This window comes from Nomascus leucogenys, chromosome 16 (assembly GCF_006542625.1).
Source record: "Nomascus leucogenys isolate Asia chromosome 16, Asia_NLE_v1, whole genome shotgun sequence".
Taxonomy (NCBI): domain Eukaryota; kingdom Metazoa; phylum Chordata; class Mammalia; order Primates; family Hylobatidae; genus Nomascus; species Nomascus leucogenys.
The window spans coordinates 81,799,798-81,860,745 of record NC_044396.1 but is presented as its reverse complement, the minus strand read 5'-3'; the positions used below and the strand labels follow the sequence as shown (position 1 = coordinate 81,860,745).

The following is a 60,948-nucleotide window of genomic DNA, read 5'->3' as shown; positions in this document are numbered from 1 at the left end:
ATGCATTCAACATGGGAGTACCCTGATATGTAAAGGAAATATTATTAGCGTCAAAGAGAGAGTTGTACCCTAGTACAATAACAGCTGGAGACTTCAACCCACAACTTTTAATATTGGACAGATTTCCTAGACAGAAACTCAACAAAGAAACATTGGACTTCAACTGCACTGTAGAACAAATGAACCTAATAGGTATTTACAGAATACCTATCATTCAGTGGCTGCAGAATACACGTTTTTCTCCTCATCAAATGGCTCATTCTCAAGAAAAGACCATATGTTAGGTCACAAAACAAGTTGTAAACCATTAAAAGAAGTTGAAATAATATCAAGTATCTTCTCTGACCACAATGGAATAAAACTAGAATTCCATAACAAGAAGAATTTTGGAAACTATACAAACACATGGAAATTAAACAATGTGCTCCTGAATGACTAGTGAGTCAATAAAGGGATTAAGAAGGAAATCGAAAATTTTTTTGAAATGAATGATAATGGAAACACAATATACCCAAATCTATAGGATATGGTAAAATAAGTAATAAGAGAAAAATGTATAGCTATAAGGGCCTACATCAAAAAATAAGAGAAACTTTAGATAAACTACCTAATGATACATCTTAGAGAACTAGAAAAGCAAGAGCAAACCCAACCCAAAGTTAGTAGAAGAAATGAAATATTAAATATCAAATTGGAAAGAAATTATATTGAAAAGGAGAAAACAATACAAAAGATTAAAAAATGAAAAGTCTTTTTTTAAGAAGATAAAATTGACCCATTTTCTATTATTATAATTAATGTTTTTTGAGATGGAGTCTTGCTCTGTTGCCCAGGCTGAAGTGCAGTGGTGTGATCTTGGCTCACTGCAACCTCCACCTCTTAGGTTCAAGTGATTCTCCTGCCTCAGCCTCCTGAGTAGCTGGGATTACAGGTGCATGCCACCACACCTGGCTAATTTTTGTATTTTTAGTAGAGATGGGGTTTCACCACTTTGGCCAGGCTGGTCTCGAACTCCTGACCTCAAGTGATCTGCCCACCTTGGCCTCCCAAAGTGCTGGGACTACAGGTGTGAGCCACCACACCTGGCCAAACTTGACCCATTTTTAGCCAGACTAACTAAAAAAAAGAGAGAAGACTGAAATAAATGAAATCAGAGATAAAAAATGAGACATTACAACTGATACCACAGAAATTCAAAGGATCATTAGAGGCTACTATGAGCAACTATATGCCAATAAATTGGAAAACCTAGAAGCAATTGATACATTCCTAGACACATACAACCTAGCAAGATTGAACCAGGAAGAAATCCAAAACCTGAGTAGGCCAATAATAAGTAATGTGATCAAAGCTATAATAAAAAATCTCTCAGCAAAAAAAGCCCAGGACCCATCAGCTTCCCTCCTGAATTTTTTTCAAATTAATATAAATTCTTTCAAACTATTTCAAAAAATAGAGGAGGCGGGAATATGTCTAAACCTATTCTATGAGGCCAGTAATACCCTGATACCAAAATCAGACAGAGATTCATCAAAAAAAAAAAAAAAAAAAAGAAAACTACAAGCCAACAGCTTTGAGGAATATTGATGGAAACATCAACAAAACATGAGCAAACTGAATTCACCAACACATTAGAAAGATCATTCATCAAGACCAAGTGAGATTTAGCCTAGGGATGTAAGGATGGTTCAATGAACACAAATCAATCAATGTGATATATCATATCCATAGAATAAAGGACAAAAACCACATGATCATTTCAATTGGTGTTGAAAAACCATTTGAATAAATAAATTCAATAGCCCTTCATGATAAAAATTCTAAAAAACTGGATGTAGAAGAAACATACTTCAACATAATAAAATCCATATACTACAGACTCATACCTAGTATTATACTGAATGGGGAAAAACTGAAAGCCTTTTCTGTAAGATCGGGAACACAAGAAGGATGCCCACTTTTACCACTATTATTCAACATACTACTGGAACTACTAGCTAGAGCAATCAGACAAGAGAAAAAAGTAAAGGGCATCCAAATTGGAAAGGAAGAAGTCAAATTATCCTTGTTTGTGGATGATGTGGTCTTATATATGGAACAACCTAAAGATTCCAACAAAAAACACTGTTAGAAGTGATAAATAAATTAAAGTTGCCAGATAAAAAATCAACATCCAAAAATCAGTAGCACTTCTATATGCCAACAGAGAAGAATCTGAAAAAGAAATCAAGAAAGTAATCCCTTTTACAAGAGCTACAAATAAAATTAAATTCCTGGGAATTAATTTCACTGAAGAAGTGAAAAATCTCTTCAATGAAAACTATAAAACAATTGATGGAAGAGACTGAAGAGGATACAAAAAATGGAAAGATATTCCATGTCCATAGATTGGAAGAATCAATATTGTTAAAATATCTATACTACCCAAAGCAATCTTCAGATTCTATACAATCTCTATCAAACTACCAAGACATTCTTCACAGAAAGAGAAAAATCAATCCTAAAATTTATATGGAAACACAAAAGGCCCAGAATAACTGAAACTGTCCTGAGCAAAAAACACAACTCAAGGAATCACATTACTTGACTTCAAATTATACTACAGAGTTATAGTAACAAAAAGAGCATGGTATTGCCACAAAAACAGACACATAGACCAATGAAAAAAGAATAGAAAACCCAGAAACAAATCCCTACACCTACAGTGAACTCATTTTTTTACAAAGTTGCCAAGAACTATACATTGGGGAAAAGACAGTCTCTTCAATAAATGGTGTTGCAAAAACTAGATATCCACATGCAGAAGACTGAAACTAGACCCTTATCTCTCACTATATACAATAATTAAATTAAAATAGATTGAAGAATTGAATCTAAGGACTAAAATTATGAAACTCCTACAATAAAACATTGGGGAAACTCTCCAGGACATTGGAATGGGCAAACATTTCTTGAGTAATACCCCACAAGCACAAGCAGCCAAAGCAAAAATGGACAAATGCAACCACATCAAAGTAAAAAGCTTCCTTCCAGCAAAGAACAATCAACAACAGAAGAAGAAAACTCAAAGAATGGGAGAAAATATTTGCATACTAAACATCTGATAAAGGATTTGTAAGCAGAACACACGAGGAACTCAAACAACTCTATAGGAAAAAATCTAATAAACCAATTAAAATATGGGCAAAAGTTCTAAATAGACATTTCTCGAAAGATGACATACAAATGGCAAACATGCATATGAAAAGGTGCACAACATTATTGATCATCAGAGAAATGCCAATCAAAACTACAATGAGATGTCATCTCACATCTGTTAAAATGGATTTTATCCAAAAGACAGGCAATAACAGGCTGGAGAGGATGTGGAGAAAAGGGGACCCTTGGACACTGTTTGTGGGAACGTAAATTAGTACAACTACTATGGAGAACAGTTTGGGCCTTCCTCAAAAAAACTGAAAATAGAACTATCTTATGATGCAGCAAATCTACTGCTAAGTATATACCCCCAAAATAGGTAATCAGTATATTGAAGAGATATCTGCACTCCCATGTTTATTGCAGTTCCGTTCACAATAGCCAAGATTTGGAAGCAATCCAAGTGTCCATCAACAAATGAATGAATTAAAAAATGGTACGTATACATAACAGAGTACTATTCAGCCATAAAAAGAATGAGATCCTGTCATTTGCAACAACATGGATGGAACTGGAGGTCATTATGTCAAGTGAAATAGGCCAAGCACAGAAAGACAAACTTTACACGTTCTTATTTGTGAAAGCTAAAAATCAAAACAACTGAACTTATAGAGATAGAGAATAGAATGATGGTTACCAGAGGCTGGGATGGGTAGTGGGGTGGGTGTGCAGGGGTAGGGGGAATGGTTAATGAGTCCAAAAAAGTTTAGAATGAATAAGATCTGATGGTGACTATAGTCAATAATAATTTAATTGTACATTTAAAAATAACTGAAAGAGTATAATTATATTGTAAAACAAGAAATAAATATCCGAGATGAGGGATACCTCATTTACCCTGGTGTGATTATTATACATTGTATGCCTGTATTAAAATATCCCACATATCCCATAAATAAATATATACATCTATGTACCCATAAAAATTAAAGACAAAACAAAACCAAAAACTACAGCCTTGCACAAAGGCTGTTGCAACCTTAAACAAAAAATACTTCTGCCAGGACATCTGCCCACCAACTGCCTGTCTAACCTTGGACTGGTGCCACCTTTGTTACTGATCCTTGTAACCAAAGATAATTGATTCAAAACAGTTGTGTAGTCCTTCTTATTTTTCTTTTTAAAACTTTTTTCTTCCTTTACCTGTCTGAATACACACATAGTTTGTGATGGCATGCATTTTCCCATTGCAATGCTCATTCTTGAATAAATATCACTTTATTTTAGAGAGCTTTTCTTTATCTGTTATTTAGGTTGATGTGACTCATATAACTGTTCCCAAACAGCTAAGGTACTTTTCTCTGACTTCTGGAATACCCAATAGCAGGTTGGGGCCTGTAGAATGTTGGTACACAGAAGGGTTATGTATGTAATTATAATTTTATATTTCAAGTCTATAGTTTTTACAATGAAAATTATAGAACGTGAAAGTTAATTTGGTACATCATGTCAGGTGGTGATATGCAGAAAGTGCAGTCAGAGCTCTGTCCCAAGTGAAGTGCATATCAGGCTCTTATAGTGGAAAGGGAAGGCGTAAGACTTTTATGAATATTAAAAGAAAACAAAAGTAAAGTAAATGCATTGTGAAATACTGTCAGCTGAAAGGAATGTTGCTGTATTGCGTGTCAGTTCCAGGAAGTTACTCAAAACTTAAAGGTGTAGCAATCCTGTTTATACAGTTTCTCCTCCTATAGGCACTCTACTTCATCTTGAAACCCATAGGGAGTAATTGGAAAGGACGTGGGTTTCAGGCAAGTTTTTAATTCTTTTCACAAATCCCCTTTTTATTTATCTTTAAAATAAAGATTGTTGTAAGATTGGATTTAGATAATACATCCAATAATACATCGGATTTAGATAGTACTTAACACAGAGGAGGCATTAAGCACAGTAATTCCTGTTGTACAGAGCTCCACATGTAGGCAGTTCAGAGGTGCTTCCCAGGGCCCTGGCACTAGTGCCTGTCCCTCCTGCTGAAGTTGCGTTTCCTGGTGTCCAATGATTGAATTCTAAATTCAGCACATATACCAGAGGAATATGAGCCAAAGAAGTTGTTCCAGCTGTAGTTGCTGGGAATCCATGAATCAAAGACTTGCTCAGCTAGTTCTGTATGTGAAAGGAAATGGGTGTGACTCTGAAGAAGCCTTTTTAATTCTGATTCAGGAGATACATAATTAGATGCCACTTGATTTTGTTCCACAGACTTTTTGCTGAGAAGGACTTGAGAGCTAAGGTTCTGTGATCCAGAACTAGTTCCAGACTCACTCTTCTGGAAATGAAGAGGGCCCTCCTGTGCTTGTTTTTCCAGGATACTGCATTGGAAATTGAGTCAGGGACCCTTTGGTGAGAAGAGAACAGTGAGCAGAATCACATTGATCTGGTCCTGGAGTTTGTCTGACGATTTCTGCTTCACAGCAGGAGGTCTGAAGATTGGAAGGGGCTCTACTCAATCGTGCTATTTCTCTCTCTCTCTCTTTTTTTTTTTTTTTTTTTTGAGACAGAGTTGCCCAGGCTGGAGTGCAGTGGCGCGATCTCAGCTCACTGCAGCCTCTGCCTCCCGGGTTCGAGCAATTCTCTGCCTCAGCCTCCCAAGTAGCTGGGATTACAGGTGCCCTCCACCATTCCTGGCTAATTTTTGTATTTTCAGTAGAGACGGGGTTTCACCATCTTGGCCAGGCTGATCTTGAACTCCAGACTTCGTGATCCACTGGCCTCAGCTTCTCAAAGTGCTGGGATTACAGACGTGAGCTACCGCGCCCGGCCAGTCGTGCTATTTCTCTGCAGGACAAAAGGATATATAATCTGGTAAGTCCTAATGGGATCAGGGGATGAAAAAGAAACGATACTATCATCAGCGACAAAAATGTTCAGGATGGGTTTGTGAAATGAGTTGAATATTTTTTTTCCTACATAATTTGACTGAAAAGGAAGTTAAGTTCTTCTTAATAATGGAGAATTCCTGATAGCATGGAAGGCTAAGGAATGTATCTTTGATACGTTATTATATAGGTCCAGTCTTAGAGAAGCTTCTTATGTTCTCATTATTCTCTGTTGTCCAGTGACCTCTTACGTGGCCCATATCAGACAAAATTGAAATGGTCATATCAGGACTTTTACATGAACTGTTGAAAATTCTGTCTCTCTTCATTATTGAACATATTTAGAATGTTCAGAAACTGAATTCCATGTAATTAGGAAGTCCTATTCCAATTTGTTATAATTGTAACAATACAATTATACTGTTTTAGTTATTTTTAACTGTACAATTATTGACTATAGTCACCTTGTGCTATCAAATACTAGATCTTATTCAGAAATACTAGATCCTTGGGTTCACGCCATTCTCCTGTCTCAGCCTCCCGAGTAGCTGGGACTACAGGCGCCCGCCACCACATCCAGCTAATTTTTTTGTATTTTTAGTAGAGATAGGGTTTCACCATGTTAGCCAGGATGGTCTCGATCTCCTGACCTCGTGATCCGCCCGCCTCGGCTTCCCAAAGTGCTGGGATTACAAGCATGAGCCATCGCGTCTGGCCTGAAGTCTCTAGCTATTATTGATTGCATTGGGGTCTATCTCTTTACCTCTAATGTGAATCTAAATCTATTTTGTCTGATATAAGTATAGCTATTCCTGCTCTTTTTTGGTTTCCATTGACACGAATGTGTTTTCCATTCCTATGTTTTTATTCCATGTGTATCTTTATAGGAGAAGTGTATTTCTTGTAGGTAACAGATCATTGGGTCTTGTTTTTTTAATTAAATCAACCACTCTATGTCTTTAGATTGGACAGTTTAGTTCATTTACATTTAATGTTATTACAAATAAATGAGGACTTTAGGCATTTTATTTTTTGTTTTCTGGTTGTTTTGTGATCTTCTGTTTCTTCTTCATTTTCCTCTTCCTTTTAGTGAAGGTAATCCTCACTGATGGTATATTTTAATTTCTCGCTTTTCATTTTTTGCTTATTCATTGTATGTTTTTAGATTTGAAATTACTATGAGACTTGCAAATGCTGTCTTATAACTCATTATTTTAAATGGATGACAACTTAACAGTGATTGCGTAAACAAACAAACACAAACAGAAAACTAATAAAAACTCTACACTTTAGCTTCATCTGCCTGCTTTTTAACTGCTTGTTGTTTCTCTTTATGTCCTATGGTACTATGTCTTGAAAGCTGTAGTTGTTTTTGATTGGTTTATCGTTTGGCCTTTCTACTTAAGGTAAGAGTAGTTTACACACCACGATTACAGTGTTATAATATTCTGTGTTTTTCTGTGTGCTTCCTACTACCATTGAGTTTAGTACCTTCAGATGATTTCTTCTGGCTCATTAACATCCTTTTCTTTCAGACCGAACAACTCCCTTTAGTATTTCTTGTAAGACAGGTTTGGTGTTGATGAAATCTCTCAGTTTTTGTCTGTCTGGGAAGGTCTTTATTTCTCTTTCATCCTTGAAGCATATATATATATTTTTTTGCCAGATATATTATTCTAGGGTAAAAGTTTTTTTTTCCCTTCAGCACTTTAAATATGTCATGCCACTGTCTCTTGGCCTATAAGGTTTCCAGTGAAAAGTCTGCTACTAGACGTATTGGAATTTTATTGTTTGTTATTTTTTCTTTTCTTTTGCCACTTTAGGATTCTTACTTTATACTTGATATTTGGGAGTTTGATTATCAAATGCCTGAGGTAGTCTTCTTTGGGTTAAATCTGCTGGGTGTTCTATTACCTTCTTGTACCTTGTACTTGAATATTGGTATTTTACTTTAGGTTTGGGAAGTTCTCCCTTTGCATAAACTTTCTATACGTATCTGTTTCTCAATCTTCTCTTTAAGGCCAGTAACTCTTAGATTTGCCCTTTTGAGGCTATTTTCTACATCTTGTAGCTTGCTTCATTCTTTTTTCTTTTGTCTCCTTTGACTGTATATTTTCAAATAGCCTGTTTTCAAGATCACGAATTCTTCCTTCCGTTTGATCAATTCTGTTATTAAGAGATGCTCGTGCATTCTTCTGTAGGTCAATGCATTTTTCAACTCCAGAATTTCTGCTTCTTTTTAATTATTTCAATTTCCTTAAAAAATTTATCTGATAGAATTCTGAATTCCTTTTTTGTGTTATCTTGAATTCCTTTGAGTGTCCTCAAAACAGCTATTTTGAATTCTTTGTTTGAATTATTACATATTTCTGTCTCTCTGGGATTGGTCCCTGGTGCCTTATTTAGTCCATTTGGTAAGGTGATGTTTTCCTGAATAGTCTTTTTTTAAATTCAAAATTACATTTTATTGCAGAATTTAAAAATAATTTTCCTTATAGCCTTCCTGGACTGGAGACTTACATTTTCTTTCTTTCTTTTTTTAAATTATATATATATTTTCTTTTTTTATATTTTTATTTTAAGTTCAGGGGTACATGTGTAGGTTTGTGGTATAGGTAAACTTGTGTCATGGGAGTTTGTTGTACAAATTATTTTATCACCCAGGTATTAAGCCTAGTACCCATTCATTATTTTTCCTAATCCTCTCCTTCCTCCCACCCTCCGTACTCTACCTTCCAGTAGGCCCCAGTGTGTGTTGGTCCCCTCCATGAGTCTATGTGTTCTCACCATTTAGCTCCCACTTATAAGTGAAAACATGTGGTATTTGGTTTTCTGTTTCTGTGTTAGTTTACTAAGTATAATGGCTGCCAGCTCCATTGGGAGCTGTTCTTGATCTTGTTCTTTTTTTGGCTACATAGTATTCCATGAGGTATATGTACCACATTTTCTTTATCTAGTCCACAGTTGATGGGCAGTTAGGTTTATTCCACGTCTTTGCTATTGTGAATAGTCCTACAGTGAACACACGCATGCATGTGTCTTTATTATAAAATTATATCTATTCCTTTGGGTATATACCCAGCAATGAGCTTGCTGGGTCAGATGGTATTTCTGTCTTTAGGACTTTGAGGAATCACCAAACTGTCTTTCACAGTGGTTGAACTAATTTACATTCCCATCAACAGTGTATAAGCATTCCTTTTTCTCCACAACCTTGCCAGCATCTGTTATTTTTTGACTTTTTATTAATAGCCATTCAGACTTGTGTGAGATGATATCTCATTGTGGTTTTGATTTGCATTTCTCTAATGATCAGTGATGTTGAGCTTTTTTTTTTATATGATTGTTGGCCACATGTATGTCTTCTTTTGGAAGGTGCCTCTTCATGTCGTTTGCCCACTTTTTAATGTTTTTTCTTTCTTGTAAATTGGCTCAAGTTCCTTATAGATGCTGGATATTAGACCTTTGTCAGATGCATAGTTCGCAAAAATTTTCTCCCATTCTGTAGGTTACCTGTTCACTCTGTTCATAGCTTCTTTTGCTGTGCAGAAGCTTTTAAGTTTAATCAGATCTCATTTATCAATTTTTGCTTTTATTGCAATTGCTTTTGGCATCATCATGAAATCTTTGCCAGTTCCTATGTCCAGAATGGTATTGCCTAGATTGTCTTCTAGTGTTTTATTTTTATAGTTTTGGGTTTTACATTTCAGTCTTTTATTCATCTTGAGTTGATTTTTATATATGGTGTAAGGAAATGGTCCATTTTCACTCTTCTGCGTATGGCTAGCCAGGTATCCCAGCACCATTTATTGAATGAAGAAGACATATATGCAGCCAGCAATGCAATCTTTCCCCATTGCTTGTCTTTTACATCCATCTGATCTGTGAAAACCCCAACAAAAGCGAGCAATGGGGAAAGACTGCATCGTTGGCTGCATGTGTGTCTTTTTCATTCAATAAATTCTTACTTTGCTCACCACTGTATTGCCAATCCTGAGAGAGGGCCTACCATCTAATGGGTGCTTATTAAATGTTTGCTGAATGAATGAATAAATAGATGAATCAACAAACTGATTAGCAAATAACCAGTTTCCCTGGAATTGTAGCAAACCATCCTTTTCTTTTCTTTTTAAAAATCTTTTTAGCATTTTATTAGATAATTTCACATCTGCACAGCTATCCTATTTTTTTAAATTTTACTTTAGTTCTAGGGTACATGTGCACAACGTGCAGGTTTGTTACATATGTATACATGCGCCATATTGGTGTGCTGCACCCATTAACTCGTCATCTACATTAGGTATTTCTCTTAATGCTATCCCTCCCACTTTCCCCCCACCCCACGACAGGCCCCAGTGTGTGATGTTCCCTGCCCTGTGTCCAAGTGTTCTCATTGTTCAGTTCCCACCTGTGAGTGAGAACATGCAGTGTTTGGTTTTCTGTCCTTTCAATAGTTTGCTCAGAATGATGGTTTACAGCTTCATCCATGTCCCTACAAAGGACATGAACTCATCCTTTTTTATGGCTGCATAGTATTCCATGGTGTATATGTGCCACATTTTCTTTATGCAGTCTATCATTGATGGACATTTCGGTTGGTTCCAAGTCTTTGCTATTGTGAATAGTGCCACAATAAACATATGTGTGCATGTGTCTTTATAGCAGCATGATTTATAATCCTTTGGGTATATACCCAGTAATGGGATCAGGGGGTCAAATGGTATTTCTAGTTCTAGATCCTTGAGGAATTGCCACACTGTCTTCCACAATGGTTGAACTAATTTACACTCCCACCAACAGTGTAAAAGCATTCCTATTTCTCCACATCCTCTCCAGCACCTGTTGTTTCCTGACTTTTGAATGATGGCCATTCTAACTAGTATGAGATGGTATCTCATTGTGGTTTTGATTTGCATTTCTCTGATGACCAGTGATGATGAGCATTTTTTCATGTGTCTGTTGGCTGCATAAATGTCTTCTTTTGAGAAGTGTCTGTTCACATCCTTTGCCCACTTTTTGATGGGGTTGTTTGATTTTTTCTTGTAAATTTGTTTAAGTTCTTTGTAGGTTCTGGACATTAGCCCTTTGTCAGATGGGTAGATTGCAAAAATTTTCTCCCATTCTGTAGGTTGCCTGTTCACTCTGATGGTAGTTTCTTTTGCTGTGCAGAAGCTCTTTAGTTTAATTAGATCCCATTTGTTTCTTTTGGCTTTTGTTGCCATTGCTTTTGGTGTTTTAGTCATAAAGTCCTTGCCCATGCCTATGTCCTGAATGGTGTTGCCTAGGTTTTCTTCTAGGGTTTTTATGGTTTTAGGTCTAACATTTAAGTCTTTAATCCATCTTGAATTAATTTTTGTATAAGCTGTAAGGAAGGGATGCAGTTTCAGCTTTTTACATATAGCTAGCTAATCAGTTTTCCCAGCACCATTTATTAAATAGGGAATCCTTTCCCCATTTCTTGTTTTTGTCAGGTTTGTCAAAGATCAGATCTTTGTAGATGTGTGGTGTTATTGCTGAGGCCTCTGTTCTGTTCCATTGGTCTATATCTCTGTTTTGGTACCAGTACCATGCTGTTTTGATTACTGTAGACTTGTAGTATAGTTTGAAGTCAGGTAGTGTGATGCCTCCAGCTTTGTTCTTTTGGCTTAGGATTGTCTTGGCAATGCAGGCTCTTTTTTGGTTCCATATGAACTTTAAAGTAGTTTTTTCCAATTCTGTGAATCAAGTCATTGGTAGCTTGATGGCGATGGCATTGAAGCTATAAATTACCTTGGGCAGTATGGCCATTTTCAAGATATTGATTCTTCCTATCCATGAGCATGGAATGTTCTTCCATTTGTTTGTGTCCTCTTTTATTTCGTTGAGCAGTGGTTTGTAGTTCTCCTTGAAGAGTTCCTTCACATCCCTTGTAAGTTGAATTCCTAGGTATTTTATTTTCTTTGAAGCAATGGTGAATGGGAGTTCACTCATGATTTGGCTCTCTGTTTGTCTGTTATTGGTGTATAGGAATGCTTTTGATTTTTGCACATTGATTTTGTATCTTGAGATTTTGCTGAAGTTGCTTATCAGCTTAAGGAGATTTTGGGCTGAGACAATGGGGTTTTCTAAATACACAATCATGTGATCTGCAAACAGGGACAATTTGACGTCCTCTTTTCCTAACTGAATACCCTTTATTTCTTTCTCCTGCCTGATTCGCCTGGCCAGAACTTCCAACATTATGCTGAATAGGAGTGGCGAGAGAGGGCGTACCTGTCTTCTGCCAGTTTTCAAAGGGAATGCTTCTAGTTTTTGCCCATTCAGTATGATATTGGCTGTGGGACTGTCATAAACAGCTCTTATTATTTTGAGATATGTCCCATCGTTACCTAGTTTATTAAGAGTTTTTAACATGAAGGCCTGTTAAATTTTGTCAAAAGCCTTTTCTGCATCTATTGAGATAATCATGTGGTTTTGTCTTTGGTTCCGTTTATGTGGTGGATTACCTTTATTGATTTGCCGGTGTTGAAACAGCCTTGCATCCCAGGGACAAAACCAACTTGATCATGGTGGATAAGCTTTTTGATGTGCTGCTGGATTCAGTTTGCCAGTATTTTACTGAGGATTTTCACATCGATGTTCATCAGGGATATTGGTCTAAAATTCTCTTTTTTTGTTGTGTCTCTGCCAGGCTTTGGTATCAGGGTGATGCTGGCCTCATAAAATGAGTTAGGGAGGATTCTCTCTTTTTCTATTGATTGTAATAGTTTCAGAAGGAGTGGTATGAGCTCCTCTTTGTACCTCTGGTAGAATTTGGCTGTGAATCCGCCTGGTCCTGGACTTTTTTTTGGTTGATAGGCTATTAATTATTGCCTCAATTTCAGAGCCTGTTATTGGTCTATTCAAGGATTCAACTTCTTCCTGGTTTAGTCTTGGGAAGGTGTATGTGTCCAGGAATTTATCCATTCCTTCTAGATTTTCTAGTTTATTTGTGTAGAGGTGTTTACAGTATTCTCTGATGGTAGTTTGTATTTCTGTGGGATCGGTGGTGATATCCCCTTTATCATTTTTTATTGCATCTATTTGATTCTTCTCTCCTTTCTTCTTTATTAGTCTTGCTAGCAGTTATCTATTCTGTTGATCTTTTCAAAAAACCAGCTCCTGGATTCACTGATTTTTTTGAAGGGTTTTTTGTGTCTCTATCTCCTTCAGTTCTGCTCTGATCCTAGTTATTTCTTGCCTTCTGCTAGCTTTTGAATTTGTTTGCTCTTGCTTCTCTAGTTTTTTTAATTGTGATGTTAGGGTGTTGATTTTAGATCTTTCCTGCTTTCTCTTGTGGGCATTTAGTGCTATAAATTTCCCTCTACACACTGCTTTGTGTCCCAGAGATTCTGATATGTTGTGTCTTTTTTCTCATTGGTTTCAAAGAACATCTTTATTTCTGCCTTCATTTCATTATTTACCCAGTAGTCATTCAGGAGCAGGTTGTTCAGTTTCCATGTAGTTGTGCGGTTTTGAGTGAGTTTCTTAATCCTGAGTTCTAATTTGACTGCACTGTGGTCTGAGAGACAGTTTGTTGTGATTTCTGTTCTTTTACATTTGCTGAGGAGTGCTTTACTTCCAACTATGTGGTCAATTTTGGAATAAGTGCCATGTGGTGCTGAGAAGAATGTCTATTCTGTTGATTTGGGGTGGAGAGTTCTGTAGATGTCTATTAGGTCTGCTTGGTGCAGAGCTGAGTTCAAGTCCTGGATATCCTTGTTAACCTTCTGTCTCATTGATCTGTCTAATATTGACAGTGGGGTGTTAAAGTCTCCCATTATTGTTGTGTGGGAGTCTAAGTCTCTTTTTAGGTCTCTCAGGACTTGCCTTATGAATCTGGGTGCTCCTGTATTGGGTGCATATATATTTAGGATAGTTAGCTCTTCTTGTTGAATTGATCCCTTTACCATTATGTAATGGCCTTCTTTGTCTCTTTTGATCATTGTTGGTTTAAAGTCTGTGTTATCGGATACTAGGATTGCAACCCCTGCTTTTTTTTTGTTTTCCATTTGCTTGGTAGATCTTCCCCCTTCTTTTATTTTGAGCCTGTGTTTGTCCCTGCACATGAGATGGGTCTCCTGAATACAGCACACTGATGGATCTTGACTCTTTATCCAATTTGCCAGTGTGTGTCTTTTAATTGGCACATTTAGCCCATTTATATTTAAGGTTAATATTGTTATGTGTGAATTTGATCCTGTCATTATGATGTCAGCTGGTTATTTTGCTCATTAGTTTATGCAGTTTCTTCCTAGCATTGATGGTCTTTACAAGTTGGCATGTTTTTGCAGTGGCTGGTACCAGTTGTTCCTTTCCATGTTTAGTGCTTCCTTCAGGAGGTCTTGGAAGGCAGGCCTGGTGGTGACAAAATCTCTCTCAGCATTTGCTTGTCTATAAAGGATTTTATTTCTCCTTCACTTATGAAGTTTTGTTTGTCTGGATATGAAATTCTGGGTTGAAAATTATTTTCATTAAGAATGTGGAATATTGGCCCCCACTCTCTTCTGGCTTGTGGAGTTTCTGCCGAGAGATCTACTGTTAGTCTGCTGGGCTTCCTTCTGTGGGTAACCCTACCTTTCTCTCTTGCTGTCCTTAACATCTTTTTCCTTCATTTCAACCTTGGTGAATCTGACAATTATGTGTCTTGGGGTTGCTCTTCTTGAGGAGTATCTTTGTAGTGTTCTCTGTATTTCTTGAATTTGAACGTTGGCATGCTTTGCTAGGTTGGGGAAGTTCTCCTGGATAATATCCTGAAGAGTGTTTTCCAGCTTGGTTCCATTCTCCCTGTCACTTTCAGGTACACCAATCTAATGTAGATTTGGTCTTTTCACACAGTCCCATGTTTCTTGGAGGCTTTGTTCATTTCTTTTTACTCTTTTTTCTCTAAACTTCTCTCTTCATTTCATTCATTTGATCTTCAATCACTGGTACCCTTTCTTCCACCGGATTGAATCGGTTACTGAAGCTTGTACATGCGTCACGTAGTTCTTGTGCCATGGTTTTCAGCTCCATCAGGTCATTTAAGGTCTTCTCTACACTGTTGATTCTAGTTAGCCATTCGTCTAATCTTTTTTCAAGGTTTTTAGCTTCTTTGTGATGGGTTCGAACATCCTCCCTTAGCTTGGAGAAGTTTGTTATTACCAACCTTCTGAAGCCTACTTCTGTGAACTCGTCAGAGTTATTCTCCGTCCAGCTTTGTTCCGTTGTTGGCGAGGAGCTGCAATCCTTTCGGGGAGAAGAGGCGCTCTGGTTTTTAGAATTTTCAGCTTTTCTGCTCTGGTTTCTCCCCATATTTGTGGTTTTATCTACCTTTGGTCTTTGATGTTGGTGACCTACAGATGGGGTTTTGATGTGGATGTCCTTTTTGTTGATGTTGATGCTATTCCTTTCTGTCTGTTAGTTTTCCTTCTAACAGTCAGGTCCCTCAGCTGCAGGTCTGTTGGAGTTTGCCCACTCCAGACCCTGTTTGCCTGGGTATCACCAGTGAAGGCTGCAGAACAGCAAATATTGCTGCCTGATCCTTCCTCTGGAAGCTTCGTCTCAGAGGGGCACCCGGCCGTATGAGGTGTCAGTCAGCCCCTATGGGCAGGTGTCTCCAAGTTAGGTTACACGGGGGTCAGGGACCCACTTGAGGAGGCAGTCTATCCATTTTCAGAGCTCAAACTCCGTGCTGGGAGAACCACTGCTCTCTTCAGAGCTGTCAGACAGGGACACTTAAGTCTGCAGAAGTTTCTGCTGCCTTTTGTTCAGCTATGCCTTGCCCCCAGAGGTGGAGTCTACAGAAGCAAACAGGCCTCGTTGAGCTGAGGTGGACTCCACCTAGTTCAAGCTTCCCAGTGGCTTTGTTTACCTACTCAAGCCTCAGCAATGGCGGACACCCCTCTGCCAGCCCAGGCTGCTGCCTGGCAGTTCAATCTTGGACTACTGCAGTAGCCGTGAGCAAGGCTCTGTGGGCGTGGGATCCGCTGAGCCAGGTGTGGGATATAATCTCCTGGTGTGCCATTTGCTAAGACTGTTGGAAAAGTGCAGTATTAGGGTGGGAGTGTCCTGATTTTCCAGGTACTGTCTGTCATGGCTTCCCTTGGCTAGGAAAGGGAAATCCCCTGACCCCTTGTGCTTCCCTGGTGAGGTGACGCCCTGCCCTGCTTCGGCTCACCCTCCGTGGGCTGCACCCACTGTGCAACTAGTCCCAGTGAGATGAACCAGGTACCTCAGTTGGAAATGCAGAAATCACCCATCTTCTGTGTCAATCATGCTGGGAGCTGCAGACTGGAGCTGTTCTTATTTGGCTATCTTGGAACGATCCTCGCAAACCATCCTTTTCATATATGTTGTCTTTACCTTCAGTGTAGACTAGGATCTGATCACTTCTCATCACTTTGAGTGCAATGCCCTTGTCTAACCTGTCATTAATGATTACCTGTATTATTGCAAAACTGCCCTAACTAGACTCCTCACTTCTGCCTGAACTCCCTTACTGCAGGCTAATGTCAACCTAGCCACCATAGACATCTCTCTTCAAAAGATGCATCAGACTTGTCACTTGTGTGCTCAAATCCCTCCAAAGGCTTTTAATCTCACTTCAAGTAAAAGAGAGTGATGAAAATGACCAAGAGGGCCTTCACCAACTTGCCGTCAGTTTCTTCTGACCTCATGTTCTTTCCTTTCCACCTCACATATTCCAGGCATGCGTTGCTTCCAAATCTTTGCACTTGCTGATTTCTCTACCTGGAATTCTTTTCTCCGCATAATGTTCATTGTTTATACCCTGCCTCCTCTACATTATTGTTGAAATGTCACTTCTCAGTGTGGCTTTCTCTGTAAAACTGCAAACACCAACATATTCTCTACCACTACTCATATAATCTTAACATAAGCCCCGCCTTCCCTCTGGCTCTTTAGTTGATGACAGTATTGAGCCCTTCCTTCTTCCTGTTATTTAGAGTATCCCTGAATTAGAGGTGAGGAGATACCCAGGCTTTCCTACTCCAACCATAAGGGGCAAGGAATTTCACAGCAGTGCCTCAGTCAGAAGCCCAAATTGTCTTAAGAATCCCAAAGTTGGAAGCCAGGTGTGGTGGTGTGTGTGTATAATCCCAGATGCTAGGTAGGCTGAGGTTGGAGAATCACTTGAGCCCAAGAGTTCAAGACCAGTCTGGGCAACATGGCAAGACCCCATCCCAAAAACACAAAAAAATGAACTCAAAGTTGAGAACGTTATAATCTAGTCACTACTTTAAGTTAAGACCTGCTAATCTCATATGTAGATCTTTTCCTTTAGGGGAAATATCAATAATTGGTGAGAGTTTAACCATTTTCTTCCCCTCCCAACTGATGCTCTCCTCTCATCTCCTCCTAGCAACATGCCCTCCATGTTGGAACGCATTAGCAAAAATTTGGTCAAAGAGATTGGAAGCAAAGACCTGACACCTGTCAAATACCTATTGAGTGCCACCAAATTACATCAGTTTGTTATATTACGAAAGAAGAAGGATTCTCGTTCATCATTTTGGGAACAGTCTGACTATGTTCCAGTTGAATTCTCCCTCAATGACATCCTGGAGCCAAGTTCTTCAGTCCCAGGTATTGTCAGCCAGAGGCCAAGGAGGTGAGGGGTGAAAAACATGGGTGGTCAGAAAAAGATGGCCCACCATCCAAAGATAACTAAGCACCCAGAAAGGAGCTCTCATGACTAGCCTTGCCTATAGGAAAGGGGCAAGAAACAAAGACAAATTGAGAATCCTACTAATTATCTGGATGTAGGCATTCATTAGGTCATTTAATATTTGCATCAAGCTCATGAGGTGAGGATATTATCCCCATTTTACGTAAGAGTAAATAGAAGGTTATAAAATTATCTGTTCAAAATTACGTACCTGGGGACTGGCACTGTGGCTCATGCCTATAATCCCAGCACTTTGGGAGACCGAGGCGGGCAGATCACTTGAGGCCAGGAGTTCGAGACCAGTCTGGCCAACATGCTGAAACCTTGTCTCTATTAAAAATACAAAAAAAAAAAATTATCCAGGCATGGGTGGTGCACTCTTGTAGTCCCAGCTACTCGGGAGGCTGAGGCTTAATAATTGCTTGAGCCCAGAAGGCGGAGGTTGCAGTGAGCTGAGACTGCACCAATGCACTCCCACTTGGATGACAGAGTGAGACTCTGTCTCAAAACAACAACAACAACAACAAAAACCAAACAAAAAACAGTTACGTCCCTGGGAACTGGTAGAACTGGGATCCAAACCCAGGTCTGTCTGGCTCCACATCCCAAACATTTTCTGCCCCCGTGTGCTTCCCTCTGTGGCTGGGTGCTGTGCCTGCTGCAGAGGAGACAGTGTGCCTGAAAGGATGATCCCAGGGGTCTTCCGGACACTGTACATTTGACAACACTATTTCTCAGGGTGAAGATTTTATCTCTGTCACACAATGCCCATTTAAACATTTGAATATTTTCCGTCTGTAGTAATTTACATTCAAACATTAATTGATCAATTAGTTTTCAACAGAGTTTAAATGAGTGGGAGGATTGGGGCTAAATAGGTCTTTGTTATTTCATTTTGCACACCAGCTATTCTTGGCTAAACCTTTGAATTCTTGAATGAATTCTTGGCTAAACCTATGGTCATCTTTTCTTTCCCCAGAAACTGTTGTGACAGGACCGTTCCACTTCAGTGACATTATGATGCAGAAGCATAAGGCTGATGTGGGTGTGAATGTTGGTATAGAAGTGAGTGTGTCAGGGGAGGCCTCTGTGGACCATGGATGCTCCCTCGAGTTTCAAATTGTTACCATCCCATCTCCAAACCTGGAAGACTTTCAAAAAAGGTGAGGACATGGGAGAGGAAGGGGATGGATCACCAGTATCCCAGAGGGTGCTTTTCCTTGAACACAAAAATACGTCTGGCAAGTCTTGTTGCAGGGATGAAAATCAAGATGATGACATCCCAGATTTTGCTACTCTTCTTGAGTATTCATACCTTCCTTTACTCAAGTAATAGCTATTAGTTACCTAACAAATACTTATTAGAGCAGTAACTACCCACTACTGTGTTGTTATATGTTTGGGATAGAATGAAAACAAGACAGATGTAAACACCTGTCATAAAGCAGCTTACTTTTAGTGGAGACAAGGGATGGGCAGGGAGTAAGAAAATAAGCAATAAAAAATAAATTAACAAAGTATTAATTTAAGTGAGACAAAGACTCTAAAACTATTTAAATAACATGTACATCACTGTGTTGGGATTTATTTTTATTTTTTTCGGCTCTATTGAGATATAGTTGACAAATAAAATTGTGTGAATTTAAGGTGTACAATGTGATGATTTGATGTATGTATATATTGTAAAAAGACCACAATAAAGTCAGTTAACGTATCTATTACTTTACCTAGTTATCATTTTTTTGTGGTGAGAACGTTTAATATCTACTCTCTTAGCAAATTTCAGATACACAATGTAGTATTGTTAATTATGGTCTGTGTTCCCTTTGACCAATGTGCCCCATTTCCCTGACTTCCTAACCCCTGCTAACCACCATTATATTTCGTTTCTATAGTTTGACTTTTTTAGGTTCCACATATATATGAGATTATACAGTATTCGTATTTCTCTGTTTGACTTTTATTTAGCATAATGCCATCAAGGTTTATCCGTGTTGTTGCAAATAGCAGGGTTTCTTTCTTTTTTATGGCTGAATAATATTCCATTGTATACACATACCACAATTTCTTTTTCCATTCATCTGTTGACAGGCACTTAGGTTGTTTTGGTGTCTTGGTTTCTGTGAATAATGCTGCAATGAATATGGAAGTGCAGATATGTCTTTGAGCTACTGATTCAGTTTTCATTGGCTGTATACCTAGAAATGGGATTGCTGGATCATATGGTAGTTCTAGTTTTAGTTTTTTGAAGAACCAACATACTGTTTTCCATATGGCTGTATCAATTACATTCCCACTAATAACATACAAGGATTTCCTTTAATGCACATCTTTGCCAACACTTATCTTTTTGTTAAAAGCCATCCAAACAGATGCGAAGTTATATCTCATTGTGGTTTTGATTTGTATGTCCCTGATAAGTAATTTTGAGCACCATTTCATGTGCCTGTTAGCTTGTTTGTATGTCTTTTTTGTAGAAAATATCTATTTAGGTCCTTTGCCCATTTTTTAAGTCAAGATTTTTGTTTTTGTTTTTGCAATTTAGCCGTATGAGTTCCTTATATATTTTAGATATTAACCCTTTATCAGGCATATGGTTTGCAAATATTTTTGACCATTCTGTAGGTTGCATTTTCACTCTGTTGATTGTTTCCTTTGCTGTGCAGAAACTTTTTAGTTTGCTAGAGTACCACTTATTTTTTCTTTTCTTTCTTTCTTTCTTTTTTTTTTTTTTTGCTGCTGTTGCTTTTGGTGTCATATCAAACAAATTGTTGCCATAACCAATCTTGAGGACCTTTCCCCCTGTATTTTCTTCTAAAAATGTTTTAAGGTTCCAGGTCTTATATACAGGTTTCTAATCTACTTTGAGTTGATCTTTGTATATAAAGTAAGGACCTAGTTTCAGTCTTTTGCATGTGAATATCCAGTTTTGTCAACACTATTTTTTGAAGACGCTATCCTTTATCTATTCTTGTCACGCTTCTCAGATATTAGTTGATCATACATGTATGAGTTTATTTCTTGGCCCTCTACTTGATTCCACTAGTTTATATATCTTTTTATGCAAGTGCCATAAATTTTAACTTCTATAGCTTTGTAATATACTTTGAAATCAGGAAGTATGGGGTGTCTAGCTTTGTTCTTTCTTGAGATTGCTTTAGCTATTCTGGGTCTTTCCATAGGAGTTTTAAGATTGTTTTTCTATTTCTGTGAAGATTGTCATTGGTATTTTGATAAGAATTGCATTGAATCTGTAAATTGCTTTGAGTAGTATGACATTTTAATAATATTAATTCTTCTTATCCATGAGCACAAATATTTTGCTGTTTATTTTTGTCTTCTTTAGTTTCTTTCATTAATTTTGTAGTTTTTCAGTATATAGATCTTTCGCCTCCTTGGTGAAATGTATTCACAAGTATTTTATTATTTTTGAAGCTATTATAAACGGATTTTTTTTTTTTTTTGAGACAGAGTCTCACTCTGTCTCCCAGGCTGGAGTGCAATGGCATAATCTTGGCTCGCTGCAACCTCTGCCTCCCAGGTTCAAGCAATTCTCCTGCCTCAGCCTCCCAAGTAGCTGGGATTACAGGCGCCCGCCACAAGGCCCAGCTAATGTTTTGTATTTGTAGTAGAGACGGGGTTTTGCCATGTTGGCCAGGCTGGTCTCAAACTCCTGACCTCAGGTGATCTACCCGCCTCAGCCTCCCAAAGAGCTGGAATTACAGGTGAGAGCCACCATGCCTGGCCTATAAACTGGTTTTTAAAGATAGTTCATTGTTAATTTGTAGAAATACAACTAATTTTTAATGTTGATTTTGTATCCAGCAACTTGACCACATTTACTAGTTCTAACATTTTTAAAATGAAGTTTTTAGGATTTTCGATGTATAAGATAGTGTCATCTGTAAACAGAGGCAATTTTACCTCTTTCTTTCCTATTTAGGCTCCTTTTATTTATTTATTTTTCCCTAATTTCACTGGCAAGCATTTCCAGTGCCATACTGAATAGAAGTGGTGAGGGTGGACATTCTTGTTTTGTTCCTTATTTTAAAGGAAAAGCTTTCAGCTTTTCAACATTGAGCATAATGTTAGCTGTGGACTTCATTATGACCATGTATAGCCTTCATTATGTTAAGGTACATTTCTTCTATATCTAATTTGCTGAGAGTTTTTATCATGAAAGGATGATGAATTTCATCAAATGCTTTTTCTGCATCTACTGAGCTGATCATATGGTTTTTGTCCTTGATTCTGTTAATATGGTGTAGTATATTTATTGATTTGCAAATGTTGAACTATCCTTTCATTCCAGGCATAAATTCCACTTGATCGTGGTGTATGATCCTTTTAATGTGCTGTTAAATTTGGTTTGCTAAAATTTTGTTAAGGACTTTTGCATCTATGTTTATCAGATATATTGGCCTGTAATTTTCTTTTCTTGTAATGTCCTTATCTGGCTTTGGTATTAGAGTAATGCTGGCCTTGCACAATGAGTTTGAATTATTCTTTCCTCTTCAATTTTTTGGTTTGAGCCGGATTGATATTAACCTTCTTTAAATGTTTAGTAGAATTCACCAGTGAAAGCATTTGGTCATGGGCATATTTTTTCGGAGCTTTTTTGATTACTGATTCAATCACCTTACTTGTTAATGATATGTTTATATTTTATATTTCTTCATGACTCAATCTCGATAGATCATATGTTTCTAGGAATTTATCCATTTCTCTTAGATACCCCAGTTTGTTGGTATATAATTATTGATAATAGGCTCTCATGATCTTTTTTATTTCTGTGGCATCATTTGTAATGTCTCCTTTTAAGTATAATTTTATTTATTTGAGTTCTTCTTTCTTGGTTTGTCTAGCTAAGGGTTTGTCAATTTTTAATTTCTTTCAAAAAACCCCTCAGTTTTATTACCTTTTCTTTTCTATTGTTTTTCTGTTTTCCATTTAATTTACTCTGCTCTAATCTTTTTTTTTTTTTTTTTTTTTTTGGTGTGTGTGTTTTTTTTTGAGATGGAGTCTTGCTCTGTTGCCCAGGCTGGAGTGCAGTGCTGCGATCTCTGCTCACTGCATGCTCTGCCTCCTGGGTTCATGCCATTCTCCTGCCTCAGCCTCCTGAGCAGCTGGGACTACAGGCACCCGCCACCATGCCCGGATAATTTTTTGTATTTTTATTAGAGACAGGGTTTCACCATGTTAGCCAGGATGGTCTCGATCTCCTGACCTCGTGATCTGCCCACCTTGGCCTCCTAAAGTGCTGGGATTACAGGTGTGAGCCACTGTGCCTGGCCTGTTCTTCTTTTCTAGTTCTTTAAGGTATAAAGTTAGGTTGTTGGTTTGAATTCTATTTTCTTAATGTAGGTGTTTATAAACTTTCCACTTAAAACTGCTTTTGTTGTATCCCATAGGTTTTGGTATGTTGTGTTTTCATTTTTGTTTGTCTGAGATATTTTTTGAATTCCCTTTTGATTTCTTCTTTGACCCACTGGTTGTTCAGTTTAATTTCCACATATTTGTGAATTTTCTGAAATTCCTTGTTATTATTTCTAGTTTTGTGCCATTGTTATTGGAAAAGATACTTGAAATAATTTCTGTCTTCTTAAATTTGTTAAGACTTGTTTTGTGGCCTAACATATGATCTATCTTGGAGAATGTTCCATGTGCTCTGGAGAAGAATTTGTATTCCGCTGCTGTTAGATGGAATGTTCTCTATATGTCTGTTAGGTTCATTTGGTTTATAACGTTTTTCAAGTCTTATATTTCTGCATTGACTTTTTTTTTCTGGATGATGTGGCCATTAGTAAGAGTGGGTATTAAAGTCTCTTACTAATTTTGTATTGCTGTTTATTTCTCCTTTAAGTTATGTTAATATTTGATTTATATATTTATGTGCTCTGATGTTTGGTGCATATTTATAGTAGTATCATTATATAATGGCATCCTTCTATCTTGTTACAGTTTTGACTTAAGTCCATTTTATCTGACATATATGTATATATATAAATATACACATATACATATATAAATATACACATATACGTATATATAAATATACACATATACGTATATATAAATATACACATATACATATATATAAATATACACATATATATATATAATATATATATAAATATACACATATACATATATATATAATATATCTATAAATAAAATATGTGTGTGTGTGTGTCTGTGTAAGTACGGCCACCCTTGTTCTTTTTTGGTCATCTTTTGCATTAGAATTTCTTTTTCCATCTCTTCCCTTTCAACCTGTGTGTCCTTAAAGCTAACATGAATCTCTTTCAGGCAGCAAGTCATTGGATCTTGCTTTCTTATATATATTATCCACCTCTGTCTTTAGTTTGGAAAATTTAATCTGTTTACATTTAATATAATTATTAATAGGTAAGTACTTGCTATTGTCATTTTAATTGTTTTATGACTTTTATAGTTTTTTTCTTTCCTTCTTTCTCACCTGCCATCTTCCTTTGTGATTTGACTACTTTTTGTGGTAGTGTGCTTGAGTCCTTTCTCTTAATCTTTTGCATATCTACTACAGGTTTTTCCTTTGTCGTTACAATGAGGCTTACATAAAATATCTTATAGTTATAATATCCTATTTTATCCTGATAACAACTTAATTTTGGGGGGATTAATTTTTTTTGAGGGGTTTAACCTATTTGGGACATTTTTGAGACAGTCTCACTCTGTTGCCTAGGCTGAAGTGCAGTGGCACAATCTCAGCTAACTGCAACCTCTGCCTCCTAGGTTTAAGCAATTCTCGTGCCTCAGCCTCCCAAGTACATGGGACTATAGGTGTGTGCCACCACAACTGGCAAATTTTTTGTATTTTTAGTAGAGACAGAGTTTTGCCATATTAGCCAGGCTGGTCTTGAACTCCTGGCTTCAAGTAGTCTGCCTGCCTTGGACTCCCAAAGTGCTGAGATTACAGGCATGAGCCACTGTGCCTGGCCTTCAGCTTAATTTTGATTGCATAAAAAGCATTATACCTTTACTTCTTCCCCTCATTGATATTTTAGGTTATTGATATTAAGATTCACATATTTTTATATTGTATATCTTATAACAAATTATTGTAGAGTTATTTTTAATATACTTAAAATATTTTTATACCATAGTTGGAAATCATTTATATACCATATTTAGAATATTACAGAATTCTGACTCTGATTATATATTTTCCTTTACTGATGAATTTTACACATTCATGTGTTTGATGTTGTTAATTAACATATTTTCATTTCAACTTGAAGAACTCCCTTTTGCATTTCTTGTAAGGCAGATCTCGTGGTGAACTCCCTCAGCTTTTGTTTGGGAAAGTCTTTATCTCTCTTTTGTCTCTGAAGAATAGCTGAGTTTTGTATTCTTGTTTGGCAATTTCTGTGGTTTGAATGTCCTCTCCAAAACTCCTAATGAAATTTAATTGCCATTGTACCAGTATTAAGAGATAGGGCTTTTAAGAGGTGATTGGGCCATAAGTGCTCTGCCCTCATGAATGGATTAATATCATTATCTTGGGAGTTGGGTAGTTTTTGTGGGAGTGGGCTCTTGACAAAAGGGTGAAGTTCAACCCTTGTATTCTCTTTGTCTTGTGTGTTTGCTTCTGCTTTTCACCATCTTCCATGAGATAACATTCACCAAATGCTGGTGCAATGCTCTGAGGACTTCCCAGCCTCCAGAATCATGAGCCAAATAAACTTCAGTTATACATAATTTAGCCAGTCTGTCATATTCTCTTATAGCAACAGAAAACAGACCAAGACAGCGGTTTTTTTTTCTTTCAGTATCTTGAATATATCATCCTTTCCTAGCCAGATTTCTCCTAAGAAATTTGCTGATTGTCTTATAGATACTCCCCTGTTTGTAATGAGTAGCTTTTGTCTTGTTACTCTCAGTATGTTCTCTTTATTTTTGACTTTTGATAATTTAATTATAACGTGACCAAAATTGGTGTAGACCATTTTGGGTTCAACCTATTTGGGAAATTTTTAGTGTCACAAATCTTGATGCCCAATTCTCTCTCAAAATTTAAGAGTTTCCTTTTTTTCCTCTCCTCTCCTCTCTTCTCCTCTCCTCTCCTCTCCTCTCCTCTCCTCTCCTCTCCTCTCCTCTCCTCTCCTTTGTGACAGGGTCTTGCTCTGTCACTCAGGCTGGAGCGCAGTGGCACGATCCTGGCTCACTGCAGCCCCTACTTCCTGGGCTGAAGTGATCCTCCCACCTCAGCTTCCTGAGTAGCTAGGACTACAGGTGTGTGCCACCAACCTGCTTAAATTTTTATTTTTTGGAGAGATGTGGTCTCAATATTATGCTCAGCCTGGTTTTGAACTCCTGGACACAAGTGATCCTCCAACCTTGATCTCCCAAAGTGTGGGATTATAGGTAAGAGCCACTGGCACTGGCTGTCATTATTTCTACAAATAAGCTTTTTATGTCTTTCTCACTCTTTTATGTTTCTGGAGAATATTATATTTTGTTTCACTTGATGGCATCCCATAAGTGCCATATATTTTTTTTTTCACTGTGCATTCTGTTTTCTTTTTATCCCTCTGACTGGGTAATTTCAAATTGTCTTTGAGTCCACTAATTCTTCCTTTTGCTTGATTGAATCTGCTGTTGAAACTTTCCTAAACTTTTTTCAGTTTAGTTATTGTATTCTTTGTAGGATTTTTAAAAAATGGTTTCTATTTCTTTGTGGAACTAATTTTGTGTATTGTTTTCTTAATTTTGTTTAGTTGTCTATCTGTATTTTCTTGTAGTTCATTGAACTTCTGAATTCTTTGTCAGTTTGTTTACAGATCTCCCATGTCTTTTTTTTTCACCTGATTTTTTAACCTCATTTTTTAATTATTTTTTTTTAAATTTTATTATTATTATACTTTAAGTTTTAGGGTACATGTGCACAACATGCAGGTTTGTTACATATGTATACATGTGCCATGTTGGCGTGCTGCACCCATTAACTCGTCATTTACCATTAGGTGTATCTCCTAATGCTATCCCTCCCCCATCCCCTGACCCCACAACAGTCCCCGGTGTGTGATGTTCCCCTTCCTGTGTCCATGTGTTCTCTTTGTTCAATTCCCACCTATGAGTGAGAACATGCGGTGTTTGTTTTTTTGTCCTTGTGATAGTAGATCTCCCATTTCTTTAGAGTCAGTCATTGGAGATTTATTAGTTTCCTTTGGTGGTATAACGTTTTCCTGATACCTCATAGTCCTTGTATCTTGCATTTCTTTTTGTGCTTTTGAGGCAGCAGCCACCTCTTCTAGCCTTAACAGGTTCATATCAGTAGAGACAGACCTTCACCAGTCAGTCCAACCTTTGGTTCTAGATGGATTGGCTGTTAGTGTTCATGAATAAGTGTGGCTTGCTGCTCACACTCTCTAGTTGATGTGGCCACTGCCCGCACTCTGAGGTGGAACTGCTGGCCGTGCCCCATGGTTGGGCTGGATCACTGGCTGGGTTCCGTGATCAGGATGAGCTGTTGGCTGGGCTCTGCATTCAGGCAGGGCTACTGGCTGGGCTTCTTCATAGGGTGGGGATTTTGACTGGCTTTGTGGCCAAGTAGGACCACTGGCTGGACCCCACAATCACCTCTGGTCAGATGGTTGCAGCCTATGCTTCTTGTGGTACTGTTGTTTAGGGTATATAATTGGGCAGGGCTTCAGGCTGGGCTCTGAAATTTTCCCTGGTTGGGTGGGGGCCCATGAAGTGCTCCCTGACTGGGTATGATGCTGGCTGAATGCCACGTTCAGATGGAGCCACAGACTAGGTTTTGTAATTGGTGGTGGTCTCAGGCTGTGCTTTGTAGTTGGGCAGGCCACAGGCTGGGCTCCATGTTTGGGTAGGGGCACAGGCTGAACTGTGTGTTTGTGCTGGGTCACTGGCTGGGAACTTGATCCAGGTAGGGCTACTCACTTTGCTCCATGGTCAGTCAGGGTCACTATGAACTCCCAGATTGGCTAGGTTTGTAGCCAGTGTCCCACATTTGGGTGTGGTTGCAGGCAGAGCTTCAAGGCTGTGTTGGGTTCTTGACCAGGCTCCTTCATAAGGCAGAGTAACAGACTGCTCCACAGTTAGGCAGAGTCACCAACTTGACTTCCTGCTTGAGTGGTGCCTGGGGCTGGGCTCTGAATTTGGAAAGGGTCACTGTTTGGACTTCCTGGTCGGGCCAGGCCAGAGGCTGTGCTCTGCAGTTAGGTGTGGTTGCCGGCTGGCCTCCCTATTTGGGCAAAGTCTTAGGGTGGGCCCTGAGGCTGGGCAGAGTTGTTGTGGAGGATCCTGGGTCAGTTGGGGCCAGAGGCTGTGCTCCACAGTTAGGCAGGGTTGCTGGCCGGCTTTCGTGTCTCACAAGGAACTTAGGTTGGGCTCTGAGGCTGACCTCCACAGGGAGGCTATACCACTGGTTAAGGATGCAAGCCAGACAGAAACTACCTACCATACTTTCTGGCCAGACAAGTTTGTTGGCTTGGGTCTGCAGGCGGGCAAGCTGCTGGCTGGTCTCTCTGATTGGGTGCCACTGCTAGTAGGAATGCAGTGTCACTGCCAAGATCCATGCTGTGGCCTTGACCACTTCTTTGCTTCTAGGTGACCCCAGGTGGTCTAGTCCTGCTGATTCCTTCAATGTTCTCTGTGACATGGGACAGAGCTGGACCTCCTAGGATGTGCTTTGGAATGCTGTTTGAAGCTGGATATATGCTTTGGCTCTCTTTTTCCCGTTGAAGAGATCATGGGCCCAGGGGAACTCCATTCATGTTGTGATGGCGCCTGGGAAGGGGTGATGCTACCAAAGTAAAACTCTTACCCTTCTAATGAAGGGTGAAACACCAAGCTTGGTGTTTTCAGGATAAGGGTCGAGGTCAGTGAGTTGGAAGCTTAGACAACCAGGATAAAGGAGATATAACATGAAGCTTAGAAGATAAGTGGAGGTCATATAACACAGCATCTAAGGGCATAGTAAGAAGACAGCAATGACAAAACCTAATATTGTGTGCTCAGTAACCTCCTCTACTGAAAAGCAAATTAAGAATCCCTCAATATTTCACATGACTGTTATCTAGGACACCGACTCCATGGGTGCCTTGAGTAGAATCAAGGTTGAGCCTCAGAAAGAACTGAAATAGAAATGAACTCTATCTTCAGTACTTCAAACCATTCATATATCCCTGGAAACTACATCATCAAGTCAGCCCTACCAATCCACCCACCAAGGACAGTAAATCCGTAATGGTCATGAAATCATCCAGAGTCTTCCCCTCTTCATTCCACTTTATCTGTCTGCTCCCCAGCCCACCCTGATTGTGCTAATGGACACGTTCGGTGTGAATACCCAGCTTTGACAACAGGACCTCCGAAAGACTGTTCTTAAACATCTGAACCTGTCTGCTTCTAGCCCTTTTTTTTTTTTCTGAGAGACCCTAGTGCTAAAATTCTATAAATTACCCCTTAACAGGACCAGTATAATTTAGTAAAATGCAGATGCCTTTAACAATATGGTACATATACTCTCACACCCGAACCACCATCAATGGGATCTCCTCTATCCTATACATCAGATAAAACATTCTGCTGCCCTAACACCCACTGGGGACTCACCTGTCAGGGTCCAAAGGCATTGTACCCCTCCCAGGTCTTGAGGAGAAGGGCACCCAGAGTAACCTGAAAGGGCATCACTTTCCCACTCTGACTCTCCTCCTCCTTCCTTAAATCCCCAGGAAACTGTTGGATCCAGAGCCATCATTTCTGAAGGAGTGCCGGAGGAGAGGGGACAACCTGTACGTGGTGACAGAGGCTGTTGAACTGATCAACAATACTGTGCTGTACGATAGCAGTAGTGTGAATATTTTAGGGAAAATTTCTCTTTGGATTACCTATGGCAAGGTATAAAGTTGTCCTGAAGTGGGATTGAAATTCAAAAAATACAGCCAGTCCTGGCAGCCAAGCTTCTTTTCCTAGGGGGCTCTGGACTCTATTTCCAGGGATTACAAGGGATGGAGTCATTATTTCCCACTTCTTACATGTCAATGTATCCTGACTTCTGATCTGAGAGTATATTCTAATATCCTCCGTTACAGTGTTTTACTATACAGGGTCATACAGTATTGACAAAATCAGAAATATATTTAATTATTTAGTATTGTGTTTTGCTTTGGGTAAATGATAAATTCTGCAGAATTCAAATGAGTGGCCACTGTGTTATATATAGTCTAGTTTTATGGCTGGAAGAAATGAGGGACCACTAACACCAAACCCCGGTTGTTAAAGTACTTTAAACTCTAAGGTAACCTGATAAGAAATATTTCAATGAGGGAGATCAAAGTATCTTTTCAAGCACATGTGACTTACATGAGTCATTCACAATAACCAAGTATAATATTTTTTAATATAAATAAATTCATTTATCAACTATTCAGATTAAGTATGGGTCAAGGGCTTATAAAGTTTATATGTGTTATAATGTGCTTTTACACTGTCTGTGTAGTTTGTCCTTACTTAAGAGCGTTAGAAACTAAAGAAGAAACCTGATATGTGTACTAAATTTCCCAATGCCAATGAGTTACTGCTAAAAAGTGGACAAACGGCAACGGACCCTGGAAAGCAGGAATAATGGACCCCCACCTGCAGCAGGGAAGAAAGTCTATAAACAAGAACCCCCAAAAGGTTCAGGAATCGGAGGCACTAACTACCTCTGAAGATAGGGTGTAGGTGGGACTGAAAGTAAGAATATTGATTGGAAATCTTTTTAAATTTTTAAAAAATGTTTGTGGGTATATAGTAGATGTATACATTCATGGGGTACATGAGATATTTTGATATAGGCATACAATGTGTAATAATCACTTCAGGGAATTATAAGGAACACTCAGAGCCCAAATCCCTTCCCACCTCTGCATAGCCAGGCACCTAATCTCACCCACTCTGGCAGAAGACCTTCTTGAAAACTTATTCCCTGTGGGTTCTAGATTTAGGGAGACTAGTTACAGTGAAGGGTGGGAGTGAGGAGCCGTATTGGAAAAGGAAAATAAGTGCAAGTCCTCATTGAGAGGACTCAATGAGGACCTCAAAGGGGACATTGAGCCCCTTTCCCCATTCAGCTCCAGGCATCATGTCTCTACCCTTTCAACCCCCACAACACGCAGCCTAGGTGGGACATTGAAGAATTATTTCCTAAGAAAATTAACCAGTACAAAAGAAATAACTAAAAAAGCACCAACAACTGGAGACTCCAAAGAGATAGTTTAATCCCTGCCTGGTTGCCCCAAAGTGAAACCTCTACTCAGCATGCCCTGCCTATGCACACTTTACAGCTTTCATGCTTCATTCGTTAGCAAAACAGAAAAAAAGTCACAGATACTTGAGGAAAGCCTAAAATACAAAACAAAAACACTTTGCAATTAGGAAATTAGAGGAAACAAAAACACCATAGGAAGGTAAGAAATACTTGATCCCCTTAAAGAGATAATATTTTATTTTCATGAAAGAATAATGCTCTGTAAAAAGGGTATTTATAGCTCTTAGAAATGAAAAATAGAGTAGTAGCAATTTATTATTCTTTTTCTTAAATAGAAGAGTCAAAAAGCAAAATCGAAGAAATTTCCAGGAAAAAAGTAAGCAAAAAGACAGGAAAATATTCACTAAAAAAATTTGGAGGCTAGGCACAGTGGCTCACGCCTGTAATCCTAGCACTTTGGGAGGCTCATGCAGGTGGATTGCTTGAGCTCAGGAGTTCAAAACCAGCCTGGGCAACATAGTGAGATCTTGTCTCTACAAAACATAAAGAAAAAATTAGCCAGGTGCAGTGGCACATGCCTGTAGTTCCAGCTACTTGGGAGGCTGAGGTGTGAGAATTGCTTGAGCCTGGGAAGTTGCGGCTGTTGTGAGCCATGAATGTGCCACTGCATTCCAGCCTGGGCGACAGAATGAGACACTGTCTCAATTAAAACAAAAGAAAACTTGAAGAACAGTCAAGGAGATTTAACTACTCCTGAATAATACGAGTTCCAGAAGGGGAGAACAAAGACATAATGCAATGTGGAAAATCTTTCAGGAGGAAATACAAGGAAGGTTCTGAGACCCAAAGAATGTGTTTCCAGAATGAAAGTGTCCACTGAAGGCATGGTTTCTTGAGTCAACATAGATCCACCCCACAAAACATAAGTGTGAATTTTCAGAACACTTACCTCAAAAAGACAACCATAAATATTTCTAAAAGGGAAATAAAGTCGTATTCCAGAGAATTCCAGCCAAGAATTCTATGGCCAGTCAAAATATCAATCAAGTGTGAGAGGTACAATAAAAACGTCTTTAGATGTATAAGGTCTCAAAAAAATGTGTCCCCCATCTCCTCTGGAGAGAATGAGTAAAGAGACAGAGAAGGCACAGGGATATCACATTAACTGATAAAGGAAAGATCAGGATGGGGAAAAGCAGTTTTCCCCAAGAATAAACAGTGAATATTAACTTAAACATTGGGATGTTAATATTTTAGGAAGATGGGAGAAGGGAAATAAGGAATGAGGAAAGAGAAGGAAAACAAATTCAACATAATCAAAAAGAAAGAATAAATAGTTAAATCTGGAAAGAAATAAAAACATTGCAATATCAACATGAAATTGAGAAATGGGAAGATGAGCACAGGATGAAATAAGGAAGAAAGAGCAGTGATTGGAAATCAGAAGTCAGCAGTAGGGAGGATGAGAGCAGGGAATGCTGGTGTTTTTCCTAATGAGCTTTCTAGAGCCATCTGACTTTTAAAATTACATTATATACATTTGATACTGTATTGTCTGGTTTCTTTCCCCAGGGTCAAGGCCAAGGAGAGAGTCTCAGAGTGAAGAAGAAGGCACTGACTCTGCAGAAAGGCATGGTGATGGCTTATAAGAGAAAGCAGCTGGTTATCAAGGAGAAAGGTGGGAGCAAGCAGAGCTCAGCAAGGCAGATGGTGGTGGAGGGGGGCGTCTGCTTCTCCTGAGAGAGAAATGAGAGGAAAATAACCATAATATGCAACCTTTGCTGCTCTGCCTATCCAAGGAGAAGCGTGCACATTTCTTACTGTCCAGGGCACACACCCATCTCACCACACAGAGGCACCTCCAAGCATGGCCTGGCTGAAATGCTGCTATTGGCAGAGACAGCCTTGTACATGGAAAGTAATCCAACTTGTTCATCTTGGATTGTTGTTAGCACTGGGCAAATTCCAACCTTAATCCTAACCATCCTTATTCACTTAAGTACGCTCAGCAACTCATCAGCCACAGAGGCTTACCCAAGGTTACCCATAACCCCACATTAAGGTCCTACGAGGTAACAACATCACAATCACAAACAAAACTGCAGATACAATGCCCTAAGAACATAAGCCCAAATTTTATCTACATCTTTCCCTCCTTCATCAGCCTCAAAATGCACAGGTCCTGACCACACACACTTTGGGTTTAGACTCCATGTGGGCAGAAGCATCTGTGTCAGTTGCATACCTGGGTGCGATGGTGAGTGCTGGGAACACATCTAGCTCTCAGAGTCCTTGTTCTCTCCCTTCCCAAATGCTGAGTCCCAGCTAGAGCTCATTCTAATACAGATGGAGCTCAGCTCCTCCTTCTTGCACACTCACTCTCACCCTCTACGGCCTATAGTATCCTCACTGCAACATGGTAAAGGGAGTGTCCTGATGTCAGTTACCTCCCATCAGTGGCCATAGACAGAATGAGGCTGAACTCTCTCTAATCTTTCAGTTAGAGGACTCTGGCTTCTGGAAAGACTGACCATATCCAAAGCAGCTCTCTAATGAGGAGAAGGGGTGAGAATGGGATTCCCACTCTCAGGGGAGGTCAGAGACTCCTGCTGAGGGCACCAGGAGATGGTGGCACTATCAAAGGTCATGGTGAATGATAAGATGATTTTAACATAGAAGGAAAAGAAAAGGAGCACTAGTTTCAAAATATCATCATCATCAACAACAAACAAAAAATGATGTGGTCAGATAAAAGAAGACCCCACAGAACATGATGTTGTAGTATCCAGATAGAATCAAGTCTGTATTCATTGGTGACTGAAGCAAGTTGGATTCATTGGAGAATAAACTACAGTGGTTCAAGTGTGAATGCAAAGAGGGGAAGTGAGGACCCAGTTTGTAGATGATTCTTGAAGGAAGTTGGCTGTGAGGGGACAATAGGTGGGAGGAGGTGATAACTAAAGGAGGACACTTAGCTTTGGGAAGGGGGTTTATGAGACGGTGAAGACTTGAGCCTGTTGTCAGGCTAGGGGAAAGATCCTGATGAACTGGAGAGGGTGAAGATGAATTGGTGTCAGTTACATTGCTGGACATGTATCTCCATTCCTTGCATCAGCTAGGGAGAGAAGATCTCATTTCCATTTTACAGATGAGGCGTCTGACATAGAGGAGCGCCACTCTCCCCGCTAGTAGTCAGAACATGACTTGCAGTCACTGCTGTGAGGTTAGCTTTTCCTCTAACTTCATTCAGTTCACACTTTTCAACCCTTATACAATCTTTTTGTCTTCTTCATAGGCTCTTTCCCCTGTTGAACACTTATATTCTAGTGTTAGGTGAATTTCAGACCTCAGCATATTTCTCTACATGGAATGTGAAATCATCCAAGAATATGCCAAATTGAGAGTGGTAAGTAAGGCAGATCAGTAAGAAAAGGGCAGCAAGAGGCAATCCCACCTAGTGAAGGTCAAAGGGAGCTGAGTTCCTTTACTCTACCAAGGTAATTTCCAAATGTTGGATGGCAAAATGATTACATAAATTGCTTATTTAAATGCAGGTTCCAGGGCACCCTTCAAAGTGATTCAGAAGGCACAGAGTGAGGCCAGTGGTCATATTTAACAGGCATCCCAGTGGTTTTGATACAAGAGGTTCCCTGGTCCAGGTTCAGGCTATGGGAAAGACTCAGGCAGGAATAACCTCAACTCTCCTAATGGAAGTTCTTCTTTTCCATTCAGCCATTCTCATCTCAGATGATGATGAACAGAGAACCTTTCAAGATGGTGAGTTCCAAAGCCTGGTCTTTTTATTTTTTTATTTTTGTGGGTACATAGGAGGGATATATATTTATAAGGTACATGAGATGTTTTGTTACAGGCGTGCAATGTGTAATAATCACATAATGGAAAATGGAGTATTAATCTCCTCAAGCATTTATCCTTCATGTTATAAGCAATCCAGTTATACTCTTAGTTTTTTAAAAAATGTACAATTAAATTATTTTGACTGTAGTCACCCTGTTGTGCTATCAAATGCTAGGTATTATTCATTCTTTCCAGCTTTTTAAAATGTGCCCATTAACCATCCCTACCTCTCCCCCAGGCCCCCCACCACCCTTCCCAATCTCAGGTAGCATCCTTCTATCTATATGTGTTCAACTGTTTTGATTTTTACATCCCACAAGTAAGTGAAAACATAAGATGTTTGTCTTTCTATTCCTGACTTATTTCACTTAACATAATGAACTCCAGTTTCATTCGTGTTTTCGCAAATAATAGGATCTCATTCCTTTTTTTTAAACGGGTAAATAGTATACCATTGTGTAGATGTATGATATTTTCTTTATACATTCATCTGTTGATGGACAGTTAGTTTGCTTCCAAATCTTGACTATTGTGAACAATGTTGCAATGTTTGTTCTTAAATCTGTCTTTGATATACTGATTGCCTGCCTTTTGGTGTATATACCCAGCAGTGAGATTGCTGGATCATATGGTAACTCTAGTTTTCGTTTTTTGAGGAAGGTCCAAACTGTTCTCCAGAGTAGTTGTACCAATTTACATTCCCATCAACAGCATATGAGAGTCTCCTTTTCTCTGCATCCTCCCTAGCATGTGTTAATTCCTGTCTTGGATATAAGCCATTTTAACAGGGGTGAGATGATACCTCATTGTAGTTTTGATTTGCATTTCTCAGATGATCAATGATGTTGAGCACATTTTCATATGTCTGTTTGCTATTTGTATGTCTTCTTTTGAGAAATGTCTACTTACATCTTTTGCCCATTTTCAATCAGATTATTAGATTTATTCCTATAGAGTCATTTGAGCTTCTTAAATATTCTGGTTATTAATCCCTTCTCAGATGGGTAGTTTGCAAATATTTTCTCCGATTCTGTGGGTTGTGTCTTCACTTTGTTGATTGTTTCCTTTCCTGTGAAGAAGCTTTTTAACTTGATGCAATCCCATTTGTCTATTTTTGCTTTAGTTGCCAGTGCTTGTGGAATATTTACTCAAGAAATCTTTGCCCAGACCATTGTCCTGAAGAGTTTCCTTAATGTTTTATTTTAGTAGTTTCATAGTTTGAGGCCTTAGATTTAAGTCTTTAAATGATTTTGATTTTTGTATATGGTAAGAGGTAGGGGTCTAGTTTCATTCTCCTGGATATGGATATCCAGTTTTCCCAGCACCATTTATTGAAGAGACTGTCCTTTCTCCATTGTATGCTTGGCACCTTTGTCAAAGATGGTTCACTGTAGGTACGTAGATTTGTTTCTAGGTTCTCTATTTTGTTCCATTGGTTATGTGTCCGTTTTTATGGCAGTACCATGTTGTTTTGGTTACTATAGCTCTGCAGTTTATTTTGAAGTCAGGTAATGTGATTCTTCTGGTTTTGTTCTTTTTGCTGAGGATAGCTTTGGCTATTCTGGGTCTTTTGTGCTTCCATATGAATTTTAGAATTTTTTTTTCTTACTGTGAAGAATGTCATTGGTGTTTTGATAGGGATTGCATTGAATCTGTAGATTGCTTTGGGGAGTATGGACATTTTAACAATTTTAATTATTCCAATCCATGAACATGGAATGTCTTTTCAATTTTTTGGTGGCTTCTTCAATTTCTTTCATCAATTTTTTATAGTTTTTATTGTAGAGACCTTTCACTTCTTTGGTTAAGTAATTCCTAGATGTTTTATTTTATCCCTATTGTCAATGAGATTAATTTTTAAATTTCTATTTTAGAGTGTTCACTGGTGGCATATAGAAATGCTACTGATTTTTGTATGTTGATTTTATATTCCTCAACTTTACTGAATTTGTTTATCAGTTCTAATAGTTTTTTTAGTGGAGCCTTTATGGTTTTTCCAAATACAAGATCATATCATCTGTGAACAAGGATGATTTGACTTCTTCCTTTCCAATTTGGATGCCCTTTAGTTCTTTCTCTTGTCTGATTGCTCTAGCTAAGACTTCCAGCACTGTGCTGAATAGCAATAGTTGAATGTGGACCTCCTTGTCATGTTTCAGATCTAAGAGGAAAGGCTTTCAATTTTTCCCCACTCAGTATGAAACTAGCTGTGGGTCTGTCATATGTGGATTTTATCGTGTTGAGGTATCTTTCTTCTATACCTGGTTTTTAAAGGGTTTTTATCATGAAGGGATGTTTAACTTTATGAAATACCTTTTTAGCATCAATGGAAATGATCATATGGTTTTTGTCCTTCATTCTGTTGATATAATGTATCACATTGATTGATTTGTGTATGTTCAACTATCTTTGCATCCCTGGGATAAATCTTACTTGCTCATGATGAATTCTTTTCTTTTCTTTTTTTGAGACAGGATTTTACATTGTTGCTCAGGCTGTAGTGGTAGTGGCATGAACATGGCTCACTGCAATCTCTGCCTCACATGCTGAAATGATCCTCTCAACTCAGCCCCCAAGTAGCTAGGACTACAGGCATGTGTCACCATGCCTGGCTAATTTTTGTATTTTTTTGTAGAGACATGGTCTCACCATGTTGCTGAGGCTGGTCTCAAACTCCTGAGCGCAAGTAATCTGCCCACCTTGGCCTCCCAAAGTGCTGGGATTACAGGTGTGAGCCATGACACCTGGCTGTAAATGACCTTGTTAATGTTTCATTGAATTCAGTTTGCTAGTATTTTGTTGAAAATTTTTGCATCAATATTCATCAGAGATATTGCCTATAGGTTTTTTTTCTTTTTCTTTTTCTTTTTTTTTTATGTATCTTCATTTAGTTTTGGTATCTGGGTAATACTGGCCTCATAGAATGAGTTTTGAAGTATTCTCTCTTCTATTTTTTGGAATAGTTTGAGTAGGACTAGTATTCATATTTTGCTTTAAATGTTTGGTAGAATTCAGCAGTGAATCCATCAGGTCCTGGGCTTTGCTTTACTGGTAGACATTTTATTACAGCTTCTATCTCATTACTCATTAGTGATCTGTTCAGGTTTTAAATTTCTTCATGGTTTAATCTTGGTAGGTTCTCTGTGTCTGGGAATGTATCATTTTTCTCTAGATTTTCCAATTTATTGGCATATGGTTGCTCATAGTAGCCACCAATGATCCTTTAAATTTCTGGTGTATCAGTTGTAATGTCCCATTTTTCATCTCTGATTTTATTTATTTGTGTCCTCTCCATTTTTTTTATTGGTGTGGCTAAAGTTTTGTCAATTTTGTATATCTTTTCAAAAAACCAACTTTTTGTTTCATTGATCTAACTTTTTGTTTCATTGATCTTTTGTATTGTTTTCTTCACTTTAATTTCATTTATTTCTACTCTGATCTTTATTATTTCTTTTTTTCTAATTTTGGGTTTGGTTTGATCTTGCTTTTCTAGTTCTTTAAGATGCATCATTAGGTAGTTTTTTATGAAGTTTTTCTTCTTTTTTGATGTAGGCACTTATAACTATCAATATGCCTCTTTGTACTGCTTTGCTTTGTCCCACAGCTTTTGGTATGTTGTGTTTCCATTCTCATTTGTTTCAAGAAATGTTTCAATTTCCTTATTAATGTTTTCCTTGACCCACTGGTCATTCAGGAGCATATTGTTTAGTTTCCATGTATTTGTATAGTTTCCAAAATTCCTCTTATTGTTGATTTCTAGTTTTATTCCATTGTGGTCAGAGAAGATGGTTGCTATTATTTCAATATTTTGGAATGTTTTAACACTTGTTTTGTAACCTAACATATGGTGTATCATTGAGAATGATCCATGTGCTGAGGAGAAAAAAATGTGTGTTCTGCAGCCTTTAGATGAAATGTTCTGTAAGTATCTATTAGGTCTATTTGTTCTATAGTGCAGAATAAGTCTCATGTTTCTTTCTTGAGTTTCTTTCTGGGAGATCTGTTCAGTGCTGAAAGTAGGGTGTTGAGGTCTCCACCTATTACTGTCTCTTCAGCTCTAATAATCTCTCTTTAGCTCTCTCTCTCTTTAGCTCTAATAATATCTCTCTCTTTAGCTCTAATAATATTTGCTTTATATATCTGGGTACTCCAGTGTTGATGCATATATATTTACCATCATTATGTCCTGTTGCTAGATTGACCCCCTTATCTTTATAAAATGACCTTTTTTGTCTCTCCTTACAGTTTTTGTCTTGAAATCTATTTTGTCTGACGTAAGTATAGCTATTCCTGCTTTTTTTTTTTGGTTTCCATTAGCATGGAATATCTTTTTCCATCCCTTTATTTTCAGTCTATGTGTATCTTTATAGGTGAAGTGTGTTTCTTGTAGGCAACATATCATGGAATCTTTTTTTTTAATCCATTCAGCCACTCTTCATCTTTTGATTGATGAGTTTAGCCCATTTACAATTAATGTTATGTTGATAAATAGGGATTTACTCCTGCCATTTTGTTATTTGTTTTCTGGCCTTCTTTTCTTCCTTTTTGCCTTCCTTTTAGTGAAGGTGATTTTTTCTCATGGTGTTTTAGTTTTTGCTTTTTGTTTTCTGTATCCATTGTAGGTTTTTTGATTTGAGGTTACTGTAAGACTTGCAAATACTGTCTCATAACCCGTTATTTTAAACTGAAGAGAACTTTGATTGCATAAACAAATGAACTAATAGGCAAAAAGAAACCTAATAAAATAAAAATGCTATACTTTACCTCCTTCCCACTTTCTAACTTTTTGTTGTTTGTCTTTATGTCTTATTGTACTATGTCTTGAAAAGTTGTTGTAGTTGTTATTTTTGATTGATTCATCATTTAGTCTTTCTGCTTAAGAGTAGTTTACATGCCAAAATTGTAGTGTTAAAATGTTTGTTTTTCCATGTGCTTCCTATTACCAGTGAGTTTTGTATCTTTAGATGATTTCTTCTTGCTCATTAATGTCCTTTTCTTTCAGACTGAAGGTCTCCCTTTAACATTTCTTATAAGATAGGTCTGGTGTTGATGAAATTACTCAGCTTTTGTTTGTCTGGAGATGTCTTTATTTCTCCTTCATCCTTGGAGGATATTTTTGCCAGTTATACATTCTAGGATAAAAGTGTTTTTTCTTCAGCAATTTAAATATGTCTTGCCATTCTCTCCTGGCCTGTAAGGTTTCCAGTGAAAAGTCTGCTGCCAGACATATTGCAGCTCCATTGTATGCTATTTGTTTCTTTTTCCTTGCTGCTTTAGGATCCTTTCTTTATCCTTGATCTTTGAGAGTTTGAATATGAGACACTTTGAGGCAGTCTGCTTTGGTTTAAATCTGCGTGGTGTTCTATAACTTACTTGTACTTGAATGTTGATATCTTTCTATAGGTTTTGGAAATTCTTAATATTATTCCTTTGGATAAACTTTCTTACCCTATCTCTTTCTCTATGTCCTCTTTAAGGTCAACAACTTTTAGATTTGTCTTTCTGAGGCTATTTTCTAGATCATATGTGTGTGCTTCGTTGTTTTTTATTCTTTTTTCTTTTGGTTCCTCTGACCGTATATTTTCAAATAGGCTGTCTTCAAGCTCACTAATACTTCCTTATGCTTGATTGAGTCTATTATTAAGTGACTCTCAGGCATTCTTCAGTATGTCAATTGCATTTTTCAACTCCAGAATTTCTGCTTAATTCTTTTTAATTATTTCAATTTCTTTTTTAAATGTACCTGATAGAATTCTGAATTCCTTCTCATGTTATCTTGAATTCCTTTGAGTTTCTTCCAAATACTATTCTGAATTATTTATCTGAAAGGTCACATGACTCTTTTTCTTCCAGGATTTGTCCCTGGTGCCTTGTTTAGTTCATTGGTGAGGTCATGTTTTCCTGGATGATCCTGATTCTTGTAGATGTTTTTTGGTATCTAGGCATTGATGAGTTAGGTATTTATTGTAGTCTTCTCAGTCTGGGCTTGTTTGTGCCTGTCCTTGAGAAGGTGTTCAAAGGGACTTGGACTTCCTGTTTGATATCTCTGTGGTTGTTGCAGACTCACAGAGGTTCTGCTTTGGTGGTCTTGCATAAGATCCAGAAAAATTACCTGGATTTCCAGGCAGAGACTCTTGTTTTTTCCCCTTACTTTCTCCCAAACAAATGGGGTCTCTCTCTCTCTGTACTGAGCCACCTGAAATTGGGAGTGCGGTGATGCAAGCACCTCTGTGGCCACCACCACTGGCACTACACTGGGTTAGACCTGAAGCCAGCACAGCACCCAAGGCCTGCTGTAACCACTACTTGGCTACCACCTGTGTTCACTCAAGGCCCTAGGGCTCTACAATCAGCAGGTGACAAAGCCAGTGAGGTTTTTTCACTTCCCTTCAGAGCAGTGAGTTTTCCCAGGCCCTGGGTGGGTACAGAGATGCTGTTTGGGAGCTACGGGTTGAAGTAAAACATCTTATAAATTTACCTTATGTTCTATTCTACTGCTGCTAAGCTATCACTCAAATCACAAGACAAAGTTTTTCCCACTCTTCCCTCCCCTTTTCACAGGTAGAGGAGCTCTCTCTGTGGCCACCATTACCACTGGCCCATGAGGGGTTCTGCCAGGCCACTGCATATGTTTGCTGACAGCCCAAGGGCTCATCAGTCAGCTTGTGGTAAATGGTGTCTGGCCTGGGTCTCACCCTTTAGGGAAGTGGGCTCTCCTCTGGCCCAGGGCAGGTCCAGAAATGCTGTGGAAGACCCTCGGCCTGGTCTTAAGGGCCCCAAGAGCCTGCTTGGTGCACTGTGGCTGAACTGTTACCTAAGATGCAAGGCAAAGCCTCCTCTTTACTTTTCCCTCTGCTTTTCTCAAACAGAAGGAGTCTTTCACCATAGCCATCACAACTGGGAATATGCTGAGTCACATCTTTAGTTAGCACATCTCAGAGCCGAAGGCCCACTACATACCACCTGGGTACTGCTGCTGGTTATTTAGGGCCCATTGGTTCTTTATTCAGCAGATGATGAATTCTGCCAGGACTGTGTTCTTCCCTTCAAGGCAGTAGGTTCCCTTTTCACCCAGGGGTGTCTAGAGATGTTGCCCAGGAGCTAGGGCTTGGAATGGGGCCCTCACAACTCTACCCAGTCTCCTATCCTACTGTGGCTGAGATGGTATCCAAGATGCAGGATAGAATCCTCTGTACTCTTCACTCTCTTCCACTTAAACAAAGGGAATGAGCACTTTAATTGCTGTGAGCTGTACTGCCTGAGATTGGGGTAGCGCAAGCACCTTTTTTTAGTCACCCCAGCTGGTGTCTCTTTAGGTCACATGTCACTCTAGTCCTCTGGCTCTGAGCCCAGCTCAGCATTAGAAATTGCCTAAACATTGCAGTCCTTCTGTCCTAGACTGACCTTTAAGTTTACCAAGACTCCGGAGCACTTTGGCTGGCATTTGTGAGGCTTGCCAAGAAACTTGAATTCTTAAAGAAGGAATGGGCAATTCCTCTTTGAGTGGGTCTTGTCCAAATGCTCCCTTTGTGCACTGGCACTGATTGAGCCCAGCCTGGCTCTGCTGTCTGCTATGACAAGGCAGTACTGAGTTCAATGTAAAGTCACCCAGTCACTGTGCTCTCCCTCTCTCCCAAGAGTACAAAATTTCCCAGAGGCTAGGCTACTGTGCTGCGAGGAGTGAGGAGTGGCTACCATCATTTCATACCATCTCTCCAACCCTCTTCAATGCCTCATCCAATGATATGAAGTTAAAACCAGGTACTGTGATTGCTCACCTGATTTTTGCTTCTATGTTGGTGCTTTTCTTTGTGCAGATAGTTGTTAAAATTTGGTGTTTATGTGGGGTGTATGAACCATGTAGGCTTCTATTGCACCATCTTGCTCATCTTCCTCTGGCAGTGTTTTTTTGCCTAGAACTTAGGCACTGCTGATCCCTGACCCCCTTGATTCCCACAAGAGCCCTGCTTGGGCTCAGCCCACACAGACCCACAGAGAACATTCCCCCAGTCATGCTCCTCCATTTCCTGCAACTGTCCCCTTCCTCTGACCCAGCCACTGTCCCCTGGGGCCACAGGGAAACCAGGCTTTCTCCTTTGAACATTGGGATAGGGTGTGAGTCTGTTGGCGAAAGAGGCTGCCTGGGGATCCATCTCTCTGGGGAAGTTTTTCAACTGAACTGATGGTCATGTGAGAAATAAGGGGAGGATAGAGGAGTTAGAGGTGAGACCAAGAGGGAAAGAAGTAGAAGAGGAAAAGTAGGGGTAGACTAATGTTTGGTGAGTAAACACCTTTCTTTCTCTTTCCAGAGCTATTTCTGACACAGCAATTTTTGAGCGGGCATTTGCCAAGTGAGTGGAATCTGGCCCTCCCCTTCCAGGACAATCTGCACAACAAAAAACCACCTGATTGCCTTTGGTGCTATTACCCAAGGTCTTGGGTTCTGGCTTCTTGGGAAAAGGGCAGGAACAGATAGAGAAGAGGGGTTCAGGGAAAGAAGGGCAGAAGATTGGAGAAATCTAGTCTTTGAGCCTCTTTGGTGAGGAATTTCATTTCTCTTTGTAGAATACGAACAAGTTCGCATCCTCCCAGTAGGTAAGTGTGAGTTTGCTGGAGGTGGGGGGTGGAGATCCCATCCTGCACACATGGGGTAAGTAGGGCAGATTGCCCCTGCCTCACCTTTGCCACCACCGCCTTAGGGCCTGGCCCTTGGTCATGTGGAATGGGAAGGGTCCAGAAAGCTGAGAACATGGAGGGATGAATGGGAATGGGGGCAGGAAGAAGTTAAGTAAGAGGGAGGAGGTGGTAGGAGAGCAGAACCCTCCAAAACATCTGAAAAGCAAATTTTGGGGGATGAGGAAGTGAGATGATGACTTGATTCTCCTTCTAGGAAGAATAGAGGAACCCTTCTGGCAAAGTAAGTATTTATTAAGGGGGAATCTGGGGCTTCTAGGTGGGAGCTGCAAGTCTGAGCACCTAAGTTGGTGGTTTCTATGCAAGTCAGAAACTGAAGTCCACTTCCAAATTTGCACTTTGCTTGTGAAACAAACAAACATTTATCAAGGACTTATTGGACAACAAGAATTATTCTGAACCTGAAAATTATGGCTGTGAACCAAGCAGACAAATTCTTGCCTCTTTGGAGCTTCCAATCCAGTGATCTCTCATCTCAAGCAGATCACCCTGAGGGTGCCAGATGCCTCCTGGGAGAGACAGAGGGCCCCCAACATCCACCCCTTGGTTAATTCTTCATAAACATTGAGGATACTGGCAAAATTGCATGATAATAAGGGTAGCTTATATGTGCCAAGTGCCTTACATACATAAACTCTCTCTCTCTCTTGTTTTTTTGAGATGGGGTCTTACTATGTTGACCAGGCTGGTCTTGAATTCCTGGCCTCAAGCAATCCCCCCATGTCAGCCTCCTGAAGTGCTGGGATTACAGGTGTGAGCAATCATGCTTGGCCTACATAAACTCTTTTAATCCTCATAACATCCCATAACATCTGGAAACTGATTCCAGAGCACCTGAGTTTTTTGCCTCTAAAGCCCAATGCTAGATTTTACAGTATTCCTGACATGTCCTAGAAATGACCACTTTGTCATTCTCTTCCATTTGTGATGATGTCTTTTCAGAATCTCAGTCTCTGCTCCCAGTACCCTATTTCCTCTTTTCAGAACACTGGATTGTCCATCTTTTTAGCTTCTTATGACAGCTCTATCCACAAAGCTCAAGCATGCCATTAGCAGAGACAATTTTGGTTAGCAGCTGAAAGGGATAGAGGAGTTTGTTCATATTCGTGCAAACAGGCTGCCATTCCAAGGATGTTCTAATGAAAGACTTGTCCCCACTTTCTGGTCGGGTTGATGCCTGAGAACAGATTTCAAGCATCTACAAGAGGAGGTTTTCCAGAAAATAAAGACACTGGCTCAGCTCTCAAAGGATGTTCAGGATGTCGTGTTCTATAGTATCCTGGCCATGCTCAGAGACAGAGGGGCTCTACAGGACCTGATGAACATGGTGAGGGGCTCCACATTTGCATAGGTCTGGTAAAAGCTGTAAATGGGATTGGTTAGGAGATATGACTCCGAAGTTACATGGAGGAGGAAGAATAAGCAAGATGCCAGGGGAATGAGAAAGACTGGAGACTCTGGCACAGGGCACAATGGGCCAGGAAGTGCCGCCCCCACTGCTGAGGCTGCTTGGAATCCCCTGGGGAGCTAGAGAACCCTCACCCCTACCCCTTGGTTATCACCAGTAGACACACACAAATTATATAACGTTACTGTTATTAGTATTATTATTAACAATAATACTTGTCTTCTATAGCTGGAATTGGACAGCTCAGGTCATTTGGATGGCCCTGGTGGTGCCATCCTAAAGAAACTTCAACAGGATTCAAACCATGCTTGGTTTAACCCAAAGGACCCCGTTCTTTATCTCCTTGAAGCCATAATGGGTAAGAGTAATTAAAGGGAAGAATGGGAGAATCATAAGTTTGGTCCCCAGGCCCCCCAAAAATCTGTGTTAGATGCCACGTCTCCAAAGCCCTTTGAATGCCATGATCTTTCATCCTTACACTACAGCTCTCTCTAAGGTCAGAGGGCTCACTGTGATAACTTGCCGTATGATACAGAATGAGTTTAAGGCCTAGGAAGTCACCAGCTTATGTTCATCCACAGATCAATGGAGGTGGGTGATTCTAACCTTCAGCCCCTGAATCCCATCCTCTGGTCCCTCTTATTTAGCATCCTGGAGACCATTCTGAAGGGCTTCCCAGGGCAGGGAGCTTGACCTTCAAGTCTAATGGGTTTTATTCCTCTGCCTTGGAGTTATTCTCTCAGGGGGTCTCCTGCTTTTCGGTAGGAGGAAAAATCTTCACTACTGTCTTTCCCCACATGTCCCCCACCCTCAGTGCTGAGTGACTTCCAACACGATTTGCTGGCCTGTTCTGTGGAGAAGAGGATCCTGCTTCAGCAACAGGAGCTGGTGAGAACTTCCCAGGGGCCAGAAGTTCAGGGAAGAGGGTGAGGGAACCAGAGATAAGAAGAATGATTCTGAGGAGAGAGATGATACAGGTTTATGCTGGGAGGGGAGTCCAGATCACAGGGTGGCCACTGGGGAATCCTTAGCTTCAGTGTCCTTCTGGAGACCTGGTCCAGTGGGTATAAGCCTCCCTCAGGAGGGTCTTAGTTTCCATGGCAATCCCTGCAGCATTCCCCAACAGGTCTAAAATAGCCATATAGGAGCACAGGACTTTGAGGTCTAACGGGATATAATATTCCAGCTTTAGTCACACTGTCACCATATGCTAATTACTCCTGCTCTAGTTATACTGTTATGATTTGCTAATTTCTCTGTTTTTCTCCCTCCAAGTATATGTATATATAAATACATACCTTTATATGCATATACTATATGCCTACATACGGGCATATACTTTTAGAAATAAAAACACCACTATTCTACAAGGGGAGTTTTATTTTCACCATTTTGTAGATGCGGAACCAATGCTCCCTGATTTCCAATAACTTGATCTGCAGATCATAGGGTATGACCAGCATGTTACTACTGGTCCTCTGGATCCCAAAGCTCTTGCTCCTTTTATTATCCTGCATGGCCCCTGGATGCTGGGGCAGAAGCCTTCTCTTCCTGATCTTAAAGGCTGGTCTGTAGAACCTGATCATCTTTCTTCTAGGTAAGGAGCATCCTGGAGCCGAACTTCAGATATCCCTGGAGCATTCCCTTCACCCTCAAACCTGAGCTCCTTGCCCCACTCCAGAATGAGGGTTTGGCCATCACTTATGGCCTGCTGGAGGAGTGTGGCCTTAGGATGGAGCTGGATAACCCCAGGTCAACCTGGGATGTAGAAGCAAAGATGCCCCTGTCTGCCCTCTATGGGACTCTCTCATTGCTGCAGCATCTGGCTGAGGCCTAAGCCCTCCCTGATGGGCAGTCAGTCCAGAGATGCTGGCCCTCGCCCAGTCTATGCTGTGAGTGTCCTTATGGGTGCAAGAGATAGGGCTGTGCCTCTTTGCGTTTCCAGGCGGAGTAGAGACAGTAATGGGTAGAGACTTTAGGAAATGTTTTGGGGTGGTGGAATACTCTATATATTGACAAGAGTTTATATATTTATCAAAACTCCTCAAACAGTATATTAAAGACGTAAGCATTTCACTATGTATAAATTTTACTTCAGAATAATAAAAACAAATACTGACTCTAGTTAATGGTGTGCATTTTGAATTGTTTTGGGTGAAGTGTACCAATAACGGTAACTTACATTGAAATGCAACAAAAAGTAAGTTGACTTGATGATAGACAGATACGTGACCAAGTAAATGTGATAAAGTATTAGTAATTGGGGAATATGGGTGAAGGATATAGAAGAGGTTTTTTTTTTCTTGAAACATTTTGTGAGTCTGAAATTGTTTCATATTAAATGTTAGCCCCACGTGTGTGTGTGTGTGTGTGTGTGTGTGTGTGTGTATGTGCATATTCCTCAATTATTAACATTTTGTCACATTTTCTTTGTCAGGTATCTGTCTCATTCTGTGCTCTCTGTGTCATTTGCTAACGCCGCCTCACCTCCTAAGCTGAAACCTGGGAGTCCGCCTTGACTTCTCTCTCTCCTTAATCCCCGATCAACACAGTCCAGCCGACTCACCATAGCCCTCCTCTTCTCACCTGGACAGCTAGTCTGGTGCTCCCAGCTGGTTGTCCTGCCACCATCTTGTTCTCTTCAAATTTTCCTTGAATCCTGGAGGCTCATATCACAGCAGGCATGGGGAATAATTTAAAAATGCAACCTTTGTATGGCACTCCTCTGCCTAAAATCCTTTAGAGGCTCCCCGTCATTTAGAATCATCAACCAAGATTTTAAATATGATGTCTCATCAGAATCACCTTGGCCGGCATTTCCACATGACAATAATCAAGTGACTAATCACCACTTCACTCTAGTGTATTCCAGTCATCCCTATTGCTCACATCATGTCTTCACTTTTAGACAGTGTTTACTTTTTTTCTGCTAAAAAAGGCAAGAAAATGAGTTCTTCTCCCATCTTGCTCTTCTATCATCTCCTATCTCCAATTATTTTATTATTTGTAAATTGCCAAGGAGTGTAACCGTATTCCTCATGGCTGTTTAGTGTTAATTCTTTATTAATTTTTTTTTTTTTTTTTTTTTGAGACAGAGTCTTGCTCTGTCACTCAGGCTGGATTGCAGTGGCACGATCTCGGCTCACTGCAACCTCCACCTCCCAGGTTCAAGTGATTCTTGTGCCTCATCTTCCTGAATAGCTGGGATTACAGACATGCACCACCACACTCGGCTAATTTTTGTATTTTTTTTTTTTTTGTACAGACAGGGTTTCACCATGTTGGCCAGGATGGTCTTGAACTCCTGGCTCCAAGTGATCTGCCTGCTTTGGTCTCCCAAAGTGCTGGGATTACAGGTGTGAGCCACCATTCCCAGTCTATTTAAATTTATTCATTGGTAAGTACCAGTCATTTTATTTTATTCCTTGGATGTCTGTGATCAAATAATTTTTTCAGTAGTGCTTCGCTCCCCAAGTCCCTTCATATTTGAGAAACTTTGCCTCTTGCCTTTATTCTTGAATAACTCCTTGGAGAGAGATTATATTTTTAGGTAACAGGTAACACCTTCTTGCCCTCAGTCTTTTGTAGCCATGCAAAGGTCTCCTGTTGACTTATTGATGCTTTGAAGAAGAACAAGGCTAGTCAAATTTTCCCAAACTCTTTGCATATACATCTAAATGTATGCCTGAAGAATTCTTTCTTCATCCTTGAAGGTAAGCACTTTAACCAGGCAATACCTGTGTCTCAGTCACTCTATGTCACTTTTCCTGGGAGCTACAGATTCATTTCTTTCCTTTCAGGAAAATTTCCTCTTATAATAATTAAATATCTTTTATATTCTATTTGTTAGGTTCCCTACCTCACAGATACCAGTTGTCCTTTAGGATTCTCCATACATTATCTTGTCTAATTCTTGCATCTTTGATTTTTTTTCATCTGCATTCTCTGAGATCACGGCAGCTCTTTCCTCTATGTCTATAACTCAACTCTCAACTATAATTACTTTCCAATTCATCAGTTCAGATATTGTGTTGTGACCTTCAGTTCATTTCCTTAGCTTTACAATTTCTCTTTTCACATATTTCTGTTGTCGTATCTTTGCAGCTTTGAGGTTTTTACCTTATTAAAGTATTTCTCTTAAATTCTTCCATGTCATAAAACAGTTCTTTTTCTTGAGCTATGTTTTCTGCCTGAATTGATTCCTCCACTCTCTTCTTTTCCTGTAGTGTATTTGTATGGAATCTCTGTCACTTCCCACCTCCCCACCCCGTAATGCTCATTCTCAGCATGGGCAGCTCTGTCCAAACTCTATTTGCACAAAGACAATAGGGTAAATGAGTTTTTCTCAACTCTTTTATCAATTAAATGAGATGGTTTCTGTTCCTCTGCAAACTATGGATTGAAACCTGTGTTTTCCAGTGCTTAAGGTCATGGCATGTAGAACAGCAGGAGGGCTCACCTGGGGGTCTGGGTAGTCTTGGATGATTGCCCCGGCCTCTCTCTCACCTTCTGTGATTTTAAACATTCTCTGTACCTGAGTTCCCTCACCTCATCAAGGGATTTTGCCCTTTTGGAAATGGCTTCTGACACCAACTACCTGAACTCATTCAAGGAACTCAGGTCCTTTTGTCAATCCTTGTACTGATGAGATTGTGGGATCATCATGGCAGGTGATCTGAGGTCAGATTTCTTAATTCCATCAAACTAGGGTGAATGAAGCAGACCCTTCATTATTAGAGGAACAGCAGGGGCTCCCATCCCAAATCCTAAGAGTGCTGCATTAAGAGCTTTTTTTGGCCCATGAACATCTGCTTTATTCACTCCATTTCTTTATAGGCATTTAAAGATTTCCACCCTGCTGGGATGAGATCCCTGACATCCTTTCTCTTTCTCTTTTATTTCACCCTCTTCATTTTTCCCCATTCTCTTAGGAACTACACCAGTCTTCTTCACTGTCCGAGTTTCAGCATAACCTTTCCTTTTGGAAATGGCTTTGAGGCTAGTGGCTATATCTCCGGTGGGCCAGCATCTGAACTTGATCCAGCATCAGGATCTGCCCGAACACATCCTTTCCGTGATGATCCTGAGTCCTCAGGCTGTAGTCAGGCCAGCAAGAATCTAAGGTTGGCTTGTCTATTTCTTTGATTTTAGCTACCATGGATCACAATAAGCAAAGAATTGTATGTTTTGCTCTTTCTTGTTACTTTGCATTTCCTGATGCATTACAATGAGCCAGCTCCCTTGGGAGCAAAAGGTAGTGTTGCATAGGGTGAAGTCTAGGAGGTTCTGATATGTGAAATTTGTTTTTTTAAAAAATATCTTTTATTGTGTATATTTAAGATATATGACATGATATTATGGCACACATATAAATTGTAAAATGGTTACTGTATTAGTCCGGTTTCATGCTGCTGATAAAGACATACCCGAGACTGGGTAATTTATAAAGAAAAAAGAGGCAGGCAAAGAGGGGATGAGAACCAAATGAAAAGGGAAACCCCTTATGAAACCATCAGATCTCGTGAGACTTATTCACTACCATGAGAACAGTATGGGAGAAACTGCCCCTGTGATTCAATTATCTCCCACCCAGTAGCTCCCATAACCCTTGGGAATTATAGGAGCTACGATTCAAGATGAGATTTGGTTGGGGACACAGCCAAACCATATCAGTTACTATGGTGAAGCAAATGAACATAAATGTGAAACTCTCATGTCCTCAGGGATGGCTTACTCTCTTGGCACATCTAGGTATACAGAATATCGTCAATCAAGGAACCTCACCCGAAGCAGGACCCTCAGCATGTTGGTGCATGGAGGAGTGGCATATGTAATTAAGATTTTATATTTCAGCCGGGCGCGGTGGCTCACGCTTGTAATCCCAGCACTTTGGGAGGCCGAGGCGGGCGGATCACGAGGTCAGGAGATCGAGACCACGGTGAAACCCCGTCTCTACTAAAAATACAAAAAAAAATTAGCCAGGCGTGGTGGCGGGCGCCTGTAGTCCCAGCTACTCAGAGAGGCTGAGGCAGGAGAATGGCGTGAACCTGGGAGGCAGAGATTGCAGTGAGCTGAGATCTGCGCCACTGCACTCCAGCCTGGGCAACAGAGCAAGACTGCATCTCAAAAAAAAAAAAATATTTCAAGTCTGTAGTTTTTACAATGTAAATGATAGGAAGTAAAACTCCATGTTGGTAAGTCTCGTCTGGTGGTGATACGCAGAAAGTACAGCCCTAAGCTATGTTCTCAATGGGCTGCATATCAGATTCCTAAGATTGAGAAGGAAGGGCATGGGAATTTTATGAATATTAGAGAAGGCAAAAGTAAAATAAATGCATTGTGAATACTGTCAATGGAAAGGAGTGTGACTATTTTGTGTGTCAGTTCTGGGATGCTACTCAGAAGTTACAGGTTTGGCAATCCTGTTAACACAGTTTCTCCTCCTTCAGGCACTTCACTTATTCCTGTAAGCCCACAGGGAGTAAATGGGAAGGGAATGGGTTTGGGGCAAGACTTTTTTTTGTCCTTTTGCTTTATCCTTAGAATATTGTTGTAAGATTGGATTATATGATATATGCAAGGTGCTTGACAGAAAGGAGGTGTTAAAAACATTAATTCTGCTTGTACAGATATCCAGACTCCCACAGCCAGGCAGTTCAGAGATGCTTCCCACGGTCCTGGCCCTTGGATTTGTCCCTCCTCCTGAAGCTGACGTCTGCCTTCCTTGCTGTCCCATGTTGACATACGTTCATTGAGCCCATTGTTCTCCAGAGAATGGAAAAAAAAAGTGAGAATAATAGAAATATCAAGTTAGGGTTCTCCAGAAAGACAGAACCATGTATCTATGAGGAGAGTTATTAGAGGAATTGGCTCACATCACACAAGTGTTTCCAAAAGACAGAAATAAACATGGGCTTTGTTGAGCCTGTACTATATGAAGGGGTGTCCTTTGGAGGAAGCTTTGCTGTTCAGGTTCCTTGTTGTCTAACTATGTGACTGACTTACAGGCATGTCGTTCAAGTGTGGAGAAACTTTCCCAAGGTGAATGGACACAGAAAGGGGAGCACGCATCAGCTGGGAGGGGAAGATGATCTGCTGATTTTCTACTGAATGGAAAAGGACGAGGAAAAGTTAGACATCTATACTGAGTCTAGTTCAGCATAGAAGTTATAGTGGGAATACCAAAGGATGGATTTGAAAAGAATATAGCCAAACTATTTCTTTTTCTAACTGGTGAGGGTTAAAGGTCTAAGGGTTTCTTCTCCTACCAATTTAGGCAGGTGCTAAGGCAAAGCTGTCCAACGGAAATATAATGCAGCCACATATGTAATCTTAACCTTCCCAGCAGCTGCATTAAAAAAGTAAACATGAAACCAGTAAAATTAATGCTCATAATGGCATTATTGTATTATATCTAAAATATTGTTATTTCAACATGAGGGACAAATGGCATAATAGTGTGGTGGCACACAAATAGGGGAGCACCTCTGGTATGGGGGGGTCAGAGAAAGTTTCCTTTTTCATAGACCATAATTGGCATAATACAAAATTCACCCTTAAAAATTCTAGTAGTTTTAACAAATACATATAAGTATGTAACCACCACAACAATAAAAATACAGAATATTGTCACCCTCCCAAAGTTCCCTTGTGGGTTTTTGTAGTTAGCCACTCTTCTGACCTTCAGCCCATTATAAGCATTGATTGGTTTTGTGTCCTAACACAGAAATGGAATCATACTCTACATAGCCTTTTGAGTTTGGTTTCTTAGCCTAAAAGCACTTTAGATTCATCCATGTTATTGCATGTATCAGTTGTTCATTTTCATTTCTGAGTTTGTTTTTATTCCATTTTATACAGTCTCTTGATCCACTCACCAGTGAAGAATATTTGGATTGTTTCCAGTTTTCAGCAATTTTGAATGAAGACCCTAAAAACATTTGTGAGCATGTTTTTCTGTGAACATCAGTTTTCATTTCACTTTAAACACTTATTTGTTGCATTGCTGGGTTGTATGGTATGTGCGCTTTAATTTTATGGAAAATTGCCAACTCTTTTGGTGTATTATTTTGCATTCCCAGTAGAGTTCCAGTTTATCTGTACTCTCCAGAGCAGTCTCAATAGCAATGTCATGCGTTTTGATTGCAGCCATTCTGATAATTGTATAGTGGTGTCTCATTGTGGCTTTGATCTCCATTTCCCTAATGACTAATGATGTCATTTAATTTTTCAGTTTTTGCCATCCATATGTCTTCTTTGGTGAAATGTTTATTCAAATCTTTTGTCTGGCCAGGTGCAGTGGCTCACGCCTGTAATCCCAGCACTTCGGTAGGCCAAGGCAGGCGGATCACGAGGTCAGGAGATCGAGACGATCCTGACTAACATGGTGAAACCCTGTTCTCTACTAAAAATGCAAAAAAATTAGCCAGGCGTGGTGGTGGGCGCCTGTAGTCCCAGCTACTCGGGAGGCTGAGGGAGGAGAATGGTGTGAACCCAGGAGGCAGAGTTTGTTGTGAGCCCAGATCACACCACTGCACTCCAGCCTGGGCGACAGAGTGAGACTGTCTCAAAAAAAAAAAAAAAAAAAAAAGAAAGAAATTCAAGTGTGGTAGAACCAGCTCAGGATGCTGAGGCCAAAGGATGACTTGAGCCCAGGAATTTGAAGCTTCAGTGAGCTGTGATTGTGCTGCTGCACTCCAGCCTGGGCAGCAGAGAGAGACTGTCTCAAAAAAAAAATTTTGTTTTTTATTTTCTTACTGTGTTTTGAGAGTTCTTTATATATTCTTGATACAAGTCTTTTATCAGATGTTTTATTTATTTATATATATATATATTTAACAGCTTTTAAAAACAGCTTTGAGATATAATTCACATACAACCAAATTCCCCTAAAGTGTGCGAATCAACGTTTTTTTCATATGTTCATAGAGTTGTGCAACTGTCACCACAATAAATGTTAGAATATATTTATCGCCCCAAAAGGAAACCCCACACCCATTTTCAGCCACTGAGCATTTTCCCCAATCCTAGGCAACCACTAATCTGACATTATGGATTTGCTTAATGACATTTCATATAAATGGAATTGTACAATTTGTGGTCTTTTGCCATTGGCTTCCTTCACTTAGCATAATGTTTTCAAGGTTCACCCATGTTGTAGTTTTTGTTAGAATTTCCTTTTTTGTGGCCGGGCACAGTGGCTCACGCCTGTAATCCCAGCACTTTGGGAGGCTGAGGTGGGTGGATCACGAGGTCAGGAGATCGAGACCATCCTGGCTAACATGGTGAAACCCCGTCTCTACTAAAAATACAAAAAATTAGCTGGGTGTGGTGGTGGGCCTCTGTTCTGTTCCATTGGTCTATATCTCTGTTTTGGTACCAGTACCATGCTGTTTTGGTTACTGTAGACTTGTAGTATAGTTTGAAGTCAGGTAGTGTGATGCCTCCAGCTTTGTTCTTTTTGCTTAGAATTGACTTGGTGATGCAGGCTCTTTTTTGGTTCCATATGAACTTTAAAGTAGTTTTTTCCAATTCTGTGAAGAAAGTCATTGGTAGCTTGATGGGGATGGCATTGAATCTATAAATTACCTTGGGCAGTATGGCCATTTTCAAGATATTGATTCTTCCTATCCATGAGCATGGAATGTTCTTCCATTTGTTTGTATCCTCTTTTATTTCATTGAGCAGTGGTTTGTAGTTCTCCTTGAAGAGGTCCTTCACATCCCTTGTAAGTTGGATTCCTAGGTATTTTATTCTCTTTGAAGCAATTGTGAATGGGAGTTCACTCATGATTTGGCTCTCTGTTTCTCTGTTATTGGTGTATAAGAATGCTGGGCGACAGAGCGAGACTCCGTCTCAAAAAAAAAAAAAAAGAATGCTTGTGATTTTTGCACGTTGATTTTGTATCCTGAGACTTTGCTGAAGTTGCTTATCAGCTTAAGGAGATTTGGGGCTGAGACAATGGGGTTTTCTAGATATACAATCATGTCACCTGCAAACAGGGACAATTCAACTTCCTCTTTTCCTAATTGAATACCCTTTATTTCCTTCTCCTGCCTGATTGCCCTGGCCAGAACTTCCAACACTATGTTGAATAGGAGTGGTGAGAGAGGGCATCCCTGTCTTGTGCCAGTTTTCAAAGGGAATGCTTCCAGTTTTTGCCCATTCAGTATGATATTGGCTGTGGGATTGTCATAAATAGCTCTTATTATTTTGAGATACGTCCCATCATTACCTAATTTATTGAGAGTTTTTAGCATGAAGGGCTGTTGAATTTTGTCAAAGGCCTTTTCTGCATCTACTGAGATAATCATGTGGTTTTTGTCTTTGATTCTGTTTATATGCTGGATTACATTTATTGATTTGTGTATGTTGAACCAGCCTTGCATCCCAGGGATGAAGCCCGCTTGATCATGGTGGATAAGCTTTTTGATGTGTTGCTGGATTCAGTTTGCCAGTATTTTATTGAGGATTTTCACATTGATGTTCATCAGGGATATTGGTCTAAAATTCTCTTTTTTTGTTGTGTCTCTGCAAGGCTTTGGTATCAGGATGATGCTGGCATCATAAAATGAGTTAGGGAGGATTCCCTCTTTTTCTATTGATTGGAATAGTTTCAGAAGGAATGGTGCCAGCTCCTCCTTGTACCTCCAGTAGAATTCAGCTGTGAATCCATCTGGTCCTGGACTTTTTTTGGTTGGTAAGCTATTAATTATCGCCTCAATTTCAGAGCCTGTTATTGGTCTATTCAGAGATTCAACTTCTTCCTGGTTTAGTCTTGGGAGGGTGTACGTGCTGAGGAATTTATCCATTTCTTCTAGATTTTCTAGTTTATTTGCATAGAGGTGTTTATAGTATTCTCTGATGGTAATTTGTATTTCTGTGGGATCGGTGGTGATATCCCCTTTATCATTTTTTTATTGCGTCTATTTGATTCTTCTCTGTTTTCTTTTTTGTTAATCTTGCTAGCAGTCTATCAATTTTGCTGATCTTTTCAAAAAATCAGCTCCTGGATTCATTCATTTTTTGAAGGGTTTTTTTGTCTCTATCTCCTTCAGTTCTGCTCTGATCTTAGTTATTTCTTGACTTCTGCTAGCTTTTGAATGTGTTTGCTCTTGCTTCTCTGGTTCTTTTAATTGTGATGTTAGGGTGTCAATTTTAGATCTTTTCTGCTTTCTCTTGTGGGAATTTAGTGCTATAAATTTCCCTCTACACACTGTTTTAAATGTGTCCCAGAGATTCTGGTATGTTGTATCTTTGTTCGCATTGGTTTCAAAGAACATCTTTATTTCAAGGCAAATAATTTTCTATAGCTGATGGCAGAAGAATTCAGAGAGATTCCAAACATGAGAGGGGTTCCATGTGCCGCTGCTGACTGAAGATGGGGTGGTGCATGTGAGAAGGAATATGGGAGCTTTAAGGGGCTGAGAGTGAGGCCCCTGGATTCAATAAAGAAATGGACCTCAGTCCTATGATCACAAGGAACTGGATTCTGCTGACAAACTGAATGAGCTTGCAAGTAACTTATTCCTAGAGCTTACAGAAAACAGCCCAACCAGACTGGGTACCTTGACTTCAGCCTTGTGAGACCCTCAGGAGAGAATCCAGTCAAGCCTGCCTTGAATTCTGACCTACAGAATGTGAGATAGTAATAACAATAGAGTGTTGTAAAGTTCTGAGCTTTTTCCACTCTTATGCAACAACTGAAAACTGATACAGGTAACAAGAGGTAGGAGGAAAAACTACATTAATCAACATTATAGGAAGAGTGTTTTTCAAGAAAGAGAAGATGGCCAACAGACTTGAATGCTGCTAAGAAATAAAAACAAAGAATTAACCCTACATATTAGGTTTAGGTAAACAGATATAATTTGGAGAGATTAGCAAGACCTATTGTCTGGAGTGACGAGCCCTGAAATTTGGTTGGCATGGATTGAGAACAGTGGGAGGTAAATTAAAGGAGATGGCAAGTATAGACATCTTTGGAAGTTCCCTTCTTGTTGGTAGGAAAATAAGGTAATTATAAGGCAGTAAGTTCCTCGAGGGGGTTGGAGGGTTGAGTAGAAACTTTTTTTTTTCATTTGAGCATGATTGAAAATGAACAGGAAGTATTAATAAAGAGGGAGAGGTTGAAGATACAGGAGAGATAAGGCATATTGATGAATTATTTTATTTGGGTTGATTTTGGCTTTCTCTTTTGTAAAATGAAATGTTTTTGACTAGATGGATTCTACTTGTAGGGCTTTTGTTTTCTGTGATTCTGACCTTCACTTTTAGCTAAACTCTCAATCTTGCTTTGGCCCTTACAACTCTTTGAGACTTCCTTTGCTTCAGTCACCCAACTTCTTTAACTGATGCCCCTTTTATATTATTTCGGCCAACACTCTCCCTAAACACATTCCAAATATTTGCTTCTATCTTCGCCTCTCTCCACATGTTAGAGCCTTTCTTCCTGCCCTCACCACACCTCAATTTCACATTCTCTACTGGCAGATTCATACACAAAACAGGATTTCTTTCCTTCTTAGAGGTTAGCCTGTCTCCCACACTGTTCAAGGCCAGCTGTAGACTGAGCAGAACCTATTCTCCCTCCCTGAGTAACCTTCTCTATTAATTGTCTCTTCCATCTTCTGAATCTCAATCTTGCCCTCAAAACTGTTCAGATTCTTTTTACCCTGAAAAATGTCTACATTTTTCCAATCCTTTAAAATTAATTTTAGTCTTTTAATCTTTCTTCCTTTTTTTCTTCCAAACGTCTCAAAATTTAGTAAAACAATATGCTTATTATCTTTATTAACTCACTTTATAGTCACTTCTCAGCCCAATGCAATCTGTCTTCATACCTGACACATTTATTGAATTTGTTCTCATCATGGTTACCATGACCTCCTAATCATTTAAACTAATGGAAAAATCATAGTCCTAGTTTTATTGGAGACTTAATATTGAATTATACACTATGAACTACTCATTCCTTCTTCAAATTTCCTCCTTTTGTGGCTGCAGAGAAGTAGTGCTCTTGTTTTCCCTATCACCTATTTCTTTTTATTCACTAAACATCATTTACTGAAGGCCTAGTATGTGCCAGTCATTATTCTATGCACCTGGACTTCCACTTCCCATTGATTTTATATGTCATTGGAAAAAAAGAGAAAATAAATAAAGTATTATATAGTATATTAGAAAGTAACAAGTGTCATTATTTATCCAAGTAGCGATATTAAGGTAATAGCATATAATTCGGGAAGATGCCTGAGTTGAAGACAATCATTTGAACACAGACACTATAGATGTATTAAAGTCACGAGGCTGGATAAGACAACTTAGGAAGCAGTGAAAAGTCAGTATGTGAGAGTAAAAAGTTCCAGAGACTAATCCCTAGGGAACCCTCCTGTTTAGAGGTTTAGTGAAGAGGAGGGAACATCAAAGAAGATGAGGACGACTGAATGTAAAGTAAGGAGAAAACTAGGAGAGAATGTGACACTTGGAAGCCATAAGAAAAAGGTTTCAAAAACTTCCTTAAGTGTGATATTAACAGTGCTAATAGATCAAATGGTGCTAATAGATTGAGATGAGAACTGAGAATTGACTATTGAATTTTGCTACATTGAGGTCATTGATAACTTTGACAAAAGCAATTTTCACGGGCTTGTAGTAAGAAAACTTGATTGGAATGGATTTAAGAGGGAATGGGAAGAAATCCATGAGAGACAGTCAGGGTATGCAACCCATTATCCCTTATAGACTGTGTTTATACTTATTCATCCTTAAACATTGGACCTCTCCAGGTCTCATCTATTCTCTTTATACATTTGTGGCAGAGAAACAAGTGTGTACACAAAATATTGACTTCCAATATCCATTTTCCACTGCTACCAGTATGATAGCATTGTTAAATGAGCACATGGTCATTCAGAAGAAATAGTATATTTTCTAGTTTCCTATACAGGTAGGTTGGCCATATGACAAGGGGGATGTAAGTAGTAGTTTTCTGAGTTAATATCCAGAAACCATTCTTTTTTTTTTTTTTTTTTTTGAGACGGAGTCTCGCTCTGTCGCCCAGGCTGGAGTGCAGTGGCGCGATCTCGGCTCACTGCAAGCTCCGCCTCCCGGGTTCACGCCATTCTCCTGCCTCAGCCTCTCCAAGTAGCTGGGACTACAGGCGCCCGCCACCACGCCCGGCTAATTTTTTGTATTTTTTTTAGTAGAGACAGGGTTTCACCGTGGTCTCGATCTCCTGACCTCGTGATCCGCCCACCTCGGCCTCCCAAAGTGCTGGGATTACAAGCGTGAGCCACCGCGCCCGGCCCCAGAAACCATTCTTAAAGACAGTTAGTGTGTGCCTTCCTCGTCTCTTACTGGTCCCTTTATTCATTTGTCTCCTGGAATATGGATGGGAAGGCAGAGCATTGAGGTGGAGGAAGACTAAGTTCCTGAGGACTTTGTGAAACACAGCTCCCCTTTCAGCTCTACACTACCTGCTTTTTACTTCTGCATGAAACAAAATCAATTTCTCGTTAAAATTACCATTATGTTGGATCTGCATTTCTTCTCTCTCAACCCAATTCCAACTGTGTACATTTCCTGGGCAATATTGTCCACAGTTACTATTTCATTTGCTGTCTATTTTTCAAATAATTACCTAATCTCCATCTGTAGAGCAGACCTCAACCTTCAGATATATTTCTTAAAATATTGAGTAGGCTTTCACTTTTAGCTTGATTAAATAACTTTTAGTGAATCTGCCCTCTTTCTGCAAACAAATAAAAACCTCACCAAAATATGTTAAACAACTGTTTTCAGATATTGTGTAATAGGAAGCACAGGCAAACAAACAGGAGTCCTAAGATTGCCCCAGGTTTCTGCTTGGAGCACATTCTGAACCACAGCTCAGAAAGAGAAACCTGTATAAGGTGGAGTGATCTTTCTGAGTTAGCAGCACAGAGATAGGAGGTTGAGGAGGCCAAAGGAACTAACAGTTTTAGGGCAGAGTTCTAGGAAAGAGGGAGTATTATCCAGTAATTTACATAGAGTACCTTGAGCCTTGGTCTAAATACTTAACTTGTGCATGTATAGCATAAGGCTTCACAATAATAGTTTTAAAAGCTATCAGGTAGCTGTAGCCTGCAAAATTTCTAGGGCTTGACTGGGTCTGGCAGATATTTGGGTTTCAACCAGCTACCATGGGCAGAACTCACTGAACACTCAGGATATTCATTAGAGGTCCCAGAAGGATCATGTCTTAGTAAAAGGGTTAAGATGTAGAGTGGAGGCTGTATAAACCCCACTTTAACAGAGTATAAAAACAAGCCTCAAAAGAATCAAGTGGATCTGCATATAACTAGTTGACAGTTAAAGCAAAATTTAACACTTCTTAAATGAATACAACAAAATCTAGACACATTCAATAATGTGACATTCACAATTCCAGTATTACTACACATGGGAAGAGGCTGGTAAATGTGATCTATAACATGTCAATTAGTTAATAAACAGAATACAGAAATGACAGATGGGATGATGATGGTGGGGTTAGCTGATAAGGACTTTAAAACAGGTTATTATAAATATGCTCAAGTGTTTAAAAGAAAACAGAAGCCTATTGAGGAAAGAAAAGACTAAATTGAAAATAACCAAATGGAGTGTCTAGAGTTAAAAAATGCCATATGTGAAATAAAAATACACTGTACAGGCTTGTTAGTAGAATAGGTAATGCAGATGAAATGATAAATGAAATTTAAGATATAGTAATAGAAGCTGAACTGAAGCACAAAAAACAAAAAGTGCAAAGACCTTCAAGGACCTGTGATATGACATAAAATGTAATTGGAGCCCCATAACTAAAGTGGGCAAAAACAATACTTAAAAGAAATACGTGCTGAAATTTTAATGAAAATGTAATAAAAACCAGACTCCACAGATCCAAATGGCTTGGTGAACTCTGAACAGGAAAAGCACACAAGAATGCTATCCCAAGATGCATAATAATCACATTCCTGAAAACAAATGATAAAGGGAAAACTTTACAAGC

General features: G+C 39.4%; 1 protein-coding gene across 1 annotated transcript; it reads left to right on the top strand.

Moving 5' to 3' along the window:
• The first annotated feature begins 5,106 nt into the window (after window positions 1–5,106).
• Window positions 5,107–47,042, top strand: GSDMC (gasdermin C). Its single transcript, XM_003256206.2, has 14 exons — window positions 5,107–6,003; window positions 17,398–17,621; window positions 18,683–18,866; window positions 29,442–29,607; window positions 32,531–32,636; window positions 34,691–34,735; window positions 42,455–42,577; window positions 43,126–43,167; window positions 43,382–43,411; window positions 43,707–43,733; window positions 44,698–44,837; window positions 45,147–45,276; window positions 45,733–45,806; window positions 46,516–47,042. The coding sequence occupies exons 2-14, from the start codon at window positions 17,402–17,404 to the stop codon at window positions 46,753–46,755; spliced, it is 1,527 nt and encodes a 508-aa protein (XP_003256254.2). The 5' UTR covers window positions 5,107–6,003; window positions 17,398–17,401; the 3' UTR covers window positions 46,756–47,042.
• Window positions 47,043–60,948: the final 13,906 nt, after the last annotated feature.

Excerpts from the sequence above, each read along its gene's own strand:
- GSDMC (XM_003256206.2), top strand. The coding sequence starts at position 17,402 with ATGCCCTCCATGTTGGAACGCATTAGCAAAAATTTGGTCAAAGAGATT. Across the intron at positions 32,637-34,690 it reads GCTGGTTATCAAGGAGAAAG|CCATTCTCATCTCAGATGAT; the intron begins GTGGGAGCAAGC and ends TTTTCCATTCAG. Across the intron at positions 45,277-45,732 it reads TCTCCTTGAAGCCATAATGG|TGCTGAGTGACTTCCAACAC; the intron begins GTAAGAGTAATT and ends CCCCACCCTCAG.